The 60,948-nt window shown below is 42.1% G+C and overlaps 3 protein-coding genes across 7 annotated transcripts in view; 1 reads left to right on the forward strand and 2 right to left on the reverse strand.

The window, feature by feature from the left end:
• The window catches only part of LOC107387746 (synaptopodin 2-like protein), a 16,247-nt gene extending 9,008 nt beyond the window's left edge, over positions 1-7,239 (reverse strand). The window contains exon 1 of one of the 2 annotated variants that reach the window (XM_015962907.3): positions 7,002-7,239. In XM_015962907.3, coding sequence (XP_015818393.3) covers positions 7,002-7,103 — 102 coding nt within the window. In that variant the 5' untranslated portion in view covers positions 7,104-7,239. The remainder of the gene's footprint in view (positions 1-7,001) is intronic. The other variant, XM_054749299.2, reaches the window with a different exon arrangement.
• Positions 7,240-14,933: 7,694 nt separating this feature from the next.
• Positions 14,934-43,465, forward strand: sec24c (SEC24 homolog C, COPII coat complex component). 4 transcript variants are annotated; one of them, XM_015962903.3, is made up of 25 exons: positions 14,934-15,075; positions 16,349-16,527; positions 16,683-16,760; positions 20,194-20,320; positions 23,070-23,221; positions 23,302-24,009; positions 24,092-24,234; positions 24,958-25,026; positions 27,510-27,618; positions 28,046-28,173; positions 30,129-30,267; positions 30,356-30,471; positions 35,924-36,048; positions 36,186-36,377; positions 36,881-36,974; positions 37,188-37,304; positions 37,797-37,967; positions 38,064-38,160; positions 38,270-38,415; positions 38,522-38,660; positions 38,761-38,879; positions 39,040-39,219; positions 39,546-39,731; positions 40,040-40,129; positions 43,043-43,465. In XM_015962903.3, exons 2-25 carry the CDS (start codon positions 16,368-16,370, stop codon positions 43,181-43,183), a joined length of 3,726 nt encoding a protein of 1,241 aa, XP_015818389.3. In that variant the 5' UTR covers positions 14,934-15,075; positions 16,349-16,367; the 3' UTR covers positions 43,184-43,465. The 4 variants fall into 4 exon arrangements, with proteins under 4 accessions (XP_015818389.3, XP_015818390.3, XP_015818391.3 ...); XM_015962904.3 differs by lacking the exon at positions 24,958-25,026; XM_015962905.3 differs by lacking the exon at positions 16,683-16,760.
• Positions 43,466-47,991: 4,526 nt separating this feature from the next.
• On the reverse strand, positions 47,992-58,857 carry LOC107387743 (NACHT, LRR and PYD domains-containing protein 3). Its single transcript, XM_015962902.3, has 10 exons — positions 58,763-58,857; positions 58,506-58,671; positions 57,773-57,910; positions 55,695-55,766; positions 53,818-55,603; positions 49,439-49,600; positions 49,185-49,358; positions 48,933-49,100; positions 48,788-48,834; positions 47,992-48,702 (listed from the first exon to the last, which is right to left on the reverse strand). Exons 2-10 carry the CDS (start codon positions 58,621-58,623, stop codon positions 48,182-48,184), a joined length of 3,186 nt encoding a protein of 1,061 aa, XP_015818388.3. The 5' UTR covers positions 58,624-58,671; positions 58,763-58,857; the 3' UTR covers positions 47,992-48,181.
• Positions 58,858-60,948: the final 2,091 nt, after the last annotated feature.

Raw genomic sequence — 60,948 nt, forward strand, 5'->3', positions numbered from 1 at the left:
AAGAATAAATTCAAATAAATTCAAATAGAATTTTATACAAACACGCTGATTTGTCAAACTATACATTTGTTTGATTAAAAATTATGGCTCCTCCTACTCAGAGTCCACACTTGCTCACATTGTTAAAGTGATAACTAACTGGCCATGAGGTACGTCAACGAATAAAACATTAAAGCACAAGTCACCCCTAAATCAACCTTTTTTTGCTGATAAAATATAAACGAGTGTCTAATTATGCCGTAGTCATGTATAGTCAATAATTTGGCACTTTAGTGCATCTTTGTTCAAATTTTAATATTTTGCCTAAAACTGTCAGTCCTTCGCCATCGTCAGGTAAAAACTCTGCACTACATTTGAATTTAAATCTGCCACCGCTATTGGCTAAGAGGTACACTATGACATTAGCTGGTAAATTATGATGTCACAATGCTTTTGTGAGCCTGTTTGTGTGTATTTGTTAGCGGCTCCGCCGTCTCGGTCTGCCAGGCAACAGCATTTGTTGCATTTTTCAAACATGAAGTGGGTGTTGAGTGTTTCTTGTAGGGGGTGACTTGCTCTTTAATATTATAACGATAGAAAAACTAGAGGCAGTAAAATAATTGAGGAAGTACTAAAAGCAACAGTACAAGTTTAGTCCATTGAGCAGGCAGTGCAATGAAAGGGATCTTTTACAGCAAACTCTGCTGCAGCTTCTGTAGCAGTAGAAGTCCTCCAGAGGGACAGAGGCTGATTATCTTCTGCGTTGTTTTGCTCACACTCTGATGCTCTGTCAGGTGCAGAACAGATTTCATACCAGGTGGTGATGCAGGACGTTAAAAGTCTCTCCACTGAGTTACAGAATGGCTGTAGCAGGTTTAGAGGCAGGTGGGATTCTGAGGAAAAAAACCTTCTGCTGAACCTTTTTTACAGCAACAGCAGTTTCTTCCAGACCATTCACACATGCAGCAAGATGAAGGGTGGAGCTCAACACAAATACATCAATAGGACATGGATATTGTCAGAAAGATTGAGACATTGCTCTTTAGAATTAAGATTTTTGTGCTAAAATTCAAGTTTATGAGTGAAACTTTGCTATGTTTAGTTTTGTCATAGATTGAACAGAAAAGTTCAAATGTCCATGAAACACTTGTCAGAATGCTAACTATCAGAGAGCAAAACAAATACTTATTATGACAATTAAAGGAAGATTTGTTGTCATGGAAACAAAATTAAGACAAAATGACTCCAGCCTTTTATACAAATAAATGACTGAATTGTGACCCCAGATGCACGCTGGAAGCATCAGCAGCGCGGAACGGTTCACTCGCAACAATATCAGCACTCCAGTGCACACCGGGAGAGTCTCAACAGCGAAGCAGCTCCTCTGCCATGATCTCGCAAGATCACAAGATCCCTTAAGACTTCAAAGGTTACGGTTTGTTCATGCAATCTGCCACTAAACCAAAGAGAAGGAAATCACATTTGATATGTTTGATGTCATATATGAGGTTGTTCCTCTCCACTGCCAGGATTAAAGTCATGAAAGACACCGCTGCACTTCTGGAACAATGCGGGTAGTAAATAAGCCCTTGAGTCACACGTAAGCGTCATATGTATGAAATAGCATCGCTGCATTTTGAAAATTACAGGGGATTTTACACCGGGGTGATGCTGAACTTTTATGCACAGTTTTTTAAAACTTTATTCTAATTATAGGTATCTTTTTTAGTTCATCAGTAGTTGTGCATTCAAGCAGCTGTTGCCTGAGGTCAGTGATGTCATGGGACCCTTCAGGAAGTATTCTAGCTGGGGTGTGTGTGTGTGTGTGTGTGTGTGTGTGTGTGTGTGTGTGTGTGTGTGTGTGTGTGTGTGTGTGTGTGTTGGTAAAGACAAGATGGTGAGCATTCTTGTCACAGTTGGAGCTAAAAGTAGAAGATAAGGCCCTCCATCTATCCCTTCTCTCTCTCTCTCTCTCTTGCTCACACACACACACACCTTATCAGTGCTGAGAGTAAAAATGTTGAGTGTGTTCGAGCACCTCCTTTCCTTTATCAGAGGGATATCTCTTGGCCCAAAAATCCCATGTCACATTCACACCAGCAGAGTGAGCAAGTTATCATTCTCAATATTTCCCACTATGAGGCCAACACACACACACACACACAAATCACCAAAGGGCTATTTGAACAGCTGAATCACCAGCTGAGAACAGAGAAGCATGTTTGTCACTCACCATATACCTCAAAATGAAACACATTCCTGCACAGACAGGGACTAGGGTGCTGCTGTTACAGGAAACACACACAATAAAAGCACTGGAATTAAAAGCTTTAAAACAAAAGCAAATATGTGTGCATCTGTATTTCTGTGTGTGAAGTAGAGGTCTTCCTTTTTCCATGCTCAGCTTCCAGCTCCTCTTAAATGAGCTATTCTGAACCTGCAGTTTGCACTCCGGTCTCAGCAGGGCTTATCAGAGATATGTCCAACAACACACATCAAGAGGAAGAACACACTGACCAAACTCCCAGCTCAGGTCATCTTGTCTGCCATACGCTGGATCCAGAAATACCTTCTGTTCCAGAACTAATTTGCTCCCTTACATACTTTATTTTGAATTTGCTTTTCTTTTCAGATGCTTGAGATGAGCAAACAACTCTCAATGTCAGAATAAATAACCTGAGTAAATACAAAATTTGGTATAAATTGTGAAACAATATTTATGGATAAACAACTACTACTAACAACTGCAGCACTGCTAACCTCACCTGGTTTCTGTAAGAGAACATGTTCAACAACATGAAAGACCACAACCTCTGCTGAGCTGAAAGCACAGACAAAAAAAATCCTGAATATCCCAATAAATATATATTATATTATATTATATTATATTATATTATATTATATTATATTATATTATATTACATTACATTACATTACATTACATTATATTATATTATATTATATTATATTATATTATATTATATTATATTATATTATCTGTATATTATATTATATTATATTATATTATATTATTATATTATATTATATTATATTATATTATATTATATTATATTATATTACATTACATTTCATTATATCATATCATATCATACTATACTATACTATATTACATTACATTACATTACATTATATTATCTTACATTATATTATATTACATAACATTAAATCTCAGAAGCCAGTACATTGCATTATATTATGTACTATTGTATTATTAAAGAAGATTCTGAACTGACAAGATAAGAGTGTGACTGGAATGTTTGTGTCTCATTCCACCCAGAGTAACATTAACAAACTGAACACCATGGTTACTGTGGTTATCCATTGTTTGAAATGTAAAAGATTCCATTCCAGACCCGGGTGGGCCACGTGTTGAAGTGGGCAAGACACTGAATCCTGGAAAGCTGCCCCCTGGGCACCGTTCCGATGGGAGCCCACTGCTCTCAGGGATTGGTCAAATACTGAGAAGAATTTCAACAAAGGGATCAATGAAGTATTAGATTATTAATATTATTACCACCAGAAAATCATGAAGGAGAATATCTGACCTAGAATCCCCTTTAATGCAGCCCAGTTAAAATAATTCTGTTAAGAAGAGTCATTCCACAGACTCATTATCAATTTTCACGACTGCTTGTTTGTCCGTGTTGCTATCGTTAAACTTAGGATTTGGCTACTTTTCACATATTCAGGCTATTTTGGGGTAGCTTTTTCTACTTCATAAAATAAATCATGATTTAAAAACTGCTTTTAGTGTTTTCTTCTAGAACTCTTATTCATTGTCAGAGACGGTGGAGCCTTCAACATCAGTGTGAGCGAGGTCACGTTCCTACTTCTTTGGAAATAAGAAGGATAGGATGGAGGTTAGTGTTCAGCTTGGCTCCAGACAAATAAAGACAAAGACCCAAGTTAGAAATCTTGGTGTCACAGTGAATTCAGAGCTTCAATGGCCATATTAAGATTATAACTACACTCACCGGCCACTTTATTGGGGACACCGGTCCAACTGCTCATTAACACAAATTACTAATCAGCCAATCACCTGGTGGCAACTCAATGCATTTATGGTCAAGATGATCCGAGCTTCAGAATGGTGAAGAAAGGTGATTTAAGTTACTTTGAACGTGGCATGGTTGTTGGTGCCAGACGAGCTGGTCTGAGTATTTCAGAAATTGCTGATCGTCTGGGCTTGTCACGCACAACCATCTAGGGTTTACGGAGAACGGTCTGAAATAAACTGAGTCAGAACCAAACAGGTCCAGTAGTTTTTAGCCACTATGCTTCACAGATGGGATCAGCTTCCTCATGACCTCAAATGTGTCCCAACTCTATAGACTTTTAAATCAAAATTGAAAACCTTCATGTTTTCATCAGCCTTTGAATAAATGTTCTTATGCTGCACTGTCTGCATTGCAACTGTTCACCCTTAAACTTTATTGGTTTCTTTTTAACTTTAAATTGTTTTTTCTGTCATCTTTATTTTAAGGATCTTGCTTTTCTTGCTCCTGGAAAGCACAGTGAATTGCCTTTGTGAAATGTGCTTTATAAATAAAGCTGCCTTGCCTTATTTTCAGGAACAGATTTATTGTTAGAGAGCATATCTCAAAATGTCACAAGAAATAAAATGGTGTGTGTGGATGACTAACCTGAAACATTTTTTTTTGTTCCAGATACATGTACACTGTCCAGCCAAAAAAAGTCTACCTGGATTTTACAAAGCAAATAGGTAGGAGCCTCCTATTGGATAATTACCGCATGGGGATTATCTGGCAACAAGTTATTCAACCCCAACTGGTGCAATGAGTTGCTTCTCATTTCTTAACCCTCTGCAAGCAGGTGTTGCAAATTTACAACATTAAAACCTACCTAGCTGGTTACTCCACATACGTATTTCATGAGCATTTTTTAAGTCTGAATTACCCCTGAAGGACTTAGTTGTTCGTCCTTTAGTCAAAACTTATTTTGAGCCTGAGAGGGTTAAACATCCATGTGGAAAGACACATCTGGTGGTCGTGGAAAAGATGTTAGTCTGTTTGAGAAGGGTCAGATCATTGGCATGCATCAATCAGATAAAAAATCTAAGGAGATTGTAGAAACGACTAAAACTGGGTTAAGAACTGTCGAACACATTCTTAAAACTGGTCTGATGTGTCCAGATGGACCCTGTTCCAGAGTGATGGCGCATCATGGTAAGAAGAGAGGCAGATGAAGTGATGCACCCATCATGCCTAGTACCTAGTGTGGCAAGGTGGAGACACGAGGACCCGGGTGAGAGTCATGCTCGCTAACCAGTAAGCTAGAGGGACATCCTCTTGGCCAAGTAGCCAGGGTGCATGATCAATTGAGAGACAGTGACAGGACACTCACACTGCCACATGTTTCCCCCTCTTTCCACAAGTGCATCCTGTGCTCCCGCGCAGGGTGCCACAAACTTCAAATCCATGTCCCTACTTGACAGTGCTACATGGATTCTGCCAACAACGCCAAATGTGGCAAGGTGGAGAAACGAGGGCCTGGGCGGGATTCAATGTCCAGACACCTGAGTGAGAGTCAGACGTGCACAGTACACGCCTGTGGGGGCAGTGCTATAATCTGGGCTTGCTGCAGTTGGTCAGGTCTAGGTTCAGCAACAGGATGTGCTCCAAGAATGAGGTCAGCTGACTACCTGAATATACTGAATGACCAGGTTATTCCATCTTCCCTGATGGCACGGGTATTCTCTAAGATGACAATACCAGGATTCATCAGGCTCAGATAGTGAAAGAGTGGTTCAGGGAGCATGAGACATCATTGTCACACATGGATTGTCCACTACAGAGTCCAGACCTTAACCCCATTGAGAATCTTTGGGATTTGCTGGAGAAGGCTTTGTGCAGCGGTCAGACTCTACCATCATCAATGCAAGATCTTGGTGAAACATTAATGCAACACTGAATGGAGATAAATCCGGTGGCACTGCAGAAGCTTATGGAAACAACGCCACAGTGAATGTGTGTCGTAATCAAAGCTAAAGGTGATTCAAGGAAATATTAGAGTGTGTGACCTTTTTTCTTTTGGTGACAACTTTATTTTTGGTCGAGCAGTGTATATGCTCTTTATGAACACACCACATTACAAATACAGCAACCATTTTAATAGAAAATATTTGAATTCCCATTTTAGTTCAAAAGAATGTAAATTTATCTCTGTCTTTACATTCTGGTAATAGGGTAATGGAATGTGCGTTAAATTTAACCCTCAAACTAACACTCATGCTGTTCCCTGACCCAGACGCTCTGTGACAACAGCTGACAGTTGGACTGAACTGGGCAGGGGCCAGGGACTGCCGTGTGAAACGGGAGGAAGAATACTTGACGTCGAAGCTTTTTAATTACAAACGAAAGGTTGCATCATTTCAGGCAATTCTTCTGACACTGCAAATAAAATTTGCCAATCAAATGTATCATTTTGGGCTCAAAAGATTAAGAGCTTTTTAAATTGGAATAACACAATTTATAAAATTTTAACATTTGTTAAATCTTATTACTGGAAAATTTTTTAAAAAATGTTATGCATTCATAATTAATTTTTTCATTTATTTTAGTGACTAATTTGTCAATGTCAGTACCTAAAATATGTGGGGGGGGGGGGTCCTGTTTTTGCATTTTTTATTCATTTGGGATAAAAGGGTTATCATATGATAATTATTAATAATAATAATGTAAAAACAATAATAGTAATAATGGTAATTATTATATAATGTATAATATTTGAGTTTTTACTCAACCATCTCTGTGTTATTCAGATTTTTCTTCAATTGTTTTGTTTTTTCCAACAAAGTTCAAGTTCTAATGAAGATCACTAAAGGGAGCTCTGCCAAAAAGTCAAACATCTCTGTTTCCGCCTAAAGTTGAGACAGGAAAAATTATAAATTACAAAACTGATCATCCCCTCAAACTTCAGGTTAGTGCAACAAACAAGTTGTCCATCAACAAACAGAAAAACGGGCTGTATCTTCGCCCTACCTTCGCCACCTGGAGAGGTTTCTGCTCCTCCGCTCCTCCTTGTAGTCTGAAACCCCACGGCGCTCCTCCTGAGATGGAGACAAGTATCTCCTCTACTCCCATCCCTCTGCTTCCAGATCACTGACTTTATATCTAAGAGTGAGACTTTACCGTCTGTTTCCTCAGTTCCCCGTTCTCTGCGAGTAAAGAGTGACACCCATTGCTCTCCAGGATCACTCCACCCATCAGAAGACAGAGGGTGGCTGGCTCTCATCAGCTCACACTGGAATGCAGCGTCAAAGGGGGCTTAAGTGTGTGTGTGTGTGTGTGTGTGTGTGTGTGTGTGTGTGTGTGTGTGTGTGTGTGTGTGTGTGTGTGTGTGTGTGTGTGTGTGTGTGTGTGTGTGTGTGTGTGTTCCACACTTGCCATTTCAGTCTCAAGCACCCCATAGCGGAGGGGATTCTTCCTGATATACTCTCCCGAAATAACCATCACCCCTTCTTTGAGCCGCTCGGCAATCAGCATGTCGGAGCAGTGGCTCTTCCTGCCTCCACAGAATCATTTTCGTTAGGATCACAAAATAAAAGGAAAGGGAAGTGTGATAAGGACATTTGTTTTACAAAACGGGACATTTTGAAATAAAAGTTGAATATTATTAAACATCATAAACTTACATTGTTTTACCTTAAAATCTGAGTTAATGTTTTTCAATTTTTAGAAGAAGAAATCATTTTTTAATATATTTTTATGTAGAGCCTCTCAAGATAAAAATCATGAGACACTTGACAAGAACAAAACATTTTTAATGATTTGAAATTATATTTAAATGATTTTTAAAAATCATACAAAATGGGAAAAGTGAACATTTAAAAAAAATAAAGAGAAAGAGGACAAAAATGAATAGGAAAAAGGTAATACAGGAATCCTGAGAAAGGTACAATTGTAACATCAGCATGAAAAGAAGGAAGAATCAGCAGGTCACACCAAAACCAGCCTGAACAGGTGACTTTTCAGCTGCTTTTTAAAGGAGAGCAATGAGCCCACTGATCTCAGGGGGAGAGAGCAGAGTCTGGGGCCACAGCAGCAAACCTTTGGTCTCTAGCCTGGTGTGTTGCACAACAGTATGCTTTGGTCACTGGATCTCAGGGACCTGCTGGGGGTGTAAGGACTGGCGATATCACCAATGTAAGGTGCACTGTAAAACCTGCTGAGTAAGTTCAGCTCAAATGAACTGAGGAAACTGATTGCCTTGCATAATTTAAGTTCATTAACTTAAATTGTTAACATTTAGAAATGTGTTTGAGTTAACTCTAATTAAATAAATCAGGTTGTTTTAACATGTGAATCAATTTCATGCATTAGTTCTACCAAGTTGACATAATTTAAACCATTATCCACTCATATGAGGTGTTTTAAGAATGTTCTTTTAAAATGTTAGTGTAAAATGTTTAAATTAAGTTATTTTAACTTGAACCCATCTTTTTAATGTAAGTTTTTCCAAATGACTGTGTGGTCATTTAAAAAAATCATTCATTCATTCACACATACAAGACAAAAATCACAGACAATGTAACGTCTCCGAAACCTTGTCACTCAAACTGATAACTTACATGTAGAAAAATGAATTTAATATATTGCTTGTGAAAAGTCAATATTACTGTTACAGTCACATAAGGATCAGAGAACACAAAGTTTCATGTTACTGGGCAGGCGAGTTTTAAACAGTCAACCTAAACATATAATTAACAAAATACATAAAAGATTATTTTGCATTTAAGTTGCCATTGTTTGTGCATGCAAGTAAAACAACTGAGAACATGATTGTCTCGTCTCTCGTCTCTCGTCTCTCGTCTTCCTCCGCTTATCCGGGTCCGGGTCGCGGGGGCAGCATCCCAACTAGGGAGCTCCAGGCCGTCCTCTCCCCGGCCTTGTCCACCAGCTCCTCCGGCAGGACCCCAAGGCGTTCCCGGACCAGATTGGAGATGTAACTTCTCCAACGTGTCCTGGGTCGACCCGGGGGCCTTCTGCCGGCAGGACATGCCCGAAAAACCTCCCCAGGGAGGCGTCCAGGAGGCATCCTGACCAGATGCCCAAACCACCTCAACTGGCTCCTTTCGATCCGGAGGAGCAGCGGTTCTACTCCGAGTCCCTCCCGAATGTCCGAGCTCCTCACCCTATCTCTAAGGCTGAGCCCGGCCACCCTACGGAGGAAACTCATTTCGGCCGCTTGTATCCGCGATCTCGTTCTTTCGGTCATTACCCAAAGCTCATGACCATAGGTGAGGATTGGGACGTAGATCGACCGGTAAATCGAGAGCCTGGCTTTCTGGCTCAGCTCCCTCTTCCCCACGACCGATCGGCTCAGCGTCCGCATCACTGCAGACGCCGAACCAATCCGCCTGTCGATCTCCCGATCCCTCCTACCCTCACTCGTGAACAAAACCCCGAGATACTTAAACTCCTCCACTTGAGGTAGGACCTCTCCCCCGACCCGGAGGTGGCAAGCCACCCTTTTCCGGTCGAGAACCATGGTCTCAGATTTGGAGGTGCTGATCCTCATCCCAGCCGCTTCACATTCGGCCGCGAACCTACCCAGCAAGAGCTGAAGGTCAGAGCTGGATGAAGCTAGGAGGACCACATCATCTGCAAAAAGCAGAGACGAGATTCTCCTGCCACCAAACTCGACACACTCCACACCACGGCTGCGTCTAGAAATTCTGTCCATAAATGTGATGAACAGAACCGGTGACAAAGGGCAGCCCTGGCGGAGTCCAACCCTCACTGGGAACAGGTCCGACTTACTACCGGCTATGCGGACCAAACTCACGCTCCTCTGGTAAAGGGACTGAATGGCCCTTAACAGAAAGCCACCCACCCCATACTCCTGGAGCGTCCCCCACAGGGTGCCCCTGGGGACACGGTCATAAGCCTTCTCCAAATCCACAAAGCACATGTGGATTGGTTGGGCAAACTCCCATGCCCCCTCCATCACCCTTGCAAGGGTATAGAGCTGGTCCACAGTTCCACGGCCAGGACGAAAACCACATTGCTCCTCCTCTATCTGAGATTCAACTATCGATCGGACCCTCCTCTCCAGTACCTTGGAGTAGACCTTTCCAGGGAGGCTGAGGAGTGTGATCCCCCTATAGTTGGAACACACCCTCAGGTCACCCTTCTTAAAGATGGGGACCACCACCCCGGTCTGCCACTCCCTAGGAACTGCCCCCGATGACCACGCAATGTTGTAGAGACGTGTCAACCATGACAGCCCTACAACATCCATAGCCTTGAGATACCCAGGACGAACCTCATCCGCCCCCGGGGCTCCGCCGCTGTGTAGTTGTTTGACTACCTCAGCAACTTCTGCCCCCGAGATCGGACAGTCCATCCCCAGGCCTCCCAGCTCTGGTTCCTCCTCGGAATGCGCATTGGTGGGATTGAGGAGCTCCTCAAAGTATTCCTTCCACCGTCCGACTATAGCCTCAGTTGACGTCAGCAGCTCCCCATCCCCACTGTAAACAGTGTGAGCGAGTTGCTGCCTTCCTCTCCTGAGGCGCCGGACAGTTTGCCAGAACCTCTTTGGAGCCGATCGATAGTCTTTCTCCATGGCCTCACCAAACTCCTCCCACGCCCGAGATTTTGCCTCGGCAACTGCCACTGCTGCACCCCGCTTGGCTATCCGGTACCTGTCTGCTGCCTCCGGAGACCCACAGACCAGCCACGCCCTGTAGGCCTCCTTCTTCAGCCTGACGGCTCCCCGAACCTCTGGTGTCCACCAGCGGGTACGGGGGTTGCCACCACGACTGGCACCGGCCACCTTACGACCACAGCTAGCAACAGCCGCCTCGACAATCGCAGAGTGGAACAAGGCCCACTCGGACTCAATGTCCCCCACTGCTCTCGGGACGTGGTCAAAGCTCTGCCGGAGGTGGGAGTTGAAGACCGTCTTGACAGGTTCTTCTGCCAGGCGTTCTCAGCAGACCCTCACTATGCGTTTGGGTCTGCCAGGTCTACGCGGCATGTTCCCTTGCCATCTGATCCAACTCACCACCAGGTGGTGATCAGTTGACAGCTCCGCCCCTCTCTTCACTCGGGTGTCCAAAACATACGGTCGCAGGTCAGATGATACGACTACAAAATCTATCATCGACCTGTGACCTAGGCTGCCCTGGTACCAAGTGTACCGGTGGGCATCCTTATGTTCGAACATGGTGTTCGTTATGGCCAAACTGCGGCTTGCACAGAAGTCCAATAACAAAACACCGCTCGAGTTCTGATCAGGTGGGCCGTTCCTCCCAATCACACCCCTCCAGGTCAAGCTGTCATTGCCCACGTGAGCATTGAAGTCCCCCAGCAGGACAATGGAGTCCCCTGATGGAGCACTATCTAGCACTCGTCCCAGGGACTCCAAAAAGGGTGGGTACTCTGAACAGATATTTGGCCCATACGCACAAACAACAGTCAGGACCCGTTCCCCGACCCGAAGGCGCAAGGAAGCTACCCTCTTGTCCCCCGGGGTAAACCCCAACACACAGGCAGAGAGTCTCGGGGCTAACAAAAAGCCAACCCCAGCCCTCCGCCTCTCACCCGGAGCAACTCCAGCAAAGTAGAGTGTCCAACCCCTCTCCAGGTCTCGGGTTCCAGAGCCAATGTAATGTGTCGAGGTGAGTCCGACTATATCTAGCCGGTACCGCTCAACCTCTGCCACAAGCTCCGGCTCCTTCCCCGCCAGCGAGGTGACGTTCCATGTCCCAAAAACTAGTTTCCTTGTCCGGGGATTGGACCGCCAAGGCTCCCGCCTTGGTCTGCCACCCGATTCACATTGCACCGGACCCTTCATGTTCCTCCTGCGGGTGGTGGGTCCACAGTTGGACGAGCCCATGTATCCGGTTCGGGCTGGGCCCGGCCGGGCCCCATGGGCGAAAGCCCGGCCACCAGGCGCTCGCTCACGGGCCCCAACCCCAGGCCTGGCTCCAGGGTGGGACCCCGGTAACCCTCCGGGCCGGGTACTCCGACTCTTCGTTTTCACCGCCATGAAAGATCCTTCGAACCGTTCTTTGTCTCACCCTTCACCTAAGACCAATTTGTCATGGGAGACCCTACCAGGGGCACTAAGTGCCCCAGACAACATAGCTCCTAGGATCATTAGGGCACTCAAACTCCTCCACCACGATAAGGTGACGGTTCAAGGAGGAGAGAACATGATTGTGAGAAATATTTTTGTCCAGCTCATTTCTGAGAGCCTGCAGCTCAGGTTGAAACTTTTTTGAAGAAACTTTTGAAGAACCCATGAATGTTTTCATCTTCTTGTCTGAAAGTCCAGTCCTCCTCCTTTTGTACAGCATCAGATGTTGAGATGACTACAGGCCCGGTCAAGAACAGAAGAGTAGTGTATATTTTGGTTTGTGATCCTGTGGAGATCAGTGTAGAGCTGCGTGGGTAAAAACAAAACATTAGACACCACATTTGAAGAAACCAAGTAGAGCTTTAGTTTTTCTAATTCTGGTCCATAACTTTGATTCAACGTTATTATTTTGACAAGGCTATTAACCAGCATTCATATTGTTTGAAAAAGAAAGCCAGGTGAAGCGCGAGATAAACATCATTTTTGAAAGAGACGTGTAATGCAGAGAACACAAAATTATATCCAATAAATCTGAAATGTGAAGGAAATGTAAATAGTAATTGCAAAAATTATAAACACATGGCAGTTGAATCCTTTGATTCCAAGTAAATGCAAAATTGAAGTTCAACATCCTTGTCGGTAGGAGGGACCTCAGTGGTGCCTCGTCTGGGCCGTGGTCAGCTCTTGGCTGGGAAACTCCTCTGAAAAATAGGACATTGTAAAATATGACAAATCAATCAAACACTGTTTAGTAGGGTAGTGCTCTGGGTTTCTGTAGCTCACATTGTTTGTCTGTGCAATGCTCCACTTGAGAAACATCCTTTAGATAGAAATGATTGATATTTCGCATTCCGAACAGATGCTTACATTTTTCTATAATAAAATGGTGTCTTTATTTTCAAACAAAAACATGGTTCTAAATGCTGTTTCTATAGTAAAACTCATGTCTTTATTGTCAGAAATTGTCAAGAGATTCTCTTGTACTGTATAACCAACTTTAGGCCAAATTACTCTTTGAATAACATTTTAGCAACATTCAATAGCATTTTGATAAACAAAAAATATTTCAACCAAAAAGCTTTTTGTAACCTAAAGCTTTGTAGATAAACCGTGGGTCACACAGCACATTAAACATTAGACATCTTTAAGCTCGCCACAGTTATGGTTTGAGAATCTGCTCAGGAATTGAAACAAGGATAAAACAAAATGTGACATTATTACTGAAAGAACATTCTTACCATAAATTTTAAAATGGTTGTCAGTGTTCGTCTTTTTCAATCAGCTACGATGATGACTCGCTCCTCTCCATTCAGTGCAAAAAGAAAGTGGTTCCTCAGCTGGGCGCCTCATGGCAGGTACACAGGGTCACCTGCCCAATTCAGCAGGACTTGCTCTTTTCACTTAAAATTAGTTTAGGGACATTAGCCAAAATAAAATAAGTATATCTAACAAAATGCAGGTGTTTAAGTAACACTTGGAACACTGAAATAACGGTCATGAACTCAAATCTGCAGAGTTAGTAAATAAGTTTGTCATTTTTGAGTAAGATGAACTTGATAGAAGTCTGTAACTGTAACTTTTCAGGGAAATAAGTTATTTGAACTCACTTTGTTTAATAAGATATGCTGTTAGGTTTTTCAGTGTGGTGCTTGTTCATGTAAGGCCCTAAAGACCAGAACCAGGGTCTTGAAATGAACCCTGAAATTGACTGGCAGCCAGTGAAGCTGGAGGAGAAGCGGGGTGATGTGGGTGTGTTTGGAGGACTTGGTCAGAAGCCGAGCACAGGCATTCTGAACCACCTGTAGACAGTTCAGGGAGGTTCTGCTCAGACACGTGAAAAGAGAGTTACAGTAGTCCAAGCGTGAGGAGATGAAGGTGTGGATAACTGTCTCAAGCTCAGAGCGGGATAGAATGGGGCTCAGCTTAGCAATGGTCCTGAGATGGAAGAAGGAAGAGCAAACAAGAGAACTGACATGAGAATCCAGGGTGAGAGCTGGGTCAAAGAATAAAGAGCTGGATGTGCTGAAGATGGAGCAGATAGAGGAGAACAGTAAAGGCCCTAGCACAGAACCTTGCAGGACACTATGGGCGAGGGAGGTGGAGGAGGACCTGAACTTGGAGATGGCCACAGAGAAGGAACGCTCAGACAGATAAGAGAAGAACTCCAGAGCCATTCCTTTTAAATAATCACAAAATAATTTGTATCCTCTGATAAAAAAATTTATAATAATAGCAACAAATAGGACAACAATTAAACATCTTCATTATGTTTTTCTTTTGGACACCAAAGGGCTGAAATGAAAAACAAATGGTGTCAGGAAGGCAAATATAAAAGATAAATACACAGCCTTATTCTTCTGATTCGTCAACATTTGTGTCCATATCGCAATCTTCATAGAATAGAATAGAATAGAATAGAATAGAATTGAATTGAATTGAATTGAATTGAATAGAAATTCCCTTAATTTTACCACTATAGGGAAATTTTGGAGTACATCAGCAATCACATTCACCACTGGATCATCAAATAAAGAATAAGGAATGAAATTATTTACATTATAAAAAAACTTACATAAAATATCCTATTGAATTAACAACTTATAAAAAAATTACAGTGTAAAAAGATTAGCCTTCAGTGTTCATGTTGCCTTTGCATGGTTGAAATGAAGAATTGCATGTTAGCTGGCTGATGGCACTTTTAAATATGTTGGTAAAAAATCAAAGTACAGAGTGAAACTATTGAATGTAATGTTGGCAAACAGAGGAGGGAAGAACGGCGGAAGTGGCGGCGCGGTGTCCGGATGTGGACGTGGCACAGCGCTGCAGCAGTTCCGCTGAATGTCCGCGTCTGAAGAAGGGATTAGTGAGCAACACTCCGGGACGACATCGGCTTTTTAGTTTTGTCGCTCAGTGGGCTTTTGTCGTTTGCCACGATTAAAGGATAGCCTTACGATTTGTTAATCTTCGGAGGTAGGTTTCGAATTGACACAGCTCTGAGTGTGACATACTAGCCCGGCTTTACAGGACATCTTGGATTTCCCTATCCTGTTCATGCTAGCTAATGCTAACGGGTATGCTAGCAGCTGGAGGTTACAGGCTCAGCCGGTCGGTTAGCATTTTCTAGCTCACAGCTGTTTCAACCACTGCTGCTGTCATCGTGATTCAAGTTAGCCTGTCGCTAACGCTAGCATGCGAAGTTTGCTCTCAAGCTAAGGGCGACACGTTTGTTAATAGCTCCCCTTTCATTTCGCCCAACTACATTATTATTAAAACTCTTTACAACACTGGGTTTGAACTGGACTCATTTTTTACAGTTTGATTGATTTGTTATGCTACTGCTAGCAGGCTAACCAGCTAATTTTAATGCGGCACAGCTAGGGTCCACTGTCTTTAGTTTTTTTTTTTCTGCAGTCCCACACAACTCCCGTGATCGATCTTGTTTGCGAATCTTCTGGTTCCAAGTAATTTATTGACGAGTTTATATTTTAGTCTTCCTCTGACTTAGATCTGAAACATAAGTGCATGTATGTCATTTAGCAGGCCTGACATACAAAATAGCTGTGCGGCTTCACTAGTAGTGATTGTATTTCTCATACGGTCCCTTCCCTTCTGAATTATTGAAGGCCTCCGCTCGTTTAGCCCATGTTTGTCAGATGATACCCATGTTTGTCGTGTAAGTTAGACTAGGATCTAGATGCCATGTTTATAATAAAACAGCTGCTCCACATCTGGCATAGAAAAGTCATGTGTCAAGCTCCAACTTTGTCATTGTTGAGACTTAAGACTTTAAACAGCCACCCAGGGGGATCTGCTTTAGTTGATTGTTGTCTTTGTTGCACCATTTTCATGTAAAACTGCTGATTAGTTTATGCTTGGACTCTGAAGTCAGGAACCAATGGAAACCGTGTAGGAAAGGCCATAACAAACATCACAAACCAGTGAAGGTGTTGTACTTGAACCAGGAAACAATAACCTTACAGGATGGTTTAAATTTGTCAGACAGAAGCTATCAAGTCTTTTGTGTTTATGTTTGTGAAGAGAGAAGATTGAAGGACATACACTTCAGAAGATGAAAAAAGTTGTCATTATTTATACTCTATTAGTTGTGTTTTTGATTATTTCACGATTAGTTGTGCTCATGACCCCAACATCATCTGTGTCTCAAGGACTTTCGCATATCTCCTAATCATGTTTACACTTAGCAAACAGATGAAACAAGTTGTTTTCTGACATTTTTGTCTAGCTTTAGGGATGAACTGAGGATGAATGTAAACCAGCACACTCCAATGGCCTCTCCATATGGCCAGCCCCAGCCTGGCTATGGTCAGCCCAACTACGCACCCCTGGATGGGGGGTACCCAGCTTCGTATGCACCCTACAATGGTCCTGCTTCCGCCTATCAGCCTGGGGTTCCACCTCAAGGTAAAACACTGCTTCCAGACCAGCTTCTGTGTGAATTAAATCTCAGACACATCCACTTGAGGAGAACCCTGTGCACACTAATCTAAATCTTTCATTTCTTCATTTACACTCATTGCCTCGTATCGTCTGTATTTGCCCTCTTTCTTGTATTTCAGGTTATTCTTTCACAAGCTTTCCTTCTAAGGCTGTGGCAGCCAACCCAGCCTCTGACCTCTCCTCTTCTCTTGACTTAGGTAACTGCCTCTGCCTTTCACTCGTTTCACTCATCGACATACATACAGGTGCTGGCCAGTAAATTAGAATATCATCAAAAGGTTGAAAATATTTCAGTAATTCCATTCAAAACGTGAAACTTGTACATTATATTCATGCAATGCACACAGACCAATGTATTTCCAATGTTCATTACATTTAAATTTGATATTCATAAGTGACAACTAATGAAAACTCCAAATTTGGTATCTCAAAAAATTAGAATATTCTGAAAAGGCTGAATATAGAAGACACCTGCTGCCACTCTAATCAGCTGATTTACTCAAAACACCTGCAAAGGCCTTTAAAAGGTCCCTCAGTCTTGTTTTGAAGGCACCACAATCATGGGGAAGACTTCTGACTTAACAGCTGTCCAAAAGACAATCATTGACACCTTGCACAAGGAGGGCAAGACACAAAAGGTGATTGCTAAAGAAGCTGGCTGTTCGCAGAGCTCTGTGTCCAAGCACATTAACAGACAGGCGAAGGGACGGAAAAAATGTGGTAGAAAAAAGTGTACAAGCTCTAGGGATAACCGCACCCTGCAGAGAATTGTGACGACAAACCCATTCAAAAATGTGGGGGAGATCCACAAAGAGTGGACTGCAGCTGGAGTCAGCGCTTCAAGAACCACCACGAGGAGACTCATGAAAGACATGGGATTCAGGTGTCGCATTCCGTGTGTCAAGCCACTCTTGAACATGAAACAGCGCAAGAAGCGTCTCGCCTGGGCCAAGGACAAAAAGGACTGGACTGATGCTGAGTGGTCCAAAGTTATGTTTTCTGATGAAAGCAAGTTCTGCATTTCCTTTGGAAATCAAGGACCCAGAGTCTGGAGGAAGAGCGGAGAAGCACAGAATCCACGTTGCATGAGGTCCAGTGTAAAGTTTCCACCGTCAGTGATGGTGTGGGGTGCCATGTCATCTGCCGGTGTTGGCCCACTCTGTTTCCTGAGGTCCAGGGTCAATGCAGCCGTCTACCAGGAAGTTTTAGAGCACTTCATGCTTCCTGCTGCTGACCAACTTTATGGGGATGCAGACTTCACCTTTCAACAGGACTTGGCACCTGCACACAGTGCCAAAACCACCAGCACCTGGTTCAAGGACCATGGTATCCCTGTCCTTGATTGGCCAGCAAACTCGCCTGACCTTAACCCCATAGAAAATCTATGGGGTATTGTGAAGCGGAGGATGCAATACGCTAGACCCAACAATGCAGAGGAGCTGAAGACGACTATCAGAGCAACCTGGGCTCTCATAACACCTGAGCAGTGCCACAGACTGATCGAGTCCATGCCACGCCGCATTACTGCAGTTATTGAGGCAAAAGGAGCCCCGACTAAGTATTGAGTGCTATACATGCACATTCTTTTCATGTTCATTCTTTTCAGTTGGCCAACATTAGAGAAACAAACATTTTTTCATTGGCCTTTAGAATATTCTAATTTTCTGAGATACCAGATTTGATGTTTTCATTGGTTGTCACCTATAAATATCAAAATTAAACGTAATAAACATCGGAAATACATTGGTCTGTGTGCATTGCATGAATATAATGTACAAGTTTCACGTTTTGAATGGAATTACTGAAATATTTTCAACCTTTTGATGATATTCTAATTTACTGGCCAGCACCTGTATATGGAGAATGGGTTTCCATAGACTCCAATAATAAGTTTTTGTACTAAAATGGGAGGTGGCCACCACCGCCATTTTGACCGTGTCACAGGTTCCATCAAGCCCAGACAATTCCATGAAAGGGAGGAGAGGTGGAGCTGAGGGTGGGGCTGTAAGGTTGGGATCAACTGACGACACCCGGTCGAACTAGCTACAAGCTAACCTGAAGCTAACCCAAAGCTAATGCGGAGGTGGGAGCTAAGCTAACGGAGACAGCAACCTAGCTATAACCGGAGTTAACTGTGCACAACACCAGAGCTTCTGAGTCAGAGATACGCCGGGCTGACCGCTGGGTAAAACCGGGTGGAACACAGAGGTCTCCGAGAGCTCCACAAGCCGGCAGCCGCACAGCAGACAAGCACCGCTGCAATCTGAGATGCGCAGAGCTGCCGCTGGGGAGAACCAGTTGGAAAGGTTTCCATCCCAGAGCTCCACAAGCCGTCAGCCCGCACAGCACACAGAAGCCGCGATCAGACATAGATGCACCGAGCTGCGGGGAGGGGAGGACCGGGTGGAAAACAGAGGTCTCCCAAGAGCTCCACAAGCCGATAGTCGGAACCCAGCTCCACCAACATGTTATATTTCAACCCATTTTCTAAAGTGCAGCATTATGTTAAATGCACTGGGTTTGACCCTTTTACATTTAAATTTCATGGTTAAACAGTACATGTTAAAATCTAAGCTCAGCTCAGCAGTGACCTAAAATTCATAAATATATTTTTACTTACCGTAAAAAATGAAGTGGAGACTCCTTGGACGCTCTATTAGTGCAATTAATGCCACAGCAAGTCATTTTGTCCAACAATTGCACAAAAAATATCCAAAACAGAATACACAAACACAGAGACTCAAAATGCCGGAGCAGTTTGCAAGCCAGACCGAGGCTCTACTGAGGCCTTTCCACGGAGCTAGCTCTGTGGTCACATGGGTCTGATGCTCATTAATTATACAGAATTTTAGGCTTTTAATACACTTAAACAGAAGAGTGAGAAAAAAATTCACCCCCCTCAGAGATGTCATGAGTGTAAACTAGATCATTTAAACCAAAAACATGTTTTGGTACCAGGCTGTAAACATGTTTATTTCTGCTGTGAAATTGGTATTTTTAACATGGGAGTCAATGAGGATTTGCTCGCTTCTGACACCAGCCCCCAGCGGATGAGGGTGCAACTGCAATTTTTGGTACTTCCGGGTTGAGACCCAATTTCTGAGCCGCATTGTGGGGGCTTGGTTTCACTCTTCCTGTAACCATCAGGTCATTTGGATCTTACCGTCCCATCCTGTTTTCCTTGTGAACGACTGACCTTTGGCCCTCATTGTTTACTTTAGCAGTGGTTTACCTCAGCCAAATGTATTAAATGTGTTTCTGGTATGTGGATCATGTGGCTGTGTGTATTTTCACTCTGCATTTAGATCAAGTGTTTTGTTGATATTGATCTGGTGATTTAGTTAGTTTCTGTTGGTTACAAGCAGCATCTCTAAAGTATTAGGTGATATTCTCTTATTTTACTGCATCTCGATTGGCAGACAATCTTAGCTGACCCGGATTTTGGATCTAGTCTCAGCTCCTGACCCCAAAAGCCAAATCTTGGAATGTTATTAGTTGTAATTTGAAAATGTCTTTGGCATTTTGCTGTTAAGCTCGAAGCTCTGATTTAGTAAAATTTAGTGGATTTATGTATAAAAACTGTTTCATCCTATTTCTTTCTATTGTGCTTCATATAATCCTTTTCATCAGGTTCTGCTAGGGGTCCTCCCACCTCTGCACCCCCTCCGGTCTCAGCCCCTCAACAGTACAACCAGTACAGCCACAGTCCAGCAGACATGCAGAACGGACCCCCACCGATGACACAGGCGCCACCCAGGTACAATTCAGTTTGAATGGTTGTGTTTTTAAAAGAGCAAATTTACCGAGAAACCATTTTTTACTCATTATTCTTATAAATGATCAGTAACTAAGTTTTTCACGCAGGCTGAACATGAAAATAGTCTCCTACACCTATCTCCTGCATTAGTTTCTGATAATAGATGGTGAAACTCTAGGATAGAGACCAACTGATATATTCAACTATTTCTGTTATTGGCCATCGGCCGAAATGATTTTTAAAGGCTGATTAATCAATTAACATCAGGCACCTGTGTGGCCAACTGCCACCTCTACTAGACTGAAGAAAGGACCTGAAGGACCCCAACACACCGCGAGCCATGCTAGAACCTTCTTTTAATTTACATTGTTTTATGCTAAGCTAAAACAAAACGTACTGCTTCCAGATCAGGAGAATAACTGAGCTTGTTGGCTACACAATCATTTTTCTGACTTCTCTAACTGGGAACTCTAACAACAGACAAAATTTTACTTCTGAGTGGAATATCCCTTTAAGTTTGGTGTTTAACTCATTTACTACCAATGACGACTTTGCATTTTTTTACTGTGTGGGCATCAGAACGAGCCCCCACACCGTGAAAACAAACGTCCCAGCTCTAAAGCCGATCTTCATAAGCGTACGCCACGCATCACGTGATCAGGAAACAGAAAATCCATGTGTTAGAAGATCGTTTTGGGCCGCTGCTGTAAAAAAAAAAGTGAGGCGCGAACCGGAAAAGCTTCTGCCGATCACAATTCAACAACAGGTTGTGAAAGAACAGATAATGCTTGAAACGCGCGGATTCTTCTTGTTGTAAGAGGTGAGTCTACTCTTTGTTTTGGTTGTTTTGGTAGTTTTGGCGCTGACATCATCTTAAAGCGCAACGTTCTGACGATAAGTCGCATTTTGGGGGGAAATTTTATTATTTTTCTTACAAAATCTGAGACCAAGCATTTCACATTGCAAGACAAGTACCGGTAACAATAAAAGAATAAACAACCAGCTGTTGCAATATTGAGGCATTGAGGTGTGGAGCAGAGGATGCCTGGATGTGCACCACTGGCAGCGGGGAGGGAGAGCTGCAGCCTGGGTGGGTGGGTGGGGGATCCAGGGTGCTGCAGCGCGCCACGGTCTCCAGCAGAGGATGGCGGTGTTTCAGACCCTCCCAGTGGGTGGGGAGAGCTCATTCCTGGGCTGGAGCCGGCCCGCAGCACCCCGTCACAGGCTGCAGCAGGTGATGGCGGTGTTTGAAACCCTCCCAGCGGGACAGGGGAACTCATTTCCGGGTCAGAGCCGGCCCACAGCGGCGCGCCACAGGCTCCAGCAGGTGATGGCGGGGCAGAGGAGCTGAAACCAGGTCCGGAGCCGGCCCGCAGCAGCGCAGTATACATAATTTGGTATATAAGTCGTAGGACCAGCCGACTATAAAAAAAAGTGCGACCGATAGTCCAGAAAATACGGTAATCGGCTTTAGTTATCAGTCATCAGCAACAAAATTCTCGAAAAATCTGTATCGGTGTTGGCTAAAAAAAATAAAAAAATAAAACCTATCGGTCGGCCTCTACCCTTAAGATTTGAAAAGCCTGACGGATCTGAATCACACTGTCATACACTCACCCATCTTGACTCCTGACGGGGAAGGCTGTTGTTGGTTTAGCATCCATAAAACACAAGAGAACCTCTCGACTAGCAGAAATTACCTGTTAGCATTAGCAGCTCCACCACTCAGCAGAACTCCACCAGGATTGTGTTATTTGTGGAGATAGAACATCAACATTGCAGAGCAAACAGAGTCAGTGGTGGACTCACTTTGCCGTTAGACAGTCGGAGGCGATATGTCCAAAATTCAAGAAATAAGACTCCAAATCCTGTCGTCTGCTGCCAATTTCTCCACTGACTGACTAGATTTCAAACAGAAGCATCTGAGCTTTTGTTTCCCCAGAGACCAACTTACAAGGCACTCATCCCACTTAGAGACCACTGCAAATGTATAATAATATGAGTAAATTTGATCTTTGAATTAATTCAAATTCAGAAGCCTGCCCAAGCTGCCATTTAAACACACCAGACAGTTATGAAGCCTTGTGGTTATCTGATATGGGAAATACTTAAAAAAGAAAACTATTAATTTGGTCAAATGCATTTTAATAAACTTAGTGGAACTCGCTTAAAATGCCCAGCATGAGCCTGGAGGATCGGTTCCAGGAGGGGTTTGTGTGAGAGTTTAAAACGCTGGATCAGGTGTTGTGAATCAGCCAGGTGAGATCCTCATATTATTGTCTTGACTGGCTTTGGTCCAGGAAAATTAAGCACTTGGATCAAAGCATTACCACGGCTGTTGTAGCAGATTAATTATAAATGAGTGTGTTTTTCTTTATTGGTGTTAATGTGAGCGTGTCCACATGCAGCTGGTCAGAGCTCCTTTGGAAGTGAGACATTTAAACCGGTGTGTAAGTCTCGTGTGCTGTTGTAGCACACCAGTATGAACTCTTGATGTTCTCTCCATCTGTGGCATTTAGAGTCATGAATAACTGATCTTTCTACAGGATCATTTTTTATCAGCCACAGTTTCACTTCTTCCAGTTAGAGGACATCATCACTCTCAGGTGTACATGCAAATAAAAAAAACCTGTTTTGCTTCATACTCTGCCAAGAAATGCTATTCTTGAGGCAAATCCAGCTGAGGAGAACTGATTTCTCTGATTTGGTACCACAAAACCAGATTTTTTGAGTTGTGGTGTGTTTGCAGGCCAGCTGGATCTCAGCCGTATGGGTTGGGAGGGGGGCAGCCTTCCTACCCTCAACACTACGCTCCTCCACCCACAATGCAACAGGTCACCAACCAGATGGGCGGGATGCAGCTCACATCTGGACCACCAACCCCTGCAGGGCTGGGATATGGTGAGTGTGAGTTTACATTTACACATGATGTCAGAGGCATGCACACACACACTCACACACACTTTCTCCTCTCTGTTCAGCTCCACCTCACAGCTCCCAGCCTCCCATCAGTACTTCCTACCAGTCTGCACCTCAGCCCTCTTTCACCCAGGCTCCTCCTCCCGCGTCCTCTGCTCCCACCCAGCCACCTCCTCCCAATGCTCCTGCAGCTTCTCAGCAGTACTACAGAGGTCCTCCACCTCCTCCTCAGCCGCCATTTAACTCGGCTCTCCCCCCGACCTCTCAGCAGCAGTTCCTCTCCTCTGCTCCGCCACCTCCATCTCAACAAACTTTTCCTCCCTCCTTTTCGAGTTCCATCCCTCCTCCCAGTTGCGCCCCAGCTCCCCCAGTTTCCCAGTCACAGCAGCCCTTCTCCACTCCTCAGCCCCATTTCTCCTCAGCACCTCCTCCTGTTAGCCAGCCTGGCTTTCCAAGTGGTCCGCCTCCTCCTGCCCAAGGCTCCTTCCCACCTCAGCCAACCCCGTCCTCCTCGCAGCCTGGCTCAGTTCCTCCTCCTGGTCCTCCTCCGACCTCAGTCACCTCTGGACAGTACCCCACCCCCATTCAACACCAACAGCAGCCTCCTGACTCTCAGCCATCCCCGTACCACTCAGGGCCACCTCCTCCTAGATTTCAGATGCCTCCCACTGTTAACCACCTCCCTCCAGGACCACAGAGCCCACCCGGCCCCCAGGGGCCCCTGCAGCAGCCTCCCTCTCCACAGACAGGATACCCTCCTCAGCAGAACGGTGAGGACACAGCCTTTGAGTTGAAACCAAACATATTCTAATCCATTTCCCATGATGCCATGCTGCTTTGTGCTCCTTCCAGGTGCTTTCGGGCAGACAAGAAGCCCCCAGGCTGGTTATCCAGGTCCTTATCCTGTGCAACCAAACTACGGAGCCCCTGCACCTGCTCCAGCTCCTGCTGCACCTGCACAGAAAAGACTCGACCCTGACGCCATCCCCAGCCCGGTGAGCAGAACAAACATGATCCGAGTAAAAGTGCTGCTGACGTCACTTCTCTATTGCAGCTTGTGATGTTGTTGTTCTGAGCTTGTGTTCCTGTTTATCTCGTATGAATAAATATGAATGACGAGATGAAAAATCTGTTCAATAGTTTATTTACTGCAGATCCTGTCTGTTTTAGGTTACGTTCTTAAAAGTTTATCAGTTTTATGATGCTTTATTGTCTAATTATGTCGTTTTTTTAAGATTATCTCATTATCTGTAATAATTATTCTTTAAATACACAACTATAACTAGTTTTCAGTTTGTTATAAACGTACCTCATTTATCTGCGGTTGGCTAGGCTTTATGAACATCAGGTGGCCTACTTCTCTGTACTAGAACTGCTCTTTAATCCAAACATGAAGATCTTTTTTGTTCCATACAACAGAAAATTCTAGTTTTTCTATGGTTATTTAGATCCTGCTGTATTCCTTTAAAACTCTGGTTTCAAGCTTTAGTCATTGTTACACATGGAGGTGTTGCATGCCTCTGGGCCTGCTGGTGTAGAGCTGCAGTAACACTAACCTGTAAATGCTACTATTCAGTTTCTCTGTTAACCATCTTCCTGCATCTCTGCAGTCTCGCTGTGTTGTTTCTGCTCACACTCCTTTTGTGTCTCTTCACTCTGTATTTATTAATTTTTGTCCTGTTTTGCACTATTTGCCGGACAAACTTTTGAATGTAAAGCAAGCACCTGACATGCCAGCTGTGCAGAAATCAAGACATAGAATAGATCCAGATGCTATTCCCAGCCCAGTAAGTTTCTTGTGTTCACGTCTCTTTTCCTTGTTTATACTATCCTCTCTGCCTGGTCAGGTGTGTCTCCATTTGTTGGAACTTTAGGGTGAATTCTGCGAGAGAAATTGAGCAGGAAATACGATGGCTTTGTCCTCCCAGCTGTTGTCTCCGTGAAATCTCAGCTTTTTCAGGACTTTGCACAGACGTCAGCGTATCGCGACTGCTTCAGCAGTGAGCGATGTCACTGTTCAGCATCAGAAGTTGTATTCTGTCAAACTACGGCATAATTTTATCCATTCGGAGGACGAGAGCAGCTGTGTGATGTAAAATGTGGCGTTCAATGGCCAGAATAAGCTCAGTTTTTTACGGTGCTCTGTGAGATAATAAAGCCTAGTGACTTACTTAGGCGTAGGGGAATTCGGCTGTGATTTTTGGTGTTGGGAGTTTATAAGAGCAGTTTAAAATCAGCGCAACTGGTGCTTTTTTTTTTGTTTCCATTCTGTTGATGTCATTTCTTTTCTACTGAGTTGCAACCAATCAGTGTGAGTCAACCAAAACTTATGCTCAGCTACTTTACCACACAGACATCAAATACTTAGACGCAATGTTTACTGGCGCTGCCATAGTGGCCGGCTGCCATCTTGGATGGATCTCCATTCGCCCCAGTTTGTTTATTTCTACTGGGGAAGGCGTTTACCCAACTAGAAAACATGTTATGTTTTTTTTTTTTTTTTTTTTTCAAAAAAATCAAACACCCGGTATGGCATGATTGTTAAAATATAGATACAATAAAACTCTTATGAATGTTCGTTCTGTGTATTGATTCAGAATCGTCTTCTTTTTTCTTATTTATTTTCTTGTTTTTTTACCTTTGGCTGACATATTTCGGCCGGAACTTCCACCTTCGTCAGAGCCGGCACAATGAAAAGATACAATAAAATAAAATAAATAAAAATAATTAAAGTCTAAAATTCAAACAGGTAGGCTAAAAAAGTGTAAAGTCATCTTATGTGATTTTTTTTTTTTTTTTTTTTTTTTCCATACAATAGTGCGCCGGTTGCTCACGAGCATAGTTGCTCACTCTGTGTTGGCTCCAGTCTGATTTGGAGTGAGGAGCCCACCCAATATGGCGGCGATGCTGTTACAATCTCCAGCACCCAATGATGCATCTACGTATTCATGTTTATGCTCCACCGGGCTATTGTGAGACCCTACCCCTGATCATGTACTCTGGTACTGGCCCGTTCAGTCGGCCCGGTGAAGTGGAGACGAGCTCATGCCGGAAAGTTTTGGGAAAATTACCCTGAAGTTTCAACAGTGGAAACACGCCTGTTGCACTAACCGCTCACTCTCCCCACCTCCTCACCTTTCAAAGTCAAAGATGGTCACAGTCGTCTTACTGAGACCACTTGTTCAAGCTGTAACCTGTGTTGTTTGGGTTTTTCTGGGGCTTTAGAGGTGCAACGATAGATAACGTGGGAATACCTTTGAGAAATCAGTTAGTAGATGTAGATTTTCCTGCAGGAATGCTTGGTTTGGTTCTTTTAGAATCCATTTTCATTTTGGGGGCTTAAACTGTAAATATCCGGTTGTTTGTTTCTTTCACAAACTCCGACTTCATCAGGGATGGCTGCATGCTCAACTGTGACTCTTTTGGTGCAAGTTTAGTGTCTGTCGTGTTCTAAGGGGTTGTCCCAGATTCATTTGTAGAAGTGAAAACAAATTGCAACATATTAGTTTAAAGGGACAGTTTTGATTTGGTGGAAGTTTAAAATGATCCTAACAGCCTTCATCAATATTTTGTAAATGTAGAGTTTAGTACGTCACACAACAGAAAACACAAATGCATGTTTTAATATTTGATGGCTTAATTTTTTGGTCAATTAAAATATTTGTTCAGTTCACTTAATTTTTAGTACAGCGCCAAATCAAAACAGGAGTCGTCTTAGGGAACTTTACAAAGTAAACATTCCTAATAAACCGACTTATCAGTGGACTGAGTTCAGTTGCCAGTTAGTTAAAAGTTTCCTGTAAGAACGCAGCAGACTGCATCAACTCACTGACTTATTGTTGTGAAGATTAGGATGAGGATTTAGTTTAAAAATGGTAATTTTAAGAAGATTTCCTGGAGTGCGTGTGATAAACGTTTTTTAGCTAATGTTTAACATATTCAGTTATTTTGGTGTATTTCAGGATTTGAGCAGATTCTATGAGTTAGCCGGTGTTGGCCTTTCCTTCCCTGCATGCTGGTTTGTCCCAAATCATTCCTGTCTCTTAACTGAAGGAATGCCTCTAGATTCCTCTCACCTGTCTGGGATTTAATGTTTTGTGTTCTTGCGTACACATCTGTTGAAGCTGAACCCTTCATAAACATAGTAGTGTGCATGTGAAAACCTCATGCATGGCCGTGAAATGTTCCTTTTAGATTGTATGATGAGGTCTGGGCTGGGACGTGTTACATAGGTGGAAGGAAAGCATTCCTCACCCTTCCTTGTTTTTAGATCCAGGTGATTGAGGATGACAAAGCTAAGACCAACGAGCCTTTCGTCACAGGGGTCAGAGGTCAGGCTCCACCACTGGTCACCACCAGCTTTCATGTCAGAGATCAAGGTAAGTAAAGTAGCTGGGAATCCCACACAACAAAGGTGTTTTTCTACGATTTGGCCTCTCATCCACACGAAAATAAAGATAAATGTCATTAAATACGGTTCTTTCAAAATATCAGACCAGAGTGAAGATTAGGGGAGCTAATGCCGCCATTTTTAATTGAAAACGAGGTGGTGTGGACCCAAGGTTTATTCTTAGATGGGTGTTGGGCAGATAGTAACCTGGCTAGGTGTGTAGGTGGCCTAAAGCATTCAGAGCACATTCTGCCACAGTCCGGATGCAGTTTCCATTGACACCTCCTTTAATGGTATCAGAATAAAATACTTTTATTTGTCTGACTAGATGTGAACAAACACACACTGAAGATGTTTCTGTAAAACCCTTCTGGCCTGTGTGATGACATTAAGTGAAGGTTTGTTTCTGTTTGTAGGGAATGCCAGTCCACGCTTCGTTCGCTGTACAGCCTACAACATGCCTTGCACAGCCGACATGGCCAAGCAGTCTCAGGTGCCACTAGCTGCCGTCATCAAGCCCCTCGCCACGCTGCCACCCGACGAGGTGAGTTATGCTCCACCCTCTTTTAGCTCCACATTTTCCTCCATTCTGTTGTTGGACATGACATTCTGTCTGATCTGAAGCGGTTACGCTATGAAACAGACTATCCCATCCAGGGAAGTCAGGAATTCTCTCCATTGTAACATGGCTCGTTCTTCCTATGAGGCAGTTTGACTGTTTTTCTGAGTCAGAGTTGTTAGAGATTAGAACTGCCTCTGGAGATAATCTGCTTGAAAATTCCTGTGTTTTTATGACTTTATGATCCTGTCATCTCTGAACTGGACCAGTTTTAGGTTACATCATTCAGCTGAACCATAACATTGCTTTCTGCTTCAGCGTCTCCAGGGTTTGAAACCTAAGCGTTCTTCTTTCTGGTCCTGGAAGGCCGGTGTCCAGCATGCTTTAGTTTCTCTGCTCCAACACACTTGATTCATTAGTTGAATCACCAGTTCAGTTGCTCATCAGGCTCTGCTGAAATCTGTTGAAACCAGGTGTGATGAAGCAGGTAAACAACTAAAACATGCTGGATACTGGCCTTACAGGACCAGGACTGGGCCCTCTTCATCTAAAGTCTGATGTCAAATTGATAAAAGAAACATTTTCCCACTGAAATTGTGATTTTGTTCCACTGTAATGTCATTAGGCCCTGATTTCTTACTGTAGCCTTGTCTAAATTTCATCTGGGTTTATTTATGCGTGTATGGGTTTCCTCCCACAGACCAAAAACACATGTTAGGCTGATAGGAGGATTGTCCCTAGCTGTGTGTGTGACTCGATGTCTCTCAGTGTGTCCCTGTGATGGACTGGACATCTGTCCAGGGTGTCTCCTGCCTCCTGCCCAAGGACAGCTGGAGTAGGACACCAGCTCTCTGTGACTACGTTTACATGCAGCCAATATCCGGGTTATGATCGGGTTAAGGTCGGTATTCGGGTTTCTGAGTTGATCAGAATAACCCGTTTACAAGCATAAACAGAAAGAGTTACCCCTAACTTGCATAACCCGATTTAAATGCGGACGTTGGGGTAGCGTCATTTCTGGTTCTTCTTGTTCTGGTATCCGTGAAAACAACAACATGTTTCCCAGTTCGGAAGAGATAGCGACTGCGTTTGTTTGCGCTTTAGTTTCCTCGTCACTCCAAAAGTGCGGTGCTGAGCCGCGACTCGCCATTTTGCTCCCAACTTGTTGTTTACTTCCGGTGTTCTGGCGCATACAAGACGTCTCGCTACTCAAAAGACCAAGATTCCTTGAGAACAGAGAATGCGCAGAACACACGCTTTGATGGGGATATCCTGATGTGCGTTTACACGACCAAACATTCGGGTTAGAAAAGGGTTACCCCAGGTGTAGTAACCGGGTTTTTAAAAGCCCGGTTATGAGCATATCCGGGTTTTTGGCGGTGTTTACATGGACCTGCGGAACCGGGTTGTTGTGAATATTCGGGTTTTAAAAGGGTTACTGGCTGCATGTAAACGCACTCTGTGATGCTAGTGAGGATGAAGCGGTTCAGATAATGGACTCAGTAAATCTGTCCTTCTTTTTACTTGCTGTTGCCCATAACTCCTCAGTTATTTACCATAAGTTTTCATATCAGCTCCGCATCCATTATCATAATGGATCAAATGTCTGTTGCACTTTTCAAGGCACTTTACTGAGGATCCATTATTCATGCAAACACTCCCACTCTGGTGGTGATCTGCTTTAGTAGCCCCAGCGTCCCTGGGCGGTCTGACAGAACCTTCTCATCACCAACATTCACACACAGGAAAGGCAGGTGAAGAGTCTCGCCCCAGGACACAACAGCAGCTTCCCTCTGATTAGCACATTTATTGTCAGAATGTTCTTTATTCTGGTGCTCTTGTTTCACAGTCTGTTTTATTATTAAAAGAAGGAATTTACAACTCTTAATGTGTTTGCCAGCCTAGGATAAATATGGAATGTTCTCTGAACCTTTCATCAGAATCCTCCATACATGGTGGACCATGGCGAAGGTGGTCCAATCCGTTGCAACCGGTGCAAGGCTTACATGTGTCCCTACATGCAGTTCATCGAGGGAGGGCGCCGCTTCCAGTGTAGCTTCTGCAACTGTGTCACAGACGGTTAGTTTGTTTTGAGGGGAAAACTTTATTTGGTTAAAATAACTCGCTGTATTGACCTCACGGTTTGGACCTTGGATTTCTTCCACAGTACCTCCTCATTACTTCCAGCATCTGGACCACACCGGTAAGAGGGTGGACTGCTACGACAGGCCAGAGCTGTCTCTGGGCTCCTACGAGTTCCTGGCCACTGTCGACTATTGCAAAGTAAGATCTGTGATCAGTTTGTCTGTTTAGAAGCCAACTTTGAGTCAGATTTTCTCACCTCTCAAAAGTTTAAATCATTACAGTAATTGTGATTCTCTTGTCATACTCTCACAACTTGTTTTTTCGTGGCAGCATGCTGAAATTTACTTTTTTGTGACATTAAAATGACGGTGTGTATTTTTCCTGGCGATAGGGGGCAGTAGATACCTAAAATGTTGCAAGCAAGCAGTATTTTTGTGTTAGAGTAAGACTTTACCAACAGATGCCCATTAGGGTCAAAAAGCCCTGGGGACATTAGCAAAATACCCCTTTCATCCCTGGAAACAAGTGAAGAGGTAAATGTGTAAATCAACTGCATTTAAGAATGACGAAAGTTTTGTAACCATTTGTTACAAATCAGTAAATGCATTTTGTCCTCATGGGCTCCCGTAGAAGGAAACATGGCGACCCACAGAGACTTAAGCCCGAATCACACTGAGTGATTTTCGGCCGTCTTAGCCAAATCCCTTGTTGGAAACATAATCGTGTTTAAAAAAAAACCGGTGATTTGCAAATCTGTGGTCGTCCAGTGTGACCGGCTCTGCGACCGCTTTTTGAGCCGTCCCACAACCCAAATCAGCCTCCGACAGTCTACAAGCATTTTTGAAAACCTACGATTCCTGTCTGCAACCGACCAATGAAAACTGACCTTGGGGAAGCCGCAGCAGCAAGACTCCGCCTCTCTGAGCTTCAGTTTTAATGTGTGTTTAAAATGCGGATTATAAACTACACACTAGTCTTTATTTCTGTTAATAGCCCAAGTTAAACTGGAATTATACTAAAATAATTAAACCACCTTTTTAGACCATCAGATAAATTTTGAAAACCGTGGTTTTGTGATCTGTGAGAGCTGAGAGGAGATGAGCTCATGAACATTAAAAATAAAACACAAAAACATGAGATCCCTTTGCTGTTGGTGGAAATTTTTACATATTCAACCAATAAGGATGGTTCAGTAGCATTTTGTCGCCGAGGGAACCTGTGCTCCACGACAGCGGGTGTGAGCTGTCACATGGAGCGGTGTTGTGTAACAGTGAGACAGAATTCACAGCAAAGTTTAGATAATGCATAGATCTGTGACGGATTGTTACTTCTCTGTAGTTTAGTGGGTTCTTGTTTATGTTTATTTATTTAACAGACGCTTTTGTCCAAAGCGACTTACAGGTGATAATCAAGCCAGCAGGTTGCAATTGAGACTAACAACAAACACTATGCAGTCAATCCTAGGTGGCAGAAAGGCAGCTTAATCAATCATAGAGGAGTGTGCAGTAGAGTGGGGGACGGGTGCTGGGAGAGTGCTAGTTTAGAAGATGCTCTCTGAAGAGCTGGGTCTCCAGGAGTTTCTTGAAAATCGACAAGGTTCTAGTAGTGCTTGGTAGGTCATTCCATATCTGTGGAACGATACATGAAGAGAGTCTGGATTGTCCTGAGCGTGGTGTAGGCACTGCTAGCCGACGACCCTTTGAAGACCGCAGCGGCCGGGCCGTGATGCAAGTCTTTGCAAGATGATTCAGGTAGATGGGAGCTGTACCATCCAGGACTTTGTATGCTAGTGTTAGCAATTTGAATTTGATGCATGCAGCTAGCGGTAGCCAATGGAGCTCAATGAACAGAGGGGTGACATGTGCTCTTTTAGGCTGTTTGAAGGCCAGACATGCTGCTGCATTCTGGACCATCTGAAGAGGTCTCACGGTACAGGCTGGAAGACCAGTTAGAAGGGCTTTGCAGTAGTCGAGGTGGGAAATGACAGTATATTACACCAGAAGCTGGGTGGTATATTCACATGGTCTGATGGTATGGTCTGATCTTTCGTATGTTATACAGCTCAAAGCAGCATGAACGAGTGACAGAGGCAACGTGATCTTTAAAGGTCAGTTGGTCATCAATCGCAGCACTGAATTTTCGAACTGCATTTGAAGGAGCCAGAGATAGGCAATCATTTTGGGTTGAGATATTGTGCCGTATGGATGGTTTCGCTGGGATGACAAGTAATTCAGTTTTAGAGAGGTTGAGTTGGACATGGTGGGATTTCATCCGTCTTGATATGTCAGACTGTGAGGTCATCCAAAGAGAATGACAGATAGAGCTGGGTGTCTTCTGCATAGCAGTGGTAGGAGAAGCTATGCGATCATTTCATCTTACCCAGTGAGGTGGTGTATATGGCAAAGAGAAGAGGTCCTAGTACAGAGCCCTGGGGGACTCCTGTGGCAAGATGGTGTATAAAGGAGGATGAATGACCAGCGAACAGATCACTGTTTAGCTGGAAGATGGGAAAAAGAGACCCGCAGCCGGAATCTGACACCAAAGTGAGGGTTTTAAAAACGAAGCTTGGGTCATGAGCTGACACTAAAAAGAAGTTTTTATCTTTTCAGCTTTGTTTTGGTTAGCAGTCTGCTTAGTGACGTATGCTTCGGGAGGTGCACTCATGACGATGCAGTTCCTGCTAGAGAGAGAAGTTGTGCAGTCTGGCTCACTGAAATCTGGCGCTGTACAGTGTGCCACCTTTCTGGAGTTCTCACAGTGTGACATGAACATCCCTGTGCGACGGCCAAAAGTCGCACAGTGTGATCCGGGCTTTAGACCCACTCCCGTGTTTTTTAGTAGGGATGCACCGATGGATCGGCATTTGATCGTAATCGGCCGATAGCGCCCCTATCGGTTTTGATCGGAATTTTCAAAATAGATCAAAGCAAACCGATCAGGTAGGGTTGTCACGGTAACCAGTGTAGCGCTAAACCCCGGTAAAAAAAAAAAAGTTGACAATAATAACCGTCTTGTTTTTAAAAAACTATATTATCTTGGTGGGTTTACCGTGGCTGCGGTGTAGGCGCGGTGACCCTTACCAGCCACCGTATCATCTGCTGAAGTTGCCGGCGGCACATGCACGCTTTGTTTACAACAAAACTTTCTTGAAGCTAAAGCTGAAATAATGGTCAAAGGAGGAGACGGCAGCGCTCAGGACATTTATTATCCCTCAAAAAAGACAAAGTGGGAAGTACGGGCATCTTTTGGATATTTGAAGAATGCAGAGGGACAGTTGATAGAAGACAGCTATCCTGTTTGCAGCATGTGCAGAAAAAGTGTCTGTGAAAGGCAGCAACGCTTCTTATCTCATGACACATCTACGTGACCATCACCCACAACTCTACAGTCAACACAAGGCAAGTTAACGTTAGCGTTTTAGCTAAAATGCGTGATCCGAGGATTTGGGTTGAGGGAGAAAGCAACGAGTCGCTATATAAAGCAGCCGCAGCGCCACTACCTGCATATAAACCGTGTCGCGGACACCCCCATGTTGAAATGACGCTATGTATTACGGAGCTCCCAGGGGCAGATAAGAGTTGGTCTCTCTCCGAGAATAATTATGAATTTAACAATGATTACTGCCTGATGACATTTTCCCACATCTGCAAAGCTCACTGGAAGGACACAAACCGAGGACAATATTTTCCTGATATAGGGTTTATTACTCAAGTAAGGGTAAAAAAAAAGTATCTGATTAGAAGGCTACTTGAGTACTGAGTATCATCTGATCTAATATTTTTAAATGATGACATCAAACAGACATAAAATATGAAGTTATGGGCAAATATTGGTATTTTAAAGACTAAAGGGAAAAAATGTAAACAAATAAACAACATAATTACAAAATAACACATTTTAGGCAAAATTTAGACACAAACTGAGGACAATATTTTCCTGATATAGGGATTATTACTCAAGTAAGGGTAAAAAAAAGTATCTGATTAGAAGGCTACTTGAGTACTGAGTATCATCTGATCTAATATTTTTAAATGATGACATCAAACAGACATAAAATACGAAGTTATGGGCAAATATTGGTATTTTAAAGACTAAAGGGGAAAAATGTAAACAAATAAACAACATAATTACAAAATAACACATTTGAGGCAACATTTAGACACAAACTGAGGACAATATTTCCTGACATACAGGGTTTATTTAATTGTGTGAAAATGTAGCACGTTTAAAAAAATACCGCGATAATACCGAAAACCGTGGTAATTTTGGTCACAATAACCGTGAGGTTAAATTTTCACACCGTGACAACCCTAATACAGACCATTTTAGATTAGGTTACATTTCCTTTATTCCCAGATTATGTAGTTTGTAGCACTCATTATAATGTTGTAGAAAATTTCTGGCCAATCCACGTGATCGGTATCGGTGATCAGCATTCTTTGATATCGGTATCGGTGATCGGCTGCAAAAAACCTGATCGGTGCATCCCTATTTTTTAGACCTTTTTATGGTTATATGTTACGAAGCCATCAATATTTTTCAACAACTGGGCATCATTTGATTCATTTTCAACAACATTTTGATGGATATTTCCGGAAATTAATGGTAAAAGCTACACATTGTCTCTTTAAAAGGTAGACATCCGAGGTTTCCCTCAGGCCTTAAGAGTTACAGCAGTAGCAGCCAACTAGTGGGGGCTTGCTGTAGTCTAGTGCTTGAGCTGACGGAGCAGTGCAGTGGGTTGTTTTTGTCTGTAATTTTTTCTCCATGCTGCTGCTACAGACAATGATATTAATGACAGTGGTCCTGTCTCTGTCTATTTTCTGTCCCGCATCTCCGTTTATGAGTGTGCGATGCGACACTGATTCTCCAGATTCTGCTAGAGCGGAATGACCCGAAGAGGACTAGAAAGCACAAATTCTCTTTAAAATCCCACTTAAATTTTTCTGATTGCACAAATTGTTACAGAGTTCCTGTAATTCAATGTAAACATGTTAGATATGTTGGCTTTTAGTGTTTTAGTCGTGTTTCAGTAAGAAACAATAAATCTTCAGGTGGCCCGATGTCGTATACCATACAGGGAAAACTCTGCTTACATGTTTTAAATAATGAAGACATTTGGGTTTCTACCTTACATTATTAGAGTACCAGCTTCTAATGTTGTCATTTCCTGAGCTGTTTGTAAACATTATTGTGAAGTTGTGCTGAAGCTTGATTTGAATAAAATTGTGAATCAAATTTCTGCCAGAAAAATCAGTTCAATGTTTTCCTAAAACCATTCATCCCCACAGATAGGTGAAGCTGGCCTTCATGACAAACATCAGTCTTATGACTGTAACTTCACTATTGAGCAGAGTATCATTTTAATCTCAGGATAGATGTTTGCTGTGGTTATTTTAACCTAAACGAAGAATGCCTCATTAAGAACATTTACTCCTTCTGATCCCATGAAACGTGGAACATCGCTAAGCTTCTTCCTTGCTTTGTTGTAATCTAACACATAAAACATGTTTAACGAACTATATTATCACAATTATCAGTTTGACACAAGAGTTTGTTTGACAAGTTAAAGACGTTCTTGTAATGTTCTAAAAGAACTCGTGGAGATGAGAACACGCTCAGCAGGTTGTGTTGTCTCTGTTGTTTACAGAACAACAAGCTTCCTCAGCCTCCAGCCTTCATCTTCCTCATTGACGTGTCCTACAATGCAGTGAAGAGCGGCATGGTCAGCATCGTCTGCCATGAACTCAAGAGCCTGTTGGACCACCTGCCCAGGTATTCAGACACAGATGTAGGGTGGGGTTAGTAAGGAAGAGGATGGAGAAAAGTAGAAGTCTCTTCGAACTAAAGGGTTCAGAATCGCTAAAGAAACAAGTGAATGATCTCTTCTTGTTTCTGTCTCTCAAATCCAGGGAAAACCCAGAAGTGGACTCTGTGGTGCGGGTGGGGTTTGTCACCTACAACAAGGTGTTGCACTTCTACAATGTGAAGGCGAGCCTGGCGCAGCCCCAGATGCTGGTGGTGTCAGACGTGTCGGACATGTTTGTGCCTCTGCTCGATGGGTTTTTGGTCAACGTGAACGAGAGCCGGCAAGTTATTGAGAGGTGAGAAGACCTAAAGCAGACGTGTGGGTAAACGGGAGCGGGGACAGCTGGTCGGATACATTGATTAGGTTTTAATTAGGGATGCACGATATATCGGCATCAATATCGGTATCGGCGATGTTGGTCATTTTTGAACATATCGGTATCGGTCTGATAAGTACAACTGGGTTGATGTTAACAACCAATATTTTTTTCCATCTTGTTTCCGTTTGTGTATCTGTTTCAGAGGGTAAGGGTGTGTAAGTGTTTAGTCCTGTGACAGTGATAGTAATCATCTCAGAAGCATAAGTGTGTGTGTGTGTGTGTGTGTGTGGGTGTGTGTGTGTGTGTGTGTGTGTGTTGCAAATTCCACTTTATAGAAATAATGCAAAACATTCAAAAATTCTGCCTGCATAATTTCAGTCAATCCAAAATTAGCTGATTTCAGAAGCATAAATCTGTATCGGCCCAAAAATTTCATATTGGTGCATCCCTAGTTTTAATGACATGTTTGTGCTGTTCAGCTTGTTGGACCAGATCCCGGAGATGTTTGCAGACACCAGGGAGACGGAGACGGTCTTTGGACCTGTCATCCAAGCTGGACTGGAGGCATTGAAGGTAAATAAACTCTGGTGGACTTTATTCTAATTAAAATATGTGTTTATTTTCTTGTCGCCGTGATGCTGGATTATAGAGATGATTACGCTTGATGGGAAAGGTTGGGCAGTTGTAAAGCTGTAGATGTTTATGGATGCCAGATCTTAAATGCATGACGGAGGGGTTGTAACGTCTCTGTTGGGGTCTGTGACTGGACTTTTATTTTGTTTCCAGGCTGCTGACTGTGCAGGGAAGCTGTTTGTGTTTCACACCTCTCTGCCCATCGCTGAGGCTCCTGGAAAACTAAAGAACAGAGAAGACAAGAAGTTAATTGGGACAGACAAGGAGAAGGTGAACATCTACACAGATTTGTTTTAGTTTTCATCTGAACGTAAGGCCTTAGGAGATCTAAAATGGTAAATGGATACGATAGCAAAAAATATCCTACAACACTTGTGCGCGCTTTTTTTATATATTTAAAATAAAACAGAACAATAGTTGGATTACTAAGGGACCTGTTGCTAAAACAAGCCAGGCCCTTGTTGCTATGTACCTGTCTTCCTGCATTTATGCGACTAAATATACACATTTATTTTGTAGGTGAACAAATGTGCAGAAAAAAATCCTTCAAATAAAGCATTTTCTAAAAGATATTTTCAAATGACTTCATTTATTCTTCATGCTTCATGTGTGTTTTAAATTTGGAACATGATGAAGCTGAAAGACTGTATAATAGTTCAGGAGCTTTGTTGTGTTAATCAGTTTCCCTCTGGGATTAATAAAGTATTTTTGAATTGAATTGAGTTTTCATCTCTCTTCTTTTTTGTCTTCTGCCATCCACAGTCGCTGTTTCAGCCTCAGGTGGGATTTTACAACAACCTGGCGAAGGAGTGTGTAGCTCAGGGCTGCTGTGTGGATCTGTTCCTCTTCCCTAACCAGTATGTGGACGTTGCAACGCTAGGAGTGGTTCCTGTCTCCACGGGGGGCTCGGTCTACAAATACACCTATTTCCAGGTGAATAGAACTCTGCTGAAGGAGATTTTTAGTTGTAGTTTTATTATGTATCCAGTTATGTACTCTTCTTTTATCTGAGTATTTTCATCCCCACAGGCTCAGACAGATCAAGAACGATTCCTGAATGACCTCAGGCGAGACCTTCAGAAACACGTTGGCTTTGACGCCGTCATGAGGGTGCGAACAAGCACCGGTGAGTCTTCAGTGCTTTAAGCCAAACGCGACACGCGGCTGAACAGACAGGCAGCCAAACTGAGCGATACAGCGAGTGATTTCACAGCTTGTGTTTCTGTCTCCTTCAGGGATCAGAGCCACAGACTTCTTTGGCTCCTTCTACATGAGTAACACCACAGACGTGGAGCTGGCCGGTCTGGACTGCGACAAGGCCATCACCGTCGAGTTCAAACATGACGACAAGTTGAGTGAAGAGACGGGGGCGCTCATGCAGGTTTGGCTGTTTGTAATCACGTCTGTGAAGTAGAAATCATGAACTCTGTGTGGGTGCTAACATGGACGAATACAGAAACTCAGCTGCTGCTGTTGTCTTCCTGCAGTGTGCCGTTCTGTACACAAGCTGCAGCGGTCAGAGGCGTCTCCGCATCCATAACATGGCCGTTAACTGCTGCTCTCAGCTGGCTGACCTCTACCGCAACTGTGAGACCGACACAATCATCAACTACTTCTCCAAATATGGTGAGATTTACACAAACACCTTTTGTGTTTGGGTGTGAGAGGTGCATTTGGCAGTTAGCTATATTTATCAGTAACTGTTGTGTGTCTTTGTGTTCTGCAGCTTTCCGGGGGGTTCTGAGCAACCCCACCAAAGCAGTTAGAGATACGCTGGTCAACCAGTGTGCTCAGATCCTGGCCTGCTACAGAAAGAACTGTGCAAGTCCTTCATCTGCTGGCCAGGTACTGAACCCCTCAGTAGACATGCAGAAGCACGCGTGAACATCATTCACATAAATGTACAAATGCAGCTTTCCCATTTAGCTGTTCAGCTTTCTGGGCAGAGCTCTTTAACAAACGGCTAATCTTCCGTCTGTTTGTTTTCGTTTGTTTGTTTGTCCAGCTTATTCTTCCAGAGTGCATGAAGCTGCTTCCTGTCTATCTGAACTGTGTGCTGAAGAGCGACGTCCTGCTGCCGGGAGCCGACGTCTCATTGGACGACCGGGCTTACCTCAAGCAGCTGATCAGCTGCATGGACGTCGCTGACACACACGTCTTCTTCTACCCCCGCCTGCTGCCAGTGGTGAGAACGTCTAAACTTAAACTGTCCATGCGCGCCGGATCCTGGAACTGAGGGCCATATATGTGCTGCTGATGAAAGTGTGTGTGTGTGTGTGTGTGCGTGCGCGTGCACGCTCAACTTTAAAATTGACTCAAGCTGCTTTTTAGAAGCTGATTGGTTAAACGCTGAAGAACAGGTGAATAAAATGTCACAAAGGATTTTCTCATTAGATTCTGAAGGTCAAAGTATATAAATAGAAACTCTACAGATTAAAGCATTTGTCAGTTTCACACACCAGCTGATCACATTGTGTGTGTGTCTCATTCTTTCTTTTCCAAATGTTTCAGATGAAATTGGAAAGCGGCTCTTTGCCGGTGGCAGTAAGGAACTCGGAGGAGAGGCTGTCTAAGGGCGGAGTTTACTTGATGGAGACTGGGCTTCATCTCTTCCTGTGGGTGGGAGCCAGCGTTCAGCAGGAGCTGCTGCTCAACCTCTTCGGCACGCCAAGCTTCAGCCAGATCGACTCGAGCATGGTGAGAGGAGACGCATCAGCTCCGCTTCGTTCTCCATAGCTGCCTTTTCCGGGGGTTTGATCCTGGAATGTTAGAGAGGGAGGAGAATCGCAATCAATCCGCTTGTCTGGGAAAACTCAGCTGTATAAATCTTTGCTGTTGCTGATGAAAAAGTAAAGCTGTATAATCCTAATCCATAGTTAAAAAAACTAGAATGTTTAGTAAAAGTTATCCCATTGAACAGTGTTTATAACTATATGTCTACATTTTATTTATTAGTAAACGTGGGAGTGTTTGTTTGTCCTGACCGTCGCTGTTGTGCGTTCCAGATAAATTTGCCTGTTCTGGACAACCCGTTCTCACAGAGACTCCGAGAGATCATCGACTCCTTCAGAGCTCAGCGGTCTCGATACATGAAGGCAAGCCTTCCTTTTTTCTAATGTCTCAGATTTAATTCAACTTTTGGTTGTTTTACTCTTATTTTAATATGCATGTTTTTAGTTTTCCTTTCCCTTTGAGCGTTTGAGTACAGCCACTATAGAGCTCTGTTCCTGTGTTGGTTCAGTCGTAGTAAATACCTAACAGATGGAGAAATTTTTAAAATTAGAACGCAAAACCTGGTTCGTCTTGGGTTTTGTTATTTTTACGTTATGTAGTTTATAACCGTGTAATATTTGGTTTGGCTGTGAAGTTTTTAAGGAATTTCTTTAGAAATTTTAGTTATGTTCAGTTTTTAAACAAATATTTAATTCCAATGAATAATTATTGATTTTTTATTTTTTTACTTGAAACTAAAATGATGGTTTAAATTCAAACGTGGAGCTCAGAGTTTTATCCCCCCTCCACCTGTATGGCCTTTTTTTGGATTTATTCATCTAAAGGCAAACCTAAAGAGCCAAGTTCGCTGAGAAACTGCTTTTTATGTAGCAGTAACATGCAGGGAAAATGTGAAAATAGTTTTCTACTCTTCTTTCCAGCATTAGCAGGAAAATAAACGAGGAAACGCTCAGATGAGAAAAGCCAAATCTACCTCTCACTGTAAAATCTACTCGCTCATCTTGGCTCAGGACAGAGAAGGCTGTTGTCGGTTTAGCATCCAGGAGAAAGCGGAACACATCTCAGCTAGGAGAAGCAAACCATTAGCATTAGCAACTCCACCTGACCATTAGCATTAGCAACTCCACCTCATGGCAGAACTCCTCCAGACTTGTGTTATTTATTTGGTTTGTTTGCATTAGTTAGTTTTGGCTTATGCCACTGATAGTCTTGCTATCTCTTTTTGTTTTGGTGTTTCAAAGGAGGACCCCCTTGAAAACGAGATGATGCATCTCAAGGGGTTTCATCCTCTAGAAATATAAGTAAATAAATAAATAAATATTCGTGAAGATTAAACATCAACGTTGCAGAGCAAACAGAGCCGTGTTGCTGTTTGCCAGCCAATCAGAGGAGAGTTGTCCAAATATCATAATAATACGGGACTCCAAATCCTTACGTGTTCTGCTCCGGCTCACTTCTAGCTCCTGAAACAGGAGCGTAAGAGTCATGAGTCATGTTCTTACACTGTACGACCCAATGCTCAGAAGCAATCAGATTTTTCACGCAGTATGTGTGGTTGCAACACGTCAGACCTAAAAAATCATAAAAATAGTTGTTTCTACCTAGAGCTGGGCGATATGGCCTAAAATCAATATCACGATATATTGAAGATTTTACCTCGATAACGATAAATGTACGATAACTACAGGTATGCGCAGAAACAGAAGTTGTCCACTAGATGGGTTTGTCACGTGTATTATGTTGAGTCACATTTTTACGCGACTCAAGGTGGTACAGCTTCTTAAAGGGACATGAATGCTGGTAACCTACACACATCTTTTTTTTTTATAGTCAAATTTATTGACATGGGAAAAATTATCACAATAAGAGTCAGAAATTTCGATAACGATAAATTTTCGGTTTATTGCCCAGCCCTATTTCTACCCAACACATTGGATCTTCGAGTTCAATAAAACGTGGGTGAGATGAGACTGTTATGCTGGTATTGATGTCCTTCAGACTTGTCAGAGATGGAGGAGGACACGCATTAATGGCATGTAGGACGGTTTGGCAATCCGGTTTTATTATTTTATAGAAACAACTAACCTTTCAGAGATAATCACCTGAGAACTGTGTGCTTTCTTGACAATCTTTGCCATTGTGTTTATAGAAAAGTGTAAAGAAAAAAGAAGACATGATAGGGCTGCACAGTATATCGTTATCAGCATGCGCAATATGCATATCACAAAGAACAGATATCGCAATGAATGGTTCGCTCAAATGTTTGCTACACATAATCCATTCTGTCAATCAAACGGAAGCATGATGTTTTTTAACAAATCAAATAGAGCTCTTCACCCATTTGGCCAATTGGGTGGGTTCTCATATGTTAGATGCCCGCCCCCGAGGCAGATGGCACTTAATTTTGATGGTTAGCAAACACATGAGAGCTTTCTTCAGCTCTTTCTGCTAATTCTGCTTTTCCCAGGATCCACTGATTCCTTTTTCTTGTTCATTTTCTTTTTCCCGTTCCTCACATCTTTTGCTTTTCTCATATTTATGATTTTTTTAGTCATTTTTTAATTTGTTTTTGATTAGTTTGGTTCCCGAGTAAATTTTTTATTTATCGCAAGTAATATTGTCATCGCAAGTTTTCCTAATATCGTGCAGCCCTAAGACATGACATGTGTAGACACGGAAATAGCTGGGCAGATGTTTTGGATCATGTGCTGTGTGAGCGTTTTTGGTACATTTGGGTCATAGCGCTGCTAGACACTGCAATACCCTCACAAAGAATGAGCAGAATATCAAACATTTTTGATTTTCGTGTAACCAAATGACTGCTGGTCAGGAGCTGTTTTTGAGGTGTTAATCGCTTCTTGTTACCCCTGTAAACTACACTCTAACTCGGCATCTCATAGATCATCAGAAGAGAGGAGAATTGGCTCAAATTGGGACGAAAATTGTACCATGTACGCTCGGCTTTAAATCAAAGAACTAGTCCATCAGAATGCAATCCTTGAAGTTGGAGCCAAATCAAAACTAGTGCCCCCTGTAACTGGTTCCAGTATGATTTTAATCCCTCTACATCGACAAATAAAACTTAGCTCTTGTTAAAATTTTTAAAAATACACCTTAGATATTTCTACCCAGCCCTTATGTCAAGTGGTCAGACTCCTGACTCCAAAAAGCCTACATTTTATCACCTGGAACTCACATGTCATAGCTCTTCTACAACATGAAAACAGAGAATGCCCTACTCTCTAACCTTTCCCATCTCTATTCTCATTTTCCAGCTGGTGGTGGTGAAACAGGAAGACAGAACCGAGCTGATATTTCGACACTTCTTGGTGGAGGACAAGAGCGCCAGTGGGGGAGCTTCGTACGTGGATTTCTTGTGTCACATGCATAAGGAGATCCGCCAGCTTCTCAGCTAGGCCCTGAGATCCCCGCCTCCACCACAAACACGCCCCTTTAACCAGACCTGGTCACCTTTCACCCTCTAATATTTTTTTAACTGTATAAACTAAAACTATTCTTACCATCTGTCAGCTGAGCTCCAGAAACCAGCTCCCAGATCCATCATGTGTATGAAAACGTGTGTTTGGAGAGAGACTGAGAGCAAGATGTTAGTAAAGCCTCAGATCCACAGCTCCAACACAACTGACCGGGAAAAGGTGTGCGTGTGCGTGTGCGTGTGCGTGTGTGTGTGTGTGTGTGCGTGCGTGCGTGCGTGCGTGTGTGTGTGTGTGCGTGCGTGCGTGTGTGTGTGAATGCTTATGTATGTAACAGACTGAGATAAGAGGGCTGATGTTAACTGTAGTTGCTGTACTGTCTGTATTACTAGCACTGAAAGGCTTTTTTGGGATCATAATTGAATAGCAAACACTTTTTATATGATTGAGTCCCAATCCAATGAAAGACATTAATGTATGGAAAATAAAAGGAAATAAATGCTGTCTAGATGACTCTTATCCACTTTAATCATGGCATCCCTAACGTGCGTGCGTGTGTGTGTGTGTTATGTTCAGATGTGAGGATTAGCTGCCATTTGCCTCATTTTTAATCTGCTTTGAATCCAGATGGATGCATCTGGATTTGGGGGTAGCTCAAACCGAGGTCTGAAAATGCAGAAACAATTTAGAACAAAATAATTGTTTGATTTCACTGATCAAACTAAATAGAGAATAACTGTTTACAACAAATAAATCAAACTCATTTGTTTAAATCCACTTTCTGAGTGGTGCCAGCATCTGGCATTAATGTCTGGACTGTTATGAGCTAGATGTGCCCTTCAGATTATTTGTCATGGGATTAAACTCCCCTTATGCAGCACAGGGAGAAGGCTGCAGTGGTGTGGACAGTTGCAGACTTTATATTCGTTCTAATTTGGACGTTTGGAGAGAAAATTATCCAGTGATCACAGAATGATGGCTGATGAGTGAAAACAAGATTGTAAGGCTATTCAGTGTGTAAATACAATATATAATCTGTACAGAATTAAAAAAACAATAGCTATTTTAAAAACAAGCCTGAGCCAGAATATAAACAAGGCTTTACTAAAGAGAGGGAGGTGGGATTTTGGATGTTTCTGCATGTGTGTGTGTGAATGTGAGTTGGTTCTAGTGAATTTCTCATGAGGAACAGAGGGATCAGCCAACACACACACAAAACCCCCGAGATTGAACTCATCTCTTCGTTTGTTTTTAACCATGTGATTTTTGTGTTTGGTGCGTGCAGCCCTCGGTTCCGTCTACACTTTCACTGACTCGCAGTGACCCATCATCATGACTGTAAACCTTTGTTTCTGTTTCTGATTTCTTTGATTCTTTTTCTTTCTCCATTGCCTCTTGGGATTGCTAATAAAACGATTGTTTAAAGTGAAACTCCACATTTGGGTTCTGCTATTCCTGACGTCTTTCTCACCTAAAATGTCTGTAAAACACGTGTGTGTGTGTGTGTTTGTTTAATCCAAGTCCAGATCTGGTTTTCACTCGCTTCATGGGAATTTAAAAACACGAGTTTCAGGTCCTGTTTTTAATAATTATGCTGACTAGTTTCCTGAGAAAGGGTTTGTAGATGAGACTACTGGTACATGCTCTTCATTTCTGCCTTTTTGAGCAGTTGGGATTTTTTTTATATCCATGAGAAATTAATTTGGTCATCCTTGCTTTGAATCCCAATTAATGGTTTTCAAAATGGAATCAGTCCAACAGAGGTGCTTCAAAATGAGTCAACTCAAAGGTACTAAAAATAACTAAAAGTAGATTAACAATAAAAGTTAAAGTCCCATCAGTTGTCACGCAAACATTTGTTCTCTGCATTTGACCCATCCCCTAGGGGAGCGTTGAGCTGCAGACACAGCCGCGCTCGGGAACTATTTGGTGGTTTAATTCCCCAATCTAACCCCTTAATGCTGAGTGTCAAGCAGGGAGGCGTTCGGTCCCATTTTTTCAAAGTCTTTGGTATGACCCGACCAGGAATCAAACCCTGATCTCCCAGTCTCAGCTCGGACACTACCACTAGGCCAGAGCTGATCTAATCACGCATAAAATACATAATTTTGTAAACACTTTTTATTTAGGTTGGGGAAATATGTAGGGATTTTCGATGTTTGCTTTTTTACCGATATCTGATATATTTTGACTCAAGTTCTGATACCAATATAAACTGATGGCGACATGTGGGGTCCCCTATAATAAAAAAAGGAAAATGAAAATATTTTAGGTCGCTAACATAACATATCTCCTATTGTTCATTCTTACTTTTTAAACATTTTCTGTGCAAAAGGACAACCACTTCTATTTAAGTTCATAGGAAAAGTGCCATATTTATTTGGTCTCCAAAAGCAGCTGAATCTTTCTCCCTAAGATGCTAAGATGTGTATTAGTAATGTTTTTTTTTCTGAATATTTTAGCTATGGTGATAAAACAAACATTTTCACATAAGAAAAGCATGCCTTGGGTGAAGATTCTTGTTTTTGTTTGTTAGCACCTAGCTACACGTAGCTAGCTGTGAGGACAGCATATGTTCCCTACATAGGGAAATTTTCTATTTCAAAAGTTCTGCCACATAAACAAAAATATCTCAAAAACTACCTCAGATCGGTTATATTTTTACATTTTGCGAGAGAGAAGTAATGGAAGGGTGTGACGTATAAATTGTGCATGGTATGTAAAAGTACAATTAAAACTAAACCAATACTAATATATTACATCTTAATGCCGATAATGGTGGACCAATAATATATTGCATCCCAAGAAATAAGTATCACCCATTTGTCATTCGCTGATGTTTAAGATTTGCAGTAAATTTAAAAGATATTAAACAAGTAAAGTTAATCTAAAGAGCAGAGATCAGTCAAATTAATAGTTTAAATGTTGCTCAGAGACAGGTCTGCAAATAAACCTTTGAATAAAAGTTTCATGTTCACTGAAGTTATTTCTTTAAGCTCTTTAAATGATTAAGCACAACTAATCTTTTGAAAAAACAGGTAACTATTTAATTTTCCAAAATTACCTGTTTTTATTATTTACTTCAGGTGATTTCAGTCAGAATAAAGTTTGGTGATTTCCAAAGATGCTTTTATCTGTTTATGGAAATGAACTCTTCATTTACAAAAGATTAGATGAGAAAAGATGACAAAAGTAAACATCCAACAATCAGCAGATAGTCCAGTGTATTGTTTACTCCCAAAATGCCAGGATTTTGAAGCTTAACAGACATCAACATGTAATTAAACCATAACCAATATGCATTTTTAAAAAATCACCATCAAATAATACTTGACTCTTATATTAACCAATATTAATCAAAGATGACGCTTTTTAAACAACCTATCTACAGCAAAAAGTTCAGTGGCGCAGGTATGATGCCATACAAGTATGAGGGGCTGAGTGAGTGAACTCGTGCCACTTATACACTAGCATAGACTCCACCCCGCTCCAGCCTGGCCGTGTTTCTTCCACACTGCCTTAGGAATGTGGACATGATTGAGCACATGGGGGTCTGTGGTCTGTGATGTCATGAACGCATCTCCAAACACGTGGGCGGGGCAAAAGAACCGGAGAATTCCGCATTGTTTCCATTAAAGCGGCCTGAGCAGTCTTACTTTTGGAGATTCTGACTGATTTTGCATCCTGCTTTGGTGTGTGTGTGCGTGCTCCTCACAGCAGTGAGAAACAGAGGAACAATTAATTGCTTCAGTTAGAGGCTCCTTAACTCCACAGCATTCAAAATGATAATGAATCATGCATGTGGGAAGCCTCTGCAAGCTGATTCTATCTGCCAATCGAAGTCTCCTCCAAATGGCATGTGTGATTTTGAGCTAGCCAGCCAGTCAGCAGTGGGCGTGTTGGACCAGTTTGGCTCCAGGGAAAAGGGCTGAAAAGACATCCGGTTGCGCGCGGAAAAATCCAAGGCTACGAGAACACTCCAAACCTAGTCCAGACATAGTGGAGCTGATGCTATTGTGTTAAGTTTGTTTGTTCTATTTGTATAGGCTCCGCCCTTTAAGGTTGTCATTGGATGAGCCATTCTTGGGTTAGCCAATCACTGAAGAGCTTTCAATAGCCCTATTCTGGTATAAAATGGGTGCCTAGCCCCCCACTCGTCTCACATTTTTCTCTTCACAACGCCTTCAATAAGAGCTCAGTGTAAAGTTTTCCCATGTTAGCTTGCTAACATGTGTACTAATTTGGAACAGATTACCTTACCGATTCTCTGACCACAGATAATCACCTGAGAAGGGCTCATCCAGTGGCAGCCTTAATGGGCTGCGCCTATATTCATAGAATCTGGGGTTACAATTCGTAACCGTGGTTTTTTTTTTACTCTAAGTAATGCCAGAGCTTAACAGCAGCTTAGTACCAAGACTCTAAACTAGCTAGAATATCATGAGTTTAAGTGGCAGCTTGGAACAAGAAATGAACCAATAGATTTGGGTTTTGTGAATGAGCTGAATCAAAAGCCAAAGTTCTCAAATGTTCAGACTGTGTTCTAACCTTATGGTCATGAGATTTAGCTCATTTCCAAAAGGATAAGATCCCAGGTACTAGAGGCTTAAAGGGGATTCCTGCCAAGCTCAGACTGGAAATTAGGTGAAGAGCTGCTTCTCTTCACCAGAGAAGGTCACCTGAGCTGATTTGGTCATCTGGTTTTCTTCTGTAAGGATACCCGAGGCCAGAACCAGTTACCCCTGCTTGCTGTGGGGACAACATATCTTGAACACCAGGATCCTGGAGGATCTATTTTCTTATGTCATACATGAAAAGAAAACACAATCAGTCAGAGTTTATCATACTACCCATCTATACAGGGCGATTCTGATTTTAGCACCTCTGTATTCTGTAAATGTCACATTAAACATCAGGCTCAGTAATTCAGAGTTGAGTAGAAGTCTTAGAACCTGATTTCCCTAAACCAGGACACACGTATTAGCACAGTTGCACTACCGAGTCCACCCAGCCCAGGTGAAACCCAGGATACACCGGCTCAGTGAATGTGGTGTGGAAGGTGTGGAAGAGAGTGAGTTCACCACAGGACACCTTATAGAAAGACAGCATTCCTGCAGACCAGTCCAGATACACTCCTACTTTATTGCAGCTGGCTGAAGCGGGCACAGCATCATTTGTGTTTCCATGCAGAATCCTGTAACCATCTTTGTTGCAGTTCAGGCACCAGGAATTGTCATTCCGACCTAACCAGCATTCATGGCCCTCCCCCTTCCTGTTCATCCGTCGATAGGCCACTCCTAGGCCGACCCTTCCGCACCACTCTGTCTCCCAGTAGCAGCGTCCCGTCAGTCCCTCCTTGCACAGTACCTGAGTCCAGAAATCAAACCTCTCTGGATGATCAGGATATGGCTGCTTGGTCCAGCGTTTTGCTTTCCTGTTCCCCTCCAAAAGAGTAAGATCTTTATGAGCTGTGTTTGGGTCAAGGGTCAGTCTACTGGCATCTGATGAGTCAGATTTAAGAATGTGTTAGAAAGAAACAACTAGTTACATAAAAATAGAAAACAGAGCTACATGTTGATTTCTTACATTTCTTTGGACCAGGCTGGATTCTGGATTCACCGCACTGCTCCACACTGAAATACAACAGAAAACCAAATGTTTCATTGATACTTCTATAACTGCAATGTGCTGCTTGTTCATTGAGACTCTAATTGAGCTCAATGATCGCTACCTGAGTGCGTTCAGGCTGCAGTGTGGGTCCTCCAGCAGAGCAGTCAACAGCATCAGGCCAGAGTTTCCAGGGTGGTTGTAGCTCAGGTCAAGTTTTCTCAGGCGGGATGAGTTCAGGGCAGATGCAAGGAAAGTGCAACCCTCTTCTGCAACTCTGCACCCTGACAAACTTTAATAGAAGACGACAATAACATTAACATGGATGACCTCTGGATGACAGCTGATGGATCCTTTCTGCACTCTGGAGTCTTACATGAGTTGCTCCAGTTTACAGGAAGGACTTGCCAAACCAGTAGAGAATGTCTTGACTCCTACATCCTGAAAGTCATTGTCTGTGAGATCCAGAACTTTCAGTTGGCAAGACATGAGGCTGATGACTGATGCCAGAGTATCAGAGCTGTTATTTGTCAGGCTGCAGCTTTGAAGTCTAAACAAAGCAAAAATAAATTAAGTAAAAACAAGAATCATCTGTATTGAGCACAGTTTGGATGTGGGCATGAAGCTGACCTGAGTATTTTCAGTTTGCTGCTCTTGAGTCCATCAGAGAGCTGCATCAGCCCTGCATCTGTCAGCTCGTTGTTGCTCAGGTCCAGCTCTCGAAGTTGGGATGAGCTGATGACATCAGCCAGGTTTGCACAGCATGTCATAGTGAGGTTGCATGCATTCAGACTGTAGGGGAAATACGAGACATAGGAGGCCATGATGGTGCATCATGTGAAGATTAGAAACGAGACAAGTTGTTTTTTGTCGTTTTGTCTTGTGGTACCGAGAGAAAATCCTAGGTGACCAGAAGTTAAATTGGTTGGGTCCACCGGAAGGGACTTGTTAAACAAATTCCTGGGATGCTGTATTGGTATGATTAAAAGGATGCACCAGAGCGGCAGAGAGAAAGATAAACAGATTCCGGGAATGCTGCATTGGCTTGGTTTTTAGCGTTTTAGCCGGAAAAATGGAAACGCAACTCTGGTGTAATAAAGTGATGAATGAAAAGACCGGTGTGATAACTAAGAGGTTAAATTGGTTCTGTCTGCCGGAAGGGACAGGTTAACAGGTTCTCTGAATGCTGTATTGGCTGGGTTTTGAGTGTTTTAGCTGAAAGTAGAAATGCAACTCTAGTTATCTTTGTTTGTTTTAAATGTTGTCTGCTTTAACTGTTGTTAGAATGAATGAGAGAGTGCCTGGGCTTGCTTTATTCTTGTAGAAAGAAGGATATTGCAACTCATTTGCACACGTCTCACATATCGGTGGTCAGATTTTTAAACAGGTTGGCTGATAAGACATAAATCGGATCCCGCTGTGTCAGAACACAGTTGCAGGGTGGATTCGTAAGCCTAAACCTGATCTCATGCCGAAGAAAAGACGATGTGGTATCTAAATATGGGAATAAGAACTCACAAAACACCTTTTGAGTAAATACTGTACATTGATGGAAATGTAAATCCAGGAAATGGGGAAATGATCTGAAAATTATCAGAGGATTGATGGAAAACATGATTTTGATAACTGCTGACGTGTTACACTTGCAGGGTAACCTTAGAGTTGAGATAGTAAAAAAGGGAAATGAGAAATTACAAATGAACTATCAGGATTATGGTTACGAGGAAGCACAGAGCGGTGGAGAGAATGAAAAGCTGGTGCTCGGAACCGCTCGAGGTCACACATTTGTGGTCTGAAGGTTACTTAACTAGAAATGAGATGAAAAGTTAAGCACTGACCAAATATTTAATTTCTGGTATTTGGTGACAAATGTAATTTGAACTATGAACCGTGTCACTTTTGGTGGCTGAAAGGGAAAGGGTTTTAATGGAACCCCTCGATTTGAGAAATTGACTGTTTATCGGTACTTGATAGTAAAAGAGAGCCCAATAAAAGCTAAGTATGTAGGTTTTAGTTGAAACGTCTTGGACTGAGAGATTGACTGTGTGGTTAACAGTAATCCCAGACCAACAAAACTAGTGACTATTGTCAAATTGCATTTTATCTCCTTATTTTTGTTTTTAAAATCTTAAGTCTCTGACATTGAAAATCAAGACGAAGGGATTTTCAATATACAGACAGACGACACCCGGGTGACAGATCTGGTGTGCAGTGCCTGTTGAAGTCAAAAACTGCATTTTGAACACTGTAAAAAATATTGTTTGTCATAAACTGAATCTCCTGGCTTCTGTTGAATGTAGGAACTTGTTCAGATCTCCAATTAGCAGACCTTGTGATCAGAACAAGGGGAGAAACTGTCTGGAAGTAAGATTAACAATGGGACAGCAGACTGAAGCTGTTATAGGAAATTTACATTTAAAAAGCTTAATTTGTTTTAATTCTTCATGTATTCTCAGCTTGAGAACTTTTAAATGCTTTAACACAGAATTTCACGCTCCTCTCTGCCTGAGTCAAGAATATCAGACACAACAATAGTAGCAAGAACAGCAAGGTCTTATCGAAAAGAAAACATGTATCCTAACCGACCTTGGTCTCAAGTAAGGCAATATTCTATCAGCCATGTGATTCTTATGCAGAAATCAGAAAATACTTCAAAATATAATTCCTGAAAGAAAAACAAAACCAAAAAAAAAAAGAAAGAGTAACTCAGAGTTAATGCTTTAACTTACATATGGGGTTTGCACACTTTGAAATTTAGTATGAAGTTGCTGAACAGTTTGATTTGAGGTCTTCTGTCCTCTTTGGAATGTAAATATCAACATCGGCCCATGTTTTCGGAACCGGTAGAGATTATGTTAATGTTGACACAGCCTGCTCAACCTTGTATGCTTTAGAATTTGGAGAAATAAAACTTCTGCAGTTTCTGACTGAAACATTTAATGGTGGTAAATTTAAATCAATAAATGAACAGACTTATTGCAGAACACATCAAATAGCTAATTTTGTAAATGGCCAAATATTTAATTTACTGTAGGGCTGACAGTATGATCTTGCCTACATTTCATAACTCGGATTTCAGAAAACATGATAAAGTTTAAAAATCCTTGTTACACATCTACATTTGTATTATAAATGGGATTTAAATGTTGAAGATGCAATTGTTTTTTTTTTCACATGAATGAGTGAGATTCGGCCATCTCTCAGTACAGCATGCCAACTCTCACTGTTTCCTTATCATAACCCAAACAAAGGAGACTGCTGGGCTACGCTGACCTATTCACACACAGAGTGGGGCCTGACCCTTCTCCGAGTAAGATAGTTAGCTTGTTTCTCTTGGTAATCTGCTAACTATCTGACGCTTGTGCTTCTGTTGAATACCAATAAAAGCTTGATCATGAGAGTAAGCCAAAATAATATTAAGCAGAGTGTAACCCCTGATAGGAGGTTAAATGAACATAATTGAAATGTCAAGTTTAGGAGTGATGATAAATGTTTTGTTTTTTTAACCTAAATTACACTATCATTAGGAAATAAGGTATTATTATGTGATGTCCTAAACCTTCAAAAGTACTGATTGTGCATTTTTACATTATCATATGTTAAATGAACTAGTTCGTTGCTTGAGCAGATTCTTAGACTTTATCCATTAGAGATTTTTTAGATACCATGGTTTTATCCATTATGATGTTATCATATGACATTAGACTTCTTAAAGGTCAAAGACTACTATTCGAACCATGGGTCAAGTCTATTTATAACCTTGAAACTTTAATAACAAATGAGTCTTATATACAAATCTCTTCATTTATGATAGAGGTTTACTAAAACTTTGGTTTAGTGTTCATGATTTCAGTAACAATAATTTATGATCAGTTACTTCTATATGAAGATGTTAAATTAACTGAATAGTTGAAGAATCTAGTTCTTTAAAAGTTATGAAGTGTATAAAAGTTATGAAAAATATCTCTACTTTGTGTTAGTCAATCTATCTCAATTCTCAATTACTGTTTATGTAATTAATATTTAACTCCTTCCTAGTAGGCAAATGATTATTTGCTGTCGTTTTTGCCCAGTTTTTATTCTGCCTCTACTTTAGAGTAAATCAGCTATCACTTTCTTACCTCCTTCTTTATTAAACAAAGAGAGCATCCCTTGCTCTTGGCTCATCATTGTTGTTGTTTTCATTATTTGCTAGATGAGCATTATAAGATGACACTTGTCCTACATGACCCTTAGATTTGATCACATTTTTGTTCTTCCCATACACACACACACACTCTCTCTCTCTCTCTCTCTCTCTCTCTCTCTCTCTCTCTCTCTCTCTCTCTCTCTCTCTCTCTCTCTCTCTCTCCCTCTCTCTCTCTCTCTCTCTCTCACTCATGGCCTCACTCCCATACACACACACACACACACACACACACACACACACACACACACACACACACACACACACACACACACACACACACCTCTATTCCTTTCTTATCTCATGTTATAAAATCAACTGGCAGGGCAGAACTCGGGGCAGTTGCCTCGGGCTCTGCCACAGATTGCAATTTGGTTTACTTGTCTGCTTATTCTCTCTCTCTCTCTCTCTCTCTCTCTCTCTCTCTCTCTCTCTCTCTCTCTCTCTCTCTCTCTCTCTCTTGCTGCAGGAAATGGGTTTATTGATAAATATATTGATAAAATCCTTAACAGTTTACTAGATAGTTTTGTGGAGTGGGGGCGTTCTTTACCTACTTTATGGCTGTTAGCTGTAATGCTAATGGTTAGCATTTTCAATTTGGCGATTGTCAATTAAGAGCACAAGAAAAAGAAAAAGAAGAAGTTTGCTTTTTTGAACTACTGAAAATGTATGTTGTCTAATCATTTCCCTCTGAAAAACCAACAGCTAAAAGAAGCGCTACTCATGAGATGAAAATATTTAACCTTCTGGCCCCAACTTTATCAAGTGTTGGTTTTCTTGGATTGCTTATTCCAAATCAGAAACACCTTCCTGAAGGACTTACCTTGCCACTTGGACTGTTTTAACAACAGGCAGCAGTCTCAGGAGGCCCTCCTCTGATCTGATGTAGTTTTTAAGGTCAAACACATTCAGCTCCTCCTCTGAGGTCAGTAACACGAAGACCAGAGTGGCCCACTGAGCAGGTGAAAGGTTGGTTTTGTTCAGAATACCTGAGCTGAAGTAGTCCTGAATCTCTTCCACCAGAGAGTGATCATTCAGCTCATTCAGGCAGTGAAACAGATTGAGGCATCGGTCTGTGGAGTGGCAGGATTTTATATTCTCCTTTATGTGTTTAATGATTTCAGTTCTTGTACTTTGGTGAGTTCTGTTGCTAGTCATTAGATGTTTCAACAGGGGCTGATTGTCCTCCATTGACAAGCCCAAAAGGAAGCGCAGAAAGATATCGAATTGCCCATTTTCACCCCACAAAGCCTTTTCCACTGCCTCTTTGTAAAGGATGAGCTCTGATGAGTCTCTGGACAGGAGTCGTCGTGAACTGGACGACTTCTTCACCAAGATGTTGGTGTTTTCATTGTGGAAAGTGACATAGACATACAATGCTGCAAAGAACTCCTGAACAGTCAGATGCACAAAGCAAAACATCTTCTCCTCACACAGAGACATCTCCTCGCTGAAGATTTGTGTGTAAATTCCTGAAAACATGGATGCCTGTGAGACATTGATGCCACTGAGGATCAGATCATTCTCGTAGAAGATCAGGTAGCCTTTCTCCAGTGCTTGGAAAGCCAGTTTACCCAACGCAAGGAGGCTCGTTCTCACACAGTTTGCATTTGATTCTTTTCTTCCAGGCAGCCTTTTCTTCATAACGTCTGCATGCAAAGAAAGGAAGCGGATGTACATTTGTGTGAGGGTCTTTGGTGTTTCTTTGTTGTCTTTCGTTGCCATTTTCTTCTCAAGAACTTTCGCCGCCATCCAGCAGAAGACCGGTATGTGGCACATGATGTAAAGACTCCTGCAGGATTTCACGTGTGCGATCACCTGGTTTGCTAAGTTCTTGTCACTAATTTTCTTCCTGAAGAACTCTTCTTTTTGTGAGTTGTTGAACCCTCGCACCTCAGTGACGCGGTCAATGCACTCCATTGGGATGTTAGTGGAAGCCACTGGTCGAGATGTGATCCAAACAAAGGCCAAAGGAAGCAGCCGTCCCCTGATCAGGTTGGTCAGAATCACAGCAATTGAGGTTGGCTCCATCACATCTGACAGTATTTCAGTTTTTTGGAAGTCCAAAGAAAGGCGAGTCTCATCAAAACCATCCAGGATGAAAAGCATTTTGTGTTTAGAGCAGTTGAAGATGTCGATACCTTTTATTTCAGGGAAAAACTTGTAAAGAAGATCTACAAAACTGACGGTAACCTTTCTCATCATGTTCAGATCTCTGAAAGGGAGCGGGAAAACAAAGTCTAGGTCTGTATTTGCTCTTTCTTCTGCCCAGTCTAGCGTGAATTTATTGGTTGAGACGGTTTTTCCAATGCCAGCGACTCCTCTTGTGATTACTGTTCTTATGGGACGTTCGTCTCCAGGTGGAGGAACAAACAGGAGATTACAGTGGATGGATTTCTCCCTGTTTGCACATCGCTGTGATGCCTTCTCGATCTGCCTTACTTCGTGCTCTTTATTCACTTCACCACTTCCTCCTTCTGTGATGTACAGCTCTGTGTAAATCTGATTCAGAGGGGTCTTGTTTGCCTCTGTCATTAGCCCCTCTGGCAAGTGACTGAAATTCCTCTTCAGGGTTTCTTTAAGTTTCTGTTGACATTCTTTAATCTTATCTGATGGAGAGGGTGCAGAATTGTTGTTTGGGTCTTTGTGATACAGAGGAATGTCTTCAATTTCTCATAACAAAAAAAAAAGAGTACTCACGGTGGGGATGTTGAGAACCAAAGTCACATTTTCCATCTTCATGGAGCTCTTCTTTCAACTGATCATTTGGTCCTTCAAAGAAAATGAACAATCAGGAGATCTCCGAAAAACATCTGCTTGATAAATAAATGTGTATTTGGATTTTTGCCTATAGGAAATTGTGAATACTGGATTTAAAAAATCAGCTACTAATATTTTAGAAACCCAGTAGAGTGGAGGTAGTGTCACTTCCAGGTTGGCCTGCAATTATCGTATTGCTTTCAGGCCTTACTTGTCTACATTTTTTTTTGTCTAGGACCAACATTGAAGCTGTCCAATCACATTGAAGTGATTTCATATCTCCATATCTACAGTAAACATGTGGGAATGTTCACAACATGTGATTTCCAGAGATAAAAGACTGTTCAAGTGACTTTAAACCAAATTTTACCATTTGTACCATTTAAACACACAATTAAAGCAACACAGTTCCAAAGCTTCTCCAGAAAGTGGCTGAAAAGTGTCCAACGTAGATGAAAATAACTGTGTTTTTAAGATTCAATTCAGTTTATTTATATTGTGCCAAATCAAGACAAGACTTCATCTAAATTAGAATCCTTATAAAATAGGACTGAACGATGCAGAGGGGTGTACTCTGTTGTGCACTGGCTATCTCAACTTCAGAGTTCATTTCAAAATCCTGGTGCTGATCTTTAGGGCCTTACATGGACAAGCACCATCTTACATTGGTGATCTTCTTAGTCCCTACACCCCCAGCAGGTCCCTGAGGTCCAGTGATCAAAGCCTACTGGTTGTGCAGCACCAGGCTAAAGACCAAAGGTGACAGATCATTTGCTGCTGTGGCCCCCAGACTCTGGAACTCTCTCCCCCTGAGCCTGAGATCAGTGGACTCAGTGGTCTCCTTTAAAAAGCAGCTGAAGACTCACTTGTTCAAGCTGGCTTTTGTATGACCTTCTTCACCACTCTCTTTATTCTAATCTCCCCACCTATTCCACCTTCCTCAGGATCCACTGACTTCCCTCTTTCCTATTCACTTACTCTCTTTCGTAATTTTTTTTTAATCACAATTGCCTATTTTTGCTCATTTTAAATATATTTTTAAACATTTTCTAAATGTTTTTTTATATTTTTACCTTTTTTGTTTTTGTGAAGCGCCTCGTAATTTTTATCTTTAGAGGCGCTAAAGAAATGATACTTTCTTCTTCTTCTTCTTTGAATGTGTGTCTCTCATCGGCTGAATAAGATCAACATACTACAGTAACAGCTCTCCTCACAGTCTTCACATATGCACCGCACTCATTTTAAACAATGGTGTACCACAGGAGTGTGCCCTCGGTCCATTCTGCTTCTCTTTTTTACCCACGACTATTCTTCTATTCACGCCAGTTACATTAATTGGAAATTTGCTGATGACACAACTGTCTAAAGATTGATTGACAACAATAATTGATTGACCTATATAGGAAGGAATCATCTAAGGCAAAGGTGGGACATCAGTGTCAACAAACTGAACACATTCAAGTCTAAAATGATGATATCAGAGTGGACTGAGAGCTCCACCTTCCACATTAGGGCTGTTAAATTCAGCCTTGAGGGCAGGTGTCCAGCACGTTTTGGTTTTAACCCTCTCCGGCTCAAAATAAGTTTTGATAAAAGGACGAACAACTAAGTTCTTCAGGGGTACTTCTGAGTTAAAAATTGCTCATGAAATACGTATGTGGAGTAACCAGGTAGGTAGGTTTTAATATTGCAAATCTGCATGAGCCTCTGCACAGGTGATTCAACCACTGAGTTGAGTTGGACCACTAAAACGTGCTGGATACCGACCCTTGAGGCCCAGAATTGAATAGCCCTGCCCTACATAAAGGGAGAAACCATAAAGAGCTTCATGTTTTCAGAGTTCCACATCACCGCTGACCTCATCTGGTCTAGTAATATCTTTCACCAAGTGGGGAAAGCACAGCAAGGACTTTACTTCCTTAGTTATTAAATCAACCTCCACCAGAAGGTGCCCACCGACTTCTCCATCCCACTGAGGAGGCAGGAAGAACCTGCAGGGAGTGGTAAGGGCGGCATACCTTGAATTGTGGATACATTGATGTTGACGTTTTCAACGCAAGAACCAATTATGAAAGGAGAAACAACGCTGCAGCCACTCTGAGCTGTGATGCTGGGCTGGAAGTGGTGAATTGAAGCCTTCACTGAGGAAACCAGGTCTAAGAAAGAAAGAAAAAACGTAAAACTCTGCTTCAATGGTTTGTTAAAAATAAATCAAAGTGGGCATTTTTCATGGAAATTTTCCAATTAATGTGTTACAAAAGAAATGTTACATTTTTAAGCTTTTACCAGTCATTGTGAACAAAATACTTCATTACTCTCTGGTTTTACAACCTTTAAAACAAAATTCGTTATAGGTCATTTTCAAAAGGTCTTCATCTGTTTTCAGTTTTACTGTAGAATGCTCAAACAACTGTGATGAGTTTAATTTTGTTGTGTTTTAAAGCACAATGACAAAGGCTTTTTATCCCAACTATCATTGGTTCAAAGATGTCATGAAAAGGAAGCAGCCATAACCGATTCTGTACCACTTATCTCCATTATTGGTTTAAAGTTTTTACATGACTTAGTGTATTGTTTTTTAGTTTTATTTAGTTATTTTTAGTTATTTATTTATTTTGAGAATAATTGTTTAGGTATCTTTTATTTCTAGAGATGATCTCAAAACTCCAGAGCTCAGTAGGGGTCAGGCGGGTAAATGTTTTTAGGTCAAGAGAACCCACAGGCTCCAAACAAAATCTATATTATTCTCACCTTTGAAACCTTGAAAGGCATTGTTTGTTTGACCAGCAACAGTCATTTGCTCCATATTTTCTTCAGCTCTTGCTTCTTTAGATCTCATTTGACGTGTCTCACCCTTGGTGTTTGTCATGTAGTCGGCAACACACGCTCACAGATTCACTTTCTGACATCAGAATACCTGAAAGAACAAAAACATTTCATTCAAACTGCTGCTACAAGAATGTTTAACCTGCAAGTGTAAAAAAACACAACATAAATGAAATTCTTACCTGCTTGGATTGTTTTTTAGCTGTCGTCTGCTTCACACAGACTGGCGTTTGCGTGTAAAAGACTTGTTTCCTCTCTGAGAGTTGATGAAAAAAACAGGAAGTTGTGCTTTTTGTCTACTTTGATGTTATGATAGAGCGATTCTGCAAACTACAGCACTTTCATTTACTACAAAACAATACCAAATTTTAAGAAAAAAATGCACTTAGTGTTGAATATACCTTGTTTTTTATTAGTGAATTTAAACTATTCAAACTGCCTAAAGAAAAGGAAGAACTGAAAAGAAAATCCTTTAACAAATTCAGTATTAAAATGACTTCATAAAGCTACGTGTTGTTAAATGCCACTTCACCTCATGCTGTAGTTTCATTGATGAAGCACTAGGTGAAAGCAAAGACCAGGCTTTAGATAGTTGTCCTTCAATTTAATGGAACCCAAATAAAATTTCTTGCCTCAGCTTTTTTTGTGTGTAAATCTTTTCATCTTATAAAAACTTGGAAAAATAAAATTCTGGACTCAACTTGAACTTTAACACCTGTGACCTTTGACCTTTATAGGAATCCAAACCTTTAAAAATACGTGCAACACAATGAATTTTTTTCATTATAAAGTTAAGTTGTGTTTGCCGCTTTCCAACTTCAAATAAATGCACTTTTTACACAGCTTTTGTAATATTGAACAATTATTTGTCGTTACTTTGTAATTAAACTACAAATTTAGCCACCTGACTTGTTTAGGACTTGAAAACTCAAAGGGCCCGGACTTGGCTTTAGACAACGTCATCAGACTTGCTTCAGAAGACTTACTTGTGACTTGCTGTTCAGTGAGTAGGTTAATCCAGTATTACTTTTGTGTGATGAAGTAGGTCGAACCTCACTCATTTTATTGTTGGTGTAAAATCAAGGTTCTCTGTCTGAGAGAAAACAAACTTTTATTTCCTGTTAGGTTAAAATTTCAACCACCTGAAATTAGAAGTTGTCAATCCAGTTTAAAACAAACAAATGTAAGTCTTATTCCTCTTCAGCTGACTTTTGTTTGGAGTGTTTAAGTAGAACTTATTCACATGCTTTATTGGGAACTATATCTCACATTATTGTTTTTTTTTTGTGTGTGCAGGTGTTCTTTGTAGTGACACAGAGATGTTTCTAATTTACAGATGTACCCAACATTGACCTCTAGTGGACAAGCTAGAGAACAACCACATTTTATTTGAATGATCATGATGAAAACAGCATTAATTAAAGTCCAAACGCTCAGTGGTGTTTCCAGACTAACATTAGGCGAAGCAAGGCAGCATTTTAGTGTAGAACATATCATACACAGATGCAATTCAATGTGCCTTCCAATTAGCAAGAATAACAAGAACATTAAAATCAACATGATTCAAATTAATAAGAAGACCAAGTCAAAGGGTGAGCAGTTGTAGTGCAGTATATGCAGTATAAGAAATAGTCATTTAAAGGTTGATGAACACATAAAGGTTTTCAATTTTGATTTCAAAAAGTTGGAGCACATTTGAGGTCATGAGGAAGCTCTGTGTGCAGCATAGTAGCTAAAAGCAGCTTCACCCTGTTTGGTTCTGACCCGAGGTTCTACCGCTGACTGTTTCCTACGGATCTCAGAGCCCTGATGGGTGTATATACAGGATGGAGGTCCGGCATGTATTCTGGCCCCATGCAATTGAGGGATTTATGAACTAGTAGAAGCACTTTGAAATTGATTCTGTGGTTTACTGGTAATTCAATTCAATTCAATTCAATTTTATTTATATAGCGCCAAATCACGACAAGAGTCATCTCAAGGCACTTCACATAATAAACATTCCAATTCAGGTCAGTTCATTAAGCCATTCCGAAAATATGTTTCCTATATAAGGAACCCGGCAAATTGCATCAAGTCACTGACTAGTGTCAGTGTCTTTACAGCAATCCTCATACTAAGCAAGCATATAGCGACAGTGGAGAGGAAAACTCCCTTTTAACAGGAAGAAACCTCCAGAGGATCCTGGCTCAGTATAAGCAGCCATCCACCACGACTCACTGGGGATCGAGAAGACAGAGCAGACACACACACACACACACACACACACACACACACACACACACACACACACACACACACACACACACACACACACACACACAAACACACACACACACACACACACACACACACACCAAGCAATGTG

Source organism: Nothobranchius furzeri, chromosome 16, assembly GCF_043380555.1.
Source record: "Nothobranchius furzeri strain GRZ-AD chromosome 16, NfurGRZ-RIMD1, whole genome shotgun sequence".
NCBI classification, from domain to species: domain Eukaryota; kingdom Metazoa; phylum Chordata; class Actinopteri; order Cyprinodontiformes; family Nothobranchiidae; genus Nothobranchius; species Nothobranchius furzeri.

Excerpts from the sequence above, each read along its gene's own strand:
- sec24c (XM_015962903.3), top strand. The coding sequence starts at position 16,368 with ATGAATGTAAACCAGCACACTCCAATGGCCTCTCCATATGGCCAGCCC. Across the intron at positions 16,528-16,682 it reads GCCTGGGGTTCCACCTCAAG|GTTATTCTTTCACAAGCTTT; the intron begins GTAAAACACTGC and ends CTTGTATTTCAG. Across the intron at positions 38,416-38,521 it reads AGACGGGGGCGCTCATGCAG|TGTGCCGTTCTGTACACAAG; the intron begins GTTTGGCTGTTT and ends GTCTTCCTGCAG.
- LOC107387743 (XM_015962902.3), bottom strand. The coding sequence starts at position 58,623 with ATGACAAACACCAAGGGTGAGACACGTCAAATGAGATCTAAAGAAGCA. Across the intron at positions 55,767-57,772 it reads CAATGTATCCACAATTCAAG|GACCAAATGATCAGTTGAAA; the intron begins GTATGCCGCCCT and ends TTTTCTTTGAAG. Across the intron at positions 48,703-48,787 it reads CCAGCCTGGTCCAAAGAAAT|ATGCCAGTAGACTGACCCTT; the intron begins GTAAGAAATCAA and ends CTGACTCATCAG.